At 42.3% G+C, this 60,948-nt stretch overlaps 1 protein-coding gene, 1 non-coding gene and 1 pseudogene across 2 annotated transcripts; all 3 read left to right on the top strand.

The window, feature by feature from the left end:
- Nucleotides 1-1,423: 1,423 nt before the first annotated feature.
- On the top strand, nucleotides 1,424-20,533 carry ppp1r8a (protein phosphatase 1, regulatory subunit 8a). The gene is made up of 7 exons (XM_070898417.1): nucleotides 1,424-1,518; nucleotides 9,275-9,335; nucleotides 12,194-12,347; nucleotides 15,808-16,025; nucleotides 16,611-16,755; nucleotides 18,887-18,951; nucleotides 19,916-20,533. The coding sequence occupies exons 1-7, from the start codon at nucleotides 1,475-1,477 to the stop codon at nucleotides 20,273-20,275; spliced, it is 1,047 nt and encodes a 348-aa protein (XP_070754518.1). The 5' UTR covers nucleotides 1,424-1,474; the 3' UTR covers nucleotides 20,276-20,533.
- On the top strand, nucleotides 10,994-11,153 carry LOC139280449 (small Cajal body-specific RNA 1). Its single transcript, XR_011596701.1, has one exon. It is a non-coding gene; the product is annotated as a small Cajal body-specific RNA 1 (non-coding RNA).
- A 7,861-nt stretch (nucleotides 20,534-28,394) lies between the features above and the next one.
- Nucleotides 28,395-53,887, top strand: LOC139279749 (tRNA selenocysteine 1-associated protein 1-like; annotated as a pseudogene).
- The last annotated feature ends 7,061 nt before the right edge of the window (nucleotides 53,888-60,948 follow it).

The following is a 60,948-nucleotide window of genomic DNA, read 5'->3' as shown; positions in this document are numbered from 1 at the left end:
CCAATGTTGGGGAAGTCCAGAACCAGGGGTCACAGTCTAAGGATAAGGGCTAAGCCATTTAGGACCGAGATGAGGAGAAACTTCTTCACCCAGAGAGTGGTGAACCTGTGGAATTCTCTACCACAGAAAGTAGTTGAGGCCAATTCACTAAATATATTCAAAAGGGAGTTAGATGAAGTCCTTACTACTCGGGGGATCAAGGGGTATGGCGAGAAAGCAGGAAGGGGGTACTGAAGTTTCATGTTCAGCCATGAACTCATTGAATGGCGGTGCAGGCTAGAAGGGCTGAATGGCCTGCTCCTGCACCTAGTTTCTATGTTTCTATAAAAAATAGGTGCAGGAGTAAGCCATTCGGCCCCTCGAGCCTGCACCGCCATTCAATGAGTTCATGGCTGAACATGCAACTTCAGTACCCCATTCCTGCTTTCTCACCATACCCCTTGATCCCCCTAGTAGTAAGGACTTCATCTAACTCCTTTTTGAATATATTTAGTGAATTGGCCTCAACAACCTTCTGTGGTAGAGAATTCCACAGGTTCACCACTCTCTGGGTGAAGAAGTTCCTCCGCATCTCGGTCCTAAATGGCTTACCCCTTATCCTTAGACTGTGACCCCTGGTTCTGGACTTCCCCAACATTGGGAACATTCTTCCTGCATCTAACCTGTCTAAACCCATCAGAATTTTAAACGTTTCTAAGGGATCCCCTCTCATTCTTCTGAACTCCAGTGAATACAAGCCCAGTTGATCCAGTCTTTCTTGATATGTCAGTCCCGCCATCCCGGGAATCAGTCTGGTGAACCTTCGCTGCACTCCCTCAATAGCAAGAATGTCCTTCCTCAAGTTAGGAGACCAAAACTGTACACAATACTCCAGGTGTGGCCTCACCAAGGCCCTGTACAACTGTAGCAACACCTCCCTGCCCCTGTACTCAAATCCCCTCGCTATGAAGACCAACATGCCATTTGCTTTTTTAACCGCCTGCTGTACCTGCATGCCAACCTTCAATGACTGATGTACCATGACACCCAGGTCTCGTTGCACCTCCCCTTTTCCTAATCTGTCACCATTCAGATAATAGCCATAACATAACATAAAAAACAAGATTATCTGGATCATTATCACATTGCTGCTTGTGGGAGCTGGCTTTAGCATTTCCCACATTACAACAGTGACTGCACTCCAAAAGTACTTCATTGGCTGTAAAGCGCTTTGATGGTCGTGAAAGGCGTTATATAAATCCAAGTCTGTCTTTGCTTTCTCCCAAATACTGAAGCTGACTACTTCTCCCCATCCTGCTGGCAATGCACGCTGGGATTTGTAGTTCGACCATCGAGAGATGAAAAAACTACAACTCCCCGCAGGCATGGCGGCGGGGTGTTGGTGCGCAGGCGTGGTAGCCCGGCCGAGCCCCGCCCCCCTCAGTTACCCAGAATCCGGAGCGGGCCGCGGTTCGCGTCTCTCGATGTGATTCAAATGCAGGCGATTCAGCTCAAACCCGTCTTCGAGTGCCCGACATGGTGAGTGTGCGCCTCCGCCCAGCTCGGAGAGGGGCACTGAGGTGTCGGGCAATCCCCCGAGTGTGCAAGGGCCCAATGGATGCAGCTAGAGCCGGCGGGCGGCCGCACTTTGTTGTCGGAGGAGCCCGCCCGCCCGCAGCCTGAGCCGCTAGGCCGCAGTGTGGCGGCTCTCGCCCCCCCGGCCCATTGATTGGCTGCCCTGTAGCTTCCCCATTGACCAAGGCAGGAGCCCTGGCTCACCCTCCCAGAGAGACAGGTCAGGGCCCCCGCCAGTGTTCATGGAGGGAGATTGGAAGATTTCATTACTTTTTGTGTGGTGGGTAGGGAAGAGTGCAAAGATTTAAACTGTGTGAAGCTGTGAGCAAACCCTCCTTGCAACTGTGTGCTTCTTCAATGCGGCTCACACTTTTAAATCCCAGTGAGTCTGTGCCGGAATTAATAGGATTTGACAGCTCTGAGCTTTGTCTGACCTGGCCCTGCAAGCCCATCCTGCAATGATAGGTTGCTGACTTGGCTTGTGTATTGCTAAATTTAAGAGAAGTGCACTTTGTCTGGGGTGCACTTTCTCTCACTCTCTCTCTCTCATGGCTTTAATAACTGTGCGTGACATAATATTGCAGTGGAGTCATGTAAACTTCATTCAAAAAGAGGTGCTGTGGATTATCACTTTTACACTGGTATTCCTGCCTGCCCATGTGCTCGTCTCCCTCTTGCAGTTGAGTGCTAGTCACGTTAGACTCTATGTAATGCAGGCACCTGGTTGTTTAATAGAGTGCAAACATGGGGTACTGATTTCCTGGCTGGAGATTTCCACATGTGCGCTTGCAAGCCTGTGATTTTCTGAGCGAAAAAAACTGTGGGCTGGTGCGTGCAGGTGGAAAACTCTAGCCCCTGTGGTTTTAGGGACTGTTGGCCTTGCATGACATCATATTTTTGAGCCTAAATTGTATTAGGTTCCAGGTATGTTGTGTTTGAGCTGATAAATGTAGCTGGTAGAGGGAGAAAGGACATCTTTCATTAGCTGAACTTCCATAATGTAAAAACATCAATTACTTCTGTTTAAATATCTCATCAGTCTGGGCTATGAGTCTTCTCCCTAATGGTTGCAAGGATCCTACATGAAATGTGAAACAAAAACAAAATGTTAGAAATGCACAGCGGGTCCATCTTTATCACAAAAGAGAAAAGACAGGTTAATATTTTGGATGTATGTGCTTGGGCACCCTTGTGAATATGGACCCTAGCAGAAACTGGCATAAAATTGGTGGCTGTGCTGGAAAGCTGTTGTGAGAAATAGAAATCATGAATAAACCTGAATATGTTTCTGATGGATAGCACTAGGAAAATCAGTTTTCTGTAAAACTGGTTAGCTTTCTTAGCTGCTCCCTTAACATTGGAAGCAAAATAGTTTTGTGACATACATGAAATTGCAGGTGTAATGAAAATTCTAGAAATACTGCTGGATCAGGCAGGTTTAATATAGATAGTTTCTAAATTTTAGTAAATGCACAAAATAATGTGCAGGAAATGTAAAGGACACTCAATAGAATTGAGAACTAGAAAAAAGTCAAGTATACAAATTATCTGTGGCGTTGCCAAACTGCTTGGCTTCAGGATTGATTCCAGAGTTGATCAGTGAGCCAAGACTGCATTGTTGATTTTTTTAAATCATTGATGGGAGATCAGATTTTCAATTATATTTAATTGTACTTTGGAGAAAATCAATTCTGAGCTTATTTTTGGATTCAAAACAAATTAAATGCACTTCTCACTGCTATATCTGGATGCTGCATAGTTGTTTCTGATGGCCAGACTCCAGACTGGTTCTTGCCTGCCTTTGGTTGTGGTAGAATCAAATGTTATAACTGGATTTGACTGGAGAAAATATTTGGACATGTTTGCAATTTATGCAGCCTGCATCATGCAATTTGACATATTGTGATTGGTTGATGTATTGCAGTGAGGAACTCTGGGCCAGCTTAGTGTTATACTGCAACTGGATGCATTCAAACTTGCAAACCAAATTATTTTTTGTTGAGGTCACAGCTAGTTTGAAAATACTGTGGTGCTCGTTGGCAACCACATGAGCTTTGTGGTTCCTAATTATGCTACTCTGATCTGGTGCATGCCACTGCAGCTTCAGCGTGAGCCGACACAAATGTACGACTGGGTGACGTCATCAGGACCCAAGTCGCCGTTTGGAGCGTGGGCAGGAGCATCGGCAGGGGAACGGGAAGGTCGTGGCGCACTTGCGACGAGTGATCAGGGCGAAGGAGTGATGAGGGATCGTAGCTGAGATTTGGTGGGTGATCGTGACGGAGGTTCGACGCAAGTTTGGTGCGGCGGGAGATCGTGGCGGAGGTGCGGCGAGTGTTTTTGCGGGCGGAGGAGCGGAGAGGGATCATGGTGGAGGTGTGGTGAATGAGGGTATGGGGCCCAAAAGAACAGAGGGCCCAGGGGCAGCACGGGCCAGCCCACTGCGATATTTGTGCGTGCTAGGTCCGTGCAGCAGAGTAGGTCTCCAGTCATCCTGGTTAACCCTTGCCACTGGATAAAGGCCTAGCTGTGTTAAGCCCGTGTGCTGGCTGATGTGCAACGGTCACCACACGTTAAAAAAATCCACGCACAGGCATCTTCCACCCCCTCAATTGGAGTTCAGGACTACAACGTCGGGTCCTTCATTAAAACATCTGTGAACTCGTCATTCTCGTTCGAGGGACCGCCTATGATGATGATGACTCTTTGGAATACTTGTGCCTTAATAATTTCAGGAAACATAACAGAAACAGATGTCTGGAGTCTAATGACGCTAGGTTAGGTGGCATGGTAAGTACTTTGGATGGGAGCAGAAAATTCCAAAGGAGCATTGATGGATTAAGAGATTGGGTAAAAATGTGGTAGATGGAGTTCAATGTGACATCATCCACTTTGGACCTAAGAAATACGGACTTTGCCGAGGACTCTATCTCTGACATCTGCATGTAGCATGTTCTAGCTACCATATTAGGACATACTTTGTTTCTATAGCATTGTAACTAGAGATTTCTAAAATACCTCCACAATTTCCATGTGGATACATTGTATTATATGAAGGTGCTTGGCCAAATTTTAGCTTTAAAAATAAGTGTAATGACTATTGGATATTTTGATGAAGTAGTTTTTTTCCCAAGTAATTGAATTTTTCTTTTTCCATTCACAATAGCCCTAATCAAAGTCACAAATGACACCCTCTGCGAATGTGGTGCATTATCCGCCCTAGTACACCTCGACCTTCCGACAGACTTTGATGAGGCCCACTGCACCATCTTCCTCCAACACCTCTCCTCCAGCTCAGTGGGACTGCCTTTGCTTGGTCGCACTCTTAGCTATCCAATCGTAGCCAGAGCATCTCCAGCAATGGCTTCTCTTCTTGCCCCCCACTTTTTTACCTCAAAGTTCCTGAAGAATCTATTCTTCTTTCCTCTTCCTCATCTTCATACTGCCTCTTAGCAATGTCATCCAAAGGCATGGGGTCAATTTCTAAACGATACACATCGATACCTCCCTCAAACCCTCACTGCCTCTGTTGGCATCCAGTCCTCGCTGAGCTGCAATTTTCTCTGTTTAAATATTGGGAAGACTGAAGCCAAATCTGTTGGGACCCTGCGACAAACTCTCTACTGCGGCCACTGATTCTATTCCCCACTCGCCAGCCACTGTCCTGGGTAGAACCAGACTAATCACAACCTAGGTATCCTATTCAACTGAGTTAAGCTTCCAACCCCATATCCTCTTCATCGCAAAGGATGCTACTAACACCTCCTGTCACCTGTCTCCTTCCCTGCATCAGGCCATTTGCTTCTGAACCCTTATCCATTCCTTTGCCCCCCCCCAGACTCAACTAATTAAAGTAATTGGTAGAAAGTTTAGAGGGGATTTGAGGGGAAATTTCTTCACCCAGAGGGTAGTTGGGGACTGGAACTCACTGCCTCAAAAGGTGGTAGAGGCAGAAACCCTTAGCACATTTTAAAAAGTACTTGAAGTGCCATAACCTACAGGGCTACGGACCAAGAGCTGGAAAATGAGATTGGGCTGGCTAGCTCTTTGTTGGCTGGTGTGGACACAATGGGCCGATATGGCCTCCTCCCATGCTGTAAATTTCTGATATTCCAAAGCTCTCCTGGCTGGCCTCCCATTTCTATCTAGAAACCTCCGTTCATCCAAAACTCTGCTGCCTGTATCATGCCGCAGTGATCTGCTGCACCATGTCCCACTAGCTCATCGTGCCTGTGTTCACTAACCTTTGGCACCTCCTGGTCCCCCAATGCCTCAAATGTAAAATGTTCATCCTCGTGCTTAAACCCCTTCATGGCGTCACCCCTCCCCACCTCCAGCTCTACAACTCTGAGAGCTGTGCCTTCCTCCAATCCTCGCCTCTTGCGCGTCCCCCATTCTCTTCATCTCACCGCCAGTGGTTGTGCTTCTTCGGGCAGCCCTTTCCTGACTTGCCATATAACTTGTCACTGCTTGGAAGCTCGCAGGCTTTTTATTTACCAAAGCGTTTTAATAAAAATGTCAAATATTACAACATAAAGCAAACACAAATCGCATCAGGCCTACAGTAATGTCAATGTACTGATAAAGGGCCCAAATTTCCCCAGGAGTTGCTCCATTTTTTTTGAAGCAACTTGATTTTTCTGGAGTATCTTTTTAGTTGCAATTCTGGCCATTTAATTTGCGCCAGTGTAAGTGAGTTAGTTCGTTTTTTTTAGTTTAGTTTATTTTTCAAAAGGGGGCATTACCAGCCACTTATGCCTGTTTTGGCCATTTAAGCAAGATTAGCCAGCTAAAAGTTACTCCAAACTAACTTAGGCCAGCATAAGTGGGCACTCTTGTACGTTCAGAAAAACCTTGTGGTGACTTAAGAAATCAGCGCAGGCAGCCAGAGATAGGGGATGGAGGGGGGGAAGGGACCTTGGAAAGTACTAAACAGCTTCACAACAGCATTAAAGAAGCATAAATACATTTAAAGCACAAAGTACATTTGCACCAAGCACAAAAAGTAATAAGCAATTAATTAACATAAAAAATAGAAGGAACCCTGCACCTAAAGCACCAAGACCAAAGTAATAAGCAGTCAATCAATCAGTAACTAACACACACAAAAATTAGGGACCGCAGCAGGCGCCGATGAGGGAGCCCATTCGGCCAGGGCTAGGGACGGTGTGCTTTGGGCCCCTCCCACACAGCCTGCAGTGCGCATTCACAGATTCGGCCTGCCAAGAGCTACTACACATGTGCAGATGTTCCAGCACTGTTTTCAGAGCCAGGATCTGGCTCTGCCCCCAATCCAGTGGGCCAAGCTACAACACCACCGAGGAGAGTCTGGGGAGCGGCCAGAATCGGGAGGAAGATTTTCGGTGTGCTTGGAGGCAGACAAAAGCGCCGCACCTCGGGTGAGGGCGCCAGAAAAAGGGGATGGAGAAATTTGAGCCCAAAGGTCCCAGAAATGCCAGAGAGTGCATGGCAACCACAAGGTTTGGAAAGTCTCTGCTTAAAGAAAGAAAAGGAAGACTTGCATATATATAGCGCCTTTCATGACCACTGGACCTCTCAAAGCGCTTTACAACCAATTAAGTACTTTTGGAATGTAGTCATTGTTTTAATGTAGGAAACGTGGCAGCCAATTTGTGCACAGCAAGCTCCCACAAACAGTAATGTGATAATGACCAGATAATCTGTTTTTGTTTTATTGATTGAGGGATAAATATTGGCCAGGACACTGGGGATAACTCCCCTGCTCTTCTTCAAAATAGTGCCATGGGATCTTTTATGTCCACCTGAAGACGCTTAGGACGCAACCCCAGCACTACAACCACGGGCTTTAAGTTGGGCTAGCTGTGCTCATTTTAAAATCATGGCGGGAGAATGAGAGGGGAAGAAGCATCTACTTGGTGTGTACAGTAAATAATCCATTACTGGGATTCTGTTTTCGTCTATATCAAACAAAAGGTTTTTAATAGAATTATCCATGCCTACAAAACATTACACTTACCCGACTCCGTGTAGTCAGAGAATTATTTAAACGGTTGGTCCCAGTAGCTGGTCGGAATATTCCAAGGTAAACAGCCCCTTGTGTTAATCACCTCCCGAATTACCTGTACAGCCACCACCATTACTTCATGCTCAAACTGCTCTCTCCAGAAACAGCTCCAGTTTCCAATGATCAAATTTATAATTGTTCAGCTATGTATTTCTTTCAGTTCACATGGACTTAGTATGACATTTTCATACGCTCACCGTGATGTTCTATTGAAATTCTAATGCCACCGCTGATTTTGTTAACCAAATGCTAATATGGAAAGATACGGTGTAACCTGTTCACTGTGTATTTTGTATATTGCAAGACTTCCGTTTTGTAGTTAGTCACCGTGATGTATTTCTTGTAATCCACGGTTTAAATGTCAATTTTAATCAACACAAAGCACTTTTGGACTAAAAGTCACTATTGAACAAGTTTATAACATAGAATTTCTTTGGGATTGAAACAACCGTAGTTGGTACTGAATGTATGGGAATGGCAAAGACTGGTCTGCACTGAGGTTGATTGAGGTGGCAGTGTGACACAATGTCAAGTTTCCTGAAAGACATTGCATTTATGCCCCTGTCTGATCTTCTAGTTTTGCGATGTGAAATATAGCTGCCGGAGAATTTTTCAAAATAGTGGAGGTGGGGCAAGAAATACAAATGTTTTAGGTGCCACAGAATGAGTGCCTTCTCGAGAATGAAGTTGCTGCTGTGGTAGATTCATTTTTACTCTTGTTTGAAATGGACTAGTACCTGAACTCAAAATTTCCCATTACTGTGACAAATCTAAATTATGGCATTGTCAAGAAAGGTGAAGACTTAACAGCTTTGAGTCAGAAGGTTGTGGGTTCAAGTCCTACTCCAGGGACTTGAACACATAATCGATGCTGACACTCCAGTGCAGTGCTGAGGGAGTGCTTCATGCCTGGAGGTGCCGTCTTTCGGATGAGATGTTAAACTGAGCCCACGTCTGCCCCCTCAGCTGGACGTAAAAGATCCCACGGCACTCTTTCAAAGAAGCAGAGAGGAGTTCTCCTGGTGTCCTGCCCAATATTTATCCCTCAATTAATACCTAAAAAAACAAAATGGGTTACTGATCATTATCACATTGCTGTATGTGGGAGCTTGCTGTGCGCAAATTGGCTGCCGTATTTCCTACATTACAATCGTGGCTACACTTCAGAAGTACTTCATTGGCTATTATGCACTTTGGGATGTCCTGAGAACATGAAAGGCGCTATATAAATGCAAGTTTTTCTTATGTGAATGGAATAGATTTAAATACAGTGCTGATTAGGGTGCAGAAATGCCACAATGAGAGTGTTTGAAAGCTGTAGCTTGTAATAGGAAAAACAGAATGGCTAAATCTGAAATACAAAACGTAAACTTCAAAAGGGGGCCCCAGATTCTTTAGGCTGTGCTACTGAGTACTTGCAGTACATGTAATACACGATGCTTTTTCCCCATTCTGGTCTTGTGTACCATAGAAACCCTTTCAGTCCTTTAATAAGGAACTGCCCTGAGTGACTCGACTCCTTTTGTTGCCTTTGGTGTGAAAGATTTGCCTGTGCTCCTGAGAATTTGGTTTTGGATTTGAAGACTTTAAATATACAAAAATGAAGCTTTCAGACAGCACCTGCTGTAACCATGTTTTTTTGGCTTTGTGCTAACAAACTACTTCTAATTTCAGGGCAGGGAAGCCTCCACCAGGACTTCATTTGGATGTTGTGAAAGGAGACAAGCTAGTAGAGGTGAATACTTGAGTTTTATTTCCCCTTGGGGGGGGGGGGGGGGGGGGGGAAATGTGGAAATTGGCGTTTCGTATTTCTTCATGTGAATGTCACTGCAGTTGTATTAATAATTGTGTCTGATGCTAGGAATCCCTATCAAACATTTACCAGGGCTGTGCCCAGATTTTGAATGAATCTCATTTGTACTCATGAACTGGGAATACTGTTGAAAGCATCTTCCAGCTTTGAAGTGTAATCTCTGAAGCCGAGGGTTTTTCCTTGGCTACGTTGCCAAGCAAGTAATCATCAACATCCACGGCGCGACCCTGGACAACATGGACCACTTTCCATACCTTGGGAGCCTATTATCAGCAAGGGCAGACATAGACGACAAGGTTCAACACTGCCTCCAGTGCGCCAATACAGCCTTCGGCCGCCTGAGGAAGAGTTATCGAAGATCAGGCCCTCAAATCTGGCACCAAGCTCATGATCTACAAGGCTGCAGTGATACCCGCCCTCTACATATGGCTGAGATGTGGGACATGTACAGTAGACACCTCAAATCGCTGGAGAAATAGTACCAACGATGTCTCTGCAAGATCCTGCAAACCCCCTGGGAGAACAGATGCACCAATGTTTGCGTTCTCAGACAGGCCAACATCCCCAGCATCGAAGCACTGACCACACTCGACCAGCTCCGTTGGGCAAGCCACGTTGTCTGCATGCCTGACTAGACTCCCAAAGCAAGTGCTCTACTCGGAACTCCTACACGGCAAGCGAGCCCCAGGTGGGCAGAGAAAACATTTCAAGGACTCCGTCAAAGCCTACTTGATAAAATGCAACATCCCCACTAATAACTGGGAGTCCCTGGCCAAAGGCCACCCTAAGTGGAGGAAGAGCGTCCGGGAGGGCGCTGAGCGCCTAGAGTCTCGTCGCCGAGAGCATGCAGAAAGCAAGCACAGGTAGTTGAAGGAGCGTGCAGCAAACCAGACTCCCCATCCACACTTTCCTTCAACGTCTATCTGTCCCACCTGTGACAGAGACTGTCATTCTTGAAATGGACTGTTCAGTCACCTGAGAACTCACTTTTAGAGTGGAAGCAAGTCTTCCTCGATTTTGAGGGACTGCCTATGATGATGAGATAATCTAGATGATCTGTGGATGTAAATGGCAATTAACTATCGGAAGAGGTGATTTACTGTAAAACCACTAATTGTAAACTAGTATATGGTAATGTGCTGCAAATTTAAAGTTCTCTTCCTCCTGTTTAAATCACTTCATGACCTTGCCCCCACACCCCCCATACTCTCCATTGTCTCTAGCTTCTTGTACTTCCCCCTCCTCCGTATGGCCCACCATTGGCGGCTGTGCCTTCTGCCACGCTCTGGGATTCCCTCCCTAAAGCCCTCTGTCTCTCCACTGCCCTCCTGTCCTTTAAGATTCTCCTTAAAAAGCACTTCTTTGACCAAGCCTTGGGTCAGCCTTGCTAATACCTCAATCTTTGTTTTGGCATCCATTTTTTTGATTACGTCTCTGAAGCACTCTGGGATATTTTTCTACATGAAAGATGCTATATAAATGCAAGTTGTTGTAAACCATTTGCTCAGTTTACCCATTGCAGCCACTCGGCTAGATAACTGCAGTGCATGGCATTTTGTACTTAAGATGATATAGGAGGCACGCACCAGATACTAACCTGGCTATCGATATCTCAGCTCTGTTGTAGATCTGAGACAATCCATGATCGTTGGGTCCAAGTGGTGCTAAATCAAAGCAAGCCATGAGGTGTTAGCTCAGCGTGCAGAGAAACACCATGGGTTATAACTCAGAGGCACAGTGCTCCTGCACTTAAATATAGTTAGAAATCCATAAGTTTACATTATTTGCTGGAGCCGGGCATCACGCAGCGTGCCGTGTGAGTTGGATTTTTTTTCCTCGCCCTTCAACTCAAATTTTTTGTGTTGGAAATTGCTGGAAGTGCAAATTGATAATGGTCAAAAGAGCACCTGCGACCTTGGTGAATGATGGGACCAATAGTCTATCTCCTTAACCAATGAAATTTAAAGATATTATGAAAGAAACGCAGCAAACAATGGAGGAGGAAATAGTGTGAATTAAAGTCAATTTCGATACAGAAAGAAAATAAAGAGTGGGAAAGAAAGATTGCATTAAGAGTGAGAGATAAGGGAGAAAAGAAAGAGAAAAAATTAAAACATTTCACCTTTTAAATTAGGGGGAAAAAAGCCTAATTTTCTACCTGTAGGAATGAGACTCTACAGCTTCAATTGTTCCCTCTCTGGGCCTCCGAGGTTGAGTGCCATTGCTGGAACATAAATCTTGTCATTAATAGGGACCTCAAGTCATCAAAAAGCAGCCCTAACTTTCTGCGGTGAGTTTCATTCGTATTTACGGTGCAAATCCAGCAATTTCTTGACACTCGTGGGGAGATTGACGGCAAGGTCCTGTTTTTCGTGAGGTACCGGCGGGACAAATTGTCCGGCAACTTGTGACGATTCACAGCTCATACGTATCTCTCCCTCACCACACATTGTTGAATTTTTTTGAATGCACTAATAACACCGAGTGCATTAAGCTCGCCGTTATTTTCCCAACACATTCTTTGCCAATATTATCCCAAATTGCTAAAAATTCGACAAACCTGTTATTGGAAAATACCTTCCAAGGCTTAAAAAGTGCTGTACTTGGAGTAAAATGCAAATATTGTCAACTTTTATTAATTCTTTGTCAAACTGTCTCGTGTGGCCTTGAATTTTACCATTTGTTACCATGATCTTGTTTTTTTTAAATTTGTGAACCGGATCAGATAAGTTGTAAGTAATAATACAAATCGTAATTACGCATTGGTACTTTTTCTACAGAAACTCATCATTGATGAGAAAAAATACTACCTCTTTGGAAGAAACCCTGATATATGTGATTTTACCATTGACCATCAATCATGTTCAAGAGTCCACGCTGCATTGGTCTATCACAAACATTTGAAAAGAGTTTTCATCATAGACCTGAACAGCAGTAAGTGCTATTATATTGTATATTGCAAGTATTTTATGAAAAAAGTTTGCAACGGCCAAGTTTAAGGAACTCGTGTTTCAAATGTGACAAATTTGAGAGGCTGTATTAAATGATAGTGAGCTTCAGTGATTCATATTTGTTAACTGATTAAGTAAACTAAATTATTTTTTTTTTTAAATTGGGAGTCCACCACCCCAAATGTGCTAGCTTTTATCTCATTTGAAATATCAGAGAGTCATGGTTGCCTGCCTCTAAACATGTGACAACACCATTGCCTTCTGCAGTTGAGACCTCATTGACACAGTCCATGGGTAAAGTAGGATCATCTCTTACGAATGTTCCCTCTACTGCTATGGAGACTTTGGAGTCCAAACTCCAACCCATTTGAGAGTGGTTACAGGCAAATGGTAGAAGGACTTCAAAACAACATAAAGTCTCACTGTTCTATGTTCACATGTGAAACATTTTCAGGGCTTTGGGGAAAGAGCTGGGGAGTGTAACTGATTGTATAGCTCTTTCAGAGATCTAGTACAGGTACAAAGGGCTAAATGGCCTCCTTCTATACTGTATAATTCTATGCTGTTAAGAATTGCAAAAATTGAGCTTTTGTCAATTTCTCAGAGGTCTGGCCCCTCCTCCTAATCTGAGGAAGGACGTCCTTGCTATTGAGGGAGTGCAGCAAAGGTTCACCAGACTGATTCCCGGGATGGCAGGATTGACTTATGAGGAGAGACTGTATCGACTGGGCCTGTATTCACTGGAGTTTAGAAGAATGAGAGGGGATCTCATAGAAACATAGAAAATTCTGACGGGACTGGACAGGTTAGATGCAGGAAGAATGTTCCCGATGTTGGGGAAGTCCAGAACCAGGGGTCACAGTCTAAGGATAAGGGGTAAGCCATTTAGGACCAAGATGAGGAGAAACCTCTTCACTCAGAGTTGTGAACCTATGGAATTCTCTACCGCAGAGAGTTGTTGAAGCCAGTTCATTGCATATATTCAAGAGGGAGTTAGATATGGCCCTGACGGCTAAAGGGATCAAGGGGTATGGAGAGAGAGCAGGAAAGGGGTACTGAGGTGAATGATCAGCCATGATCTTATTGAATGGTGGTGCAGGCTCGAAGGGCCGAATGGCCTACTCCTGCACCTATTTTCTATGTTTCTAAGAAGACCTGATGGCGTTTTCCAGGCATAGTAATATTGCAATATTGGCTTCAAAACTTGATTGGTAAGGAGAAACACTTGGTCTTCTGTTTCTGATATAGGTTGATAAGCATTCTCCAAGTACTGCCCACAAACTAGTTAAGAACTTAAAATGGAGCAAAGGATCTTATTTTGGATACCTAAATCCAAGTTTTATTTTACCGTTTTTAAAAAAAAAAACAATATATCCAGTACCTATTTTTGTCCATTGCACCACTGTTCCCTATAATTTCTTTTGAGGTCGCGCAGCCCATTCAAAGTACCGCGCATGCGCGGGACCTTCAGAGGGCCGCGCAGTTTACAGGGAGCATTGCGTCGCACCAAGTGTCACTAAAATGTCTTGTTACGGTTCAGTGTCACACTTCAAACAGAAAATGTAAAGGAACTCCGGGAATGGACAATACCAGAGCCAGAATCATTGCCGATTCTAATGAACTCTGTATGAATGAGCTCACCTTATGTTTAATTAACAGCAATTAAATGTTGTAGCCTTAATTGAACACACAGCTGCACTTTAGCAGAAGAATAATGCATTGTGTTTTATAAAGATATATAAAAATCTAAATGTTATGTACCTGTCCTCATGAAACTGCATATGCTAACATACCATGAGCAGCTCCAAAGAATATTTTTCAGTCTATATTATAAACAACAGACTAACCCTTGGAATACTTAAGTTGTAACCTGTACCAGAATGAACATTTCTGTTTCTGACTAATCTTTATTTCATGTTTGTGAGCCTTCACTCTTCCTTTTCTGCAACACTCTACCTTGGCCATTAATTTCCAGTTTACTATCTTTTCAAATGCTTTTTGAAAGTTTCAAGTTGAACGTACGTAACACTGCATTTCCTTGTCCAATATGGCAGTAATACAGCTTCAACAAAAAATTCAGTTAACCGTGATCACAATTCCAGAATGACTGCTGGTTCTCTTTACAAATGTGTTGAGCTACATTTCCCCTCGCCCCCACCCATTTTATCACCTAAAATTAATTTGAACATTTTCCGTGCACTGATACTTTGAGATTCTATAGTTGTGAGGTACGTTGCTTGTTTGTTTTAAATCAAGATCTACGTTAGCCATTTTTCTTGAGGGCCTGGTATGTTGCTTGTTTGTTTTTGAACAGGAGTTACATTGGGCACTTTTCCATCAGAGAATCTCTTCCAAATATGTTGCATTTTTTTAAATGCTACTTGTGAATGTGTGTTGTCAGGGCCTGTTGCTTTGTGTGCTTATTTTGCCATGGTGCAATAATTTTACCATTACCTGCATTTCCTCTTGCTGATTATCTGATCACTGACTTCAGCAAGTTACCATCCTCCTCCTCTGTGAAGACAGACAAGAATAATGGTTCAAAAATTCAATTTCTTGTATCCCAATTTCAGCTCTAGCTGCACACATATTTGTGAAAATGTTGGTTCCCACCTTAACCCAGCTACCTTTCCCTTTTATTACTACTTTACCACAATTTTCCTTTCTGTCACTCAGTGTCAGCTGTGGCTCAGTTGGTGGCTCCCTCGCCTCTGAGTCAGGGACTTGAGCACACAAAATCTAGACTGACACTCTAGTGCAATGCTGAGGGAGCGCTGTACTGTCAGAGGTGCCGTCTTTCGGATGAAAAGTTAAACTGAGCCCCCCGTCTGCCCTCTCAGGTGGACGTACAAGATCCCATGGCACTATTTCGAAGAAGAGCAGGGAAATTATCCCCGATGTCTTGGCCAATATTTATCCCTCAATCAACATAACAAAAAACAGATTATCTGGTCATTATCACATTGCTGTTTGCTTGTGCGCAAATTGGCTGCCGCGTTTCCTACATTACAACAGTGACCACACTTCAAAAGCGCTTTGAGACATCCGATGGCCGTGAAAGGCGCTATATAAATGCAAGTCTTTCTATCCCAATTGTGTTGATCTGATGATTTTGTATTGGTGCAATTGGGAGTTGCACTTGGATATGTAGGGAGGCACAATGTAATCAATTCTGCTGGGTGAAGAGTAGAAGGGAAGTGATAGATTTGTTGAAAAGGCCTTCATCTTTTCTTTGAAATGGGCTCAATTATCAGGAACCCTCTGTCTTCCTTCTCTTCCCTTCCATCCCCCCCCCCCCCTCAAAAAAAAAAATGTGGAAGTGTATGTTGCAGGATATTGTGCTATAAATTGGTTGAGAGCTAAACTAACCCAACTAATCATTTATTTCTGCATCAAGTACTTAATTAGCATACCAGCTAAGTGTAAGTAATTAATCTTTGCAGCTCATGGGACATATCTCGGGCACCTTCGCTTGGAGCCCCACAAACCACAGCAGGTTCCCATAGACTCCACGTTGTCATTTGGAGCTTCAACGCGAGCGTACACGCTACGAGAGAAACCACAGACGATGCCATCTGCAATCAAGGGTGACGAAAATGCTGCGGAAGATGATGAACTGAAGGGGTTGCTGGGTTTGCCTGAAGAGGAAACAGAACTAGATGTAAGTCCAGGTTTAGATAAGCATCTGTATCCATTTCTGCTGAGCAACATGGACTAGTTTACGGAAGTACATCAAAAATTCTTTGAACTCTACAATTGAGGTCGTTCTTCTATGGCAACAGTGGGTTCGTGTAGATGGGTATAGAGTTATCGAATTATATAAATATTGGTGACATTGGTTTGATAACATTGTGTAATGCTGAATATTGACACCTGTACACCTGTACCACTTTTTGAGCTCCCATTTCAAACAGTATAGCAAAATGTCATATACTTATCTCTCTAAATATACAATTTTGTCCACCCATTCTAATCTGTTAGCCCTGTCAACAAAAAAAACTTTAACCTGTTTATTTATCCTTTGCGTTTCTGTTCCCACCAAAGAGGGAGGGGAATTTTGTGGTATGGTCTTCTGTGCTTCATAGGAACAAGATTGAAACTTGTTTGGCAATCCATTTTGGAGGTGGGAATAATGTCTTTGTCAATTTAGTTTATTAATTAAGCAGTTCTATGTGAAGAATGCATTTTCAAATTAAATTGACAGGATATATCTGTGAAATTGCATGCATTTTTTTTCTCCCCTTAGAATCTGACAGAATTTAACACAGCTCATAACAAAAGAATATCTACACTGACGATTGAAGAAGGAAATCTGGAGATCCAGAGGCCAAAACGTAAAAGAAAGAGCTACCGGGTATCATTCAGTGATGATGAAGAGATAATAAATCCAGGTATGACCATCTTTAAACTTCATGCCATTCCCTCAATTGAAAAAAATGATTTACAACTTGTGAATCTGACTTGCACAGCCTGCACTGCCAAGCAAGGGTGCCCATAATGAGATGTAGCACAGGTCAGCTTGTGTGCTACTGCCATGAACATGTATCTGAATGCCCATGTTAGAAGAACACCTATGCTGAAGTAGTAAGAGCAATGCTTCCTATATTGGGTTGGGTGGCTTGTCATTTTCTAAAGCAAAAGAGGGAGAGGAATTTTGTGTGGTTTTATGTTTCATGAGATTTACATTTGTGAACTATTACTTAGAATGCACAGCACCAAACAGGCCATGTCGGTGTTTATGCTCCACATGAGCCACCTCCCACTCTATTTCACCTCACCCTATCAACATATCCTTCTATTCCTTTCTGCCTAATGTGTGTATCTAGCTTCCCTTTAAAAGCTATTTGCCTCAACTGCTCCTTGTGGTAGCGAGTTCCACACTCGCCACTCTGGGTAAAGAAGTTTCTCCTGAATTCCTTTTTGGATTTATTAGTTACTATCTCATTACAACAGTGACTACACTCCAAAAGTACTTCATTGGCTGTAAAACGCTTTGAGACTTCCGGTGGTCGTGAAAGGCGCTATATAAATCCAAGTCTTTCTTTATATTTATGGCCCCTAGTTTTGGTCTCTCCCACAAGTGAAAACATCATCTTTACATTTGCCTTATCAGACTCTTTCATTATCTTAAAGATCTCTATCAGGTCATCCCTCACCTTTCTCTTTTCTAGAGAAAAGAGTCTTAATCTGGTCAATCTTTCCTGATGGGTATAACCTCTCTGTTCTGGTATCCTTGTACATCTTTCTTTTAATCTTCTCCTGTGCCTCTATATCCATTTTTATAATATGGTGACCAGAACTCTGCACAGTGCTCCAAGTGTGGACTAACCAAGATTTTATATAAGTTTAACATCTTTGCGTTTCAATTCTATCCCACTAGAAATGATCCCACTGCTTTGTTTGCTTTTTTATGGCCTTATTAATCTCTCTACTTTTTAGTGATTTGTGTATCTGTATCTCTAGATCCATTTACGTCTCTTTCCCATTTAAACTCTTATTTTCCAAGGTGTATGTGGCCTCCTTCTTCTTCCGACCAAAGTGCACCACTACACACTGATCTATATTGAAATTAATTTGTCAATTACACAGCCAATTGCAAGTTTAGTAATGTCTTGTATTTTGTCAGTCTTCCTTTGTATTAACTAAACTCCTTAATTTGGTGTCATCTGCAAATTTTGAAATTGATTCAACTCGTTTGTCGCTATAGTGTGGTTGTCTCAGTTTAACTTTTGTGAACCTAGTAAAAATCCTTCAAGCTCACATATATTGAAGGTAAGGGCTGTGTGAAATATAAATATGTCCATGCTATCAAATCACTGAAATGCTGTAAGGAAATCCTTTTTAACTCAAATTACCGTTTGTATCTGGACACAATCGTAACATTGTAAGCTACTAATTTTTGTATTCTAAAACTGCAAGAATATACCTGCAATTATATAGTTGTTTTTAACAAGCACATTATCTGGAAATAATGATGCATCTTAACTAAAGTAACAGGTGCAAAAACATCACTGAGAGATCATGCCCTATATTATAAGACCATTGTAACTTGGCTCCGTGGTAGCACTCTTGCGTTTTGAACCAGAAATTTGAGAGATCTAGCCCCACTCCAGGGTCCTGCGCACGTAATATAATCTGATACCTGAGTGCAGCCCCGAGGGAGTGCTGCATTGTCTGAGGTTCCTGTTTTTTAGGCGAAAGGTTAAACCAAGGTTGCGTCTGCCTGTTCGGGTGGATGTAAAAGCTCCTGTGGCACTATTTGAAGAAGAGCAGGGGGTCCTTCTGCCATTCTGGCCAACAATTGTCTTTCAACCAAAAACATTAACCAATCATTCTCGTTGCGGTTTAAGGGACAAATTAACTCATATTTGCCAAGTGACTACACTTGGAAAGTAATGCATTGTCTGTGAGGCACCTTTTTAGATGGCCTGAGCTCTGAAAGGTGCTATATAAATGCAAGTTTGTTTGTTCTTGTAGTCTGGAACTAATGCTATTTCTTTCCTTATCCCATCCCCTTTGTAGAGGATGTTGATCCTTCAGTTGGTCGCTTCAGGAATATGGTTCAGACAGCAGTGGTTCCACTCAAGGTAAACTAAACCAACACTTTGTTTTGTTGTAAATTGTATTCAGCAGTGAAATGTTTTGAGTTCAAGTTTTAATGAGCTCACTGTTACTAATCACAGCCCATAGAGTTTACTGATTATCAGCAAAGTATGAGAAACATGCTTCAAAATTTTTAAAACTTAACTTCCTGTACCCAATAATTATAGCAATTGTTTAATGATGCCGTATTTTGCAACAGCCACTAGTTTTGTAAAACGCTTTGGTATTTTTGATGGGAGACACATATATAGAATACTGGTTTTCAAATATCATGTTTCTTGAGGTACTAAATGTTACTATTACAAGCAATGTTCCCCCTAATTTCTTTCTGGGTGTGCGGCCCATTCAAAAGTCGGTAGGCGGCCTGTGCGGAACCTCCAGACAGCTGCATAGCTTAGCAGGAACGTTGGTTACAAGATTGGTTGCTCTTCAAGTACAGGTTGGACCTCTCTGGTCCAGAAACATCTGTGGTTCGGCATTAGCTGGGCCTGAGAGAGAGGAGGGGTTATTTTTTTTAATGTTTCGATTGGCTGGAGCGGCTGTCAGTGAGTGTGTTCGGCGATTGGCCGGAGCGGCTGTCAGTCAGTGATTGTGTGCACGGGTGCTGAGGGAGCCGCCCACAGGCTGCCAGTGCGCACGTGCACACACAGGAGGCTGTGCTGCTGTCGACAGGTACCGGTAAGCATGACCTCCCGTGGTTCGGAAAATTCTCTGTTCAGGTCCCGAGGGTGTCGGACCAGAGATGTCCAACCTGTAAAAGCATCACAGTATTAAGCATTTTTCACACTTTGCTGCCGCACAAATATTGTTTTACCGAAGGAGCTAGCCTTCCTGTATCATGAATTCTTCAATGTTATGAATGAGAAAACCCTCTGATGTTGATGAATGCAAAAGGAATATTGTTTCCAAAGTTTAATTGTTTTATTTATTTTTGGGGGGAAACTACAGAAAAAGAAGACGGAGAGCCCCAGCTCACTAGGTCTGGACGATGGAGTTGCACGGCGTATGCAGAATTTCCCATTCAATGCTGGTTTATATGGTGGTCTCCCTCCAACTAGTGGTGATTCTGCATCTCAGCTACACGGCAATACAATGGGAACGGCAATGATAGGAGGACTGCCCATGCCGTTCCCAAATCCTGCCCCAGAAGTGGACTTGGCACCAGCAGTAGTACCGGCAACTGTGACTATAAACCCCGTTCCCAACCCTGGCGTGTTCAATGCAGAATCTGTTAACGAGCCGAAGAAAAAGAAGTATGCCAAGGAAGCTTGGCCTGGCAAGAAGCCTACTCCATCACTGCTTATTTGATCATCTGTTCCTTTTTTTAAAAAAAGAAATAAAGTCACCTAGGATTTGAGGACCGAGAGGGGATTTCTTTTAATTCTGTTAATATGCCTAAGATTTATATGAGCTTTGTACAGATGTTTGTACAGTTGTGTAATAGATTCACAGCCTTTTCAACATTTACTGTTAACTGCTTTTTACCTCTAACCTGTATTTCAGTGTAAAATACGTACAGCATTGCCAGTTTGTTGGACTAAAGTCACATAAACTATTTTTCTGCCATTTGTGCTTTGTTTCAGTGTCTAGAATAGGACAATCGGTGAGGGGCTCCACATTTTTATATCTGGCTTTCTGAATTAGTAGGGAAAACAGAGCACTGAAGTTACCTGTGCACTGTATAATTAGGGCAAGTGATTTATTATTGCTTAGATACATCCTGAAACTGTGATTTCCATTGCTTCCGTGACTGTATAAAATTGAAGCACTTGGATAGCAAATTGCACTATTTGTGGTAAGTGTAGAAATTTGCAAGACCTTACACGAAGTCCAAGTACTTTCCCTATTTATGATTTACTCCAATCGGTTACTGAGTGATCTTTAACTGGTTTCCACAATTACAGTTTGGCCCATTTTGATCACTGCGTGATTCTGTTCTGGAATGAAACTCGCTGCTTACAATATTTTATAGACAACCAGTTTCTAGAACCTCATCTTTCAAACTATTTTAAAGAGAAATTCATTCTTAAGGCAGGTAATTTTCCAAAGGGCTTTATTCTTGTGTCTGTGTTTTTGTTGTGAAATGAAAGCATTGTGAACATTTTTGCTGTGTTTATTATGAAACGGTCAGTTGTGAAATTAAAACCACTCAATTTTTTTGGAAAAAAATTTAGCCCGTCAAAAATTACCTGCATCGGTGTGTGCTGAAAGGTCTATTATTATTACACACAAATTGTTAGGATTTTTAAATACCTAGGCTAACACCAGTGTGCCTTTTGTGGGACGATGAATTAACATGAGGACAAAGAGTTCTTTTTGGTGTTTTGTGTGTGGCTGAGGATGTATTACTGATTTTTCTCCCTTTTTAATGAACTTTATGAAATATAGATCAAATGATCAAAATCTGAAGTACTTAATGGAAAGAGTTCATAATCTAGGCTGACACTCCAGTGGGGATAGATGCACTGTCGGAGGTCCAGTCTTTCTGATAAGGCATTAAACCAAGGCCCCCTTTGCTCTCACGAGTGGACGTAAAAGATCCATTGTACCATTCCAAGAAGAGCAGGAAAGTTCTGCTGGTGTCCTGACCAACATTTATCCCTCAAACAGACGATCTAGTCATTCATTTCATTGCTGTTTGTGGGATCTTGCTGTCCGCAAATCGGCTGCGGCATTTCCTACATCACAACAGTGTCTACACTTCAAAGTTACATCGTTAGCTGTAACTTGGGATGTTTTGAAGTCATTAACTGCAAGTTCTTTTTAAAATAAATAAATAATTGTTGAAGAAAATAAAAGTGCAAAATCATCAACTCAACTGTTTGAGTTATATGAACAGCTTTATCCTAAAGATTTGTCGTAGTCAATAAAATCATGATTACTAAATCAAGTATTTGAAATCCTATAAATTGGGCTCTTCATTTTTATGATCAAGTCAAATCAGTTTTGATTGGCATTAAGCTTCAATTTTGACCACCTCTATCTGGAAGTTAATCATTGCAGATTTTAAAAAAAACTGCAACTGCTGTAAATTTATTGTTTAAAAGCTGGAAATACGAACCATGTCGGTCCGCATCAGCGAGAGAAAGGGGAGGTTAATGTTTCAGGTGAAGCCCTGAAATATTAATTTTGGACTTGTGCATTGCCAACCGTTTCAGATTTTATTTAACATGATTAATCATGTCTTGCCCAGACTGGTTGAAATTCACCACCTCATCCCAGAATTTAAAATGTTCTAGTGATTTAGAACAGAGCGGTCGCTAAGAGGCATATCCACTGCCGGCACTGAGTTTGCATCTTTGTGTCTTTATGCAGAGTGGAATTTTATGAGAAATGGTCTAACAGGAGAGAAACTCTCGTTCAACAGAGAAGCTTTGAAATACAGACTACTTCTATTTATGGAAGAAACAAAAATGAAACTTGCTCTTTGAGACAGAAGTGGGGGATAAGTAGCCCCAGCCCAATGTTCAGTTTTACGGCTGTGTACTATGGGAACAATCCATTTGTACTTGAGATATCCAACCAAATTTTTTTAAATTGTGATTTTGAATTTTGATTGATATAAAATATCACAACCTTGCATGAAGAACCCCATCTTCAAAAAAAACAAATAGGATTGATAATGATGTGAATTTCTGTAATTCCTGGTAATTTGGGACAGGTTATGTTTCTGAGGCCATATTTTGATTTCACTTTTTTCCAGGTTTATTGGACCTCCTAATTGTTGTTTGCTTGGAACCCTCTCCCTGGACGTGTACTTAATGTGGGAAATTGTTGGTGCACTGCACTGTTCTTGCAGTTTTCTGCACTTGGTTAAACTAGCCTGTAGATGAAGTGTGGATGGCAGCACACTGCATCTGTAGTTTTTTTTAAACTGCAATCTCGATGATGGAGTACAGGGTGAGAAAATCGAGAATAGTGATACGACAAAAGTACTAGGCATGGGTGAAAGGAAGAGAAAAGCATCTTTGAAGGATGTACTATTATCTGCTGTAACCTGCAATGTTCACCAGTTTGGTCCAGAGCTCTCTCTGCTTCAGCACTCATATTCTGCCCATGATCTTTTATAAACTTGCTTAAAAGTGTGAGATGCCTATATTAGTTTTTACTAAGTTTCTCAGAGTGGGGCAGGACCCTCTGGGAGGGGGAAGCCTCGCTATGTTGCCCAAAAGTTGCAAGACTGGATCAATTGCACAAAAACTGGCCGGTGCACTCAAATGTGAAACCTAAAAAAGCTAGAATGGAAGGGGAGGAGATGATGCAAAATAAAACCAAAAGACTTAATGCTTTATATAGTATATTACCTGCATTATTATCTGCTTGTTTGCTTTCCTGTTTTTCACTTGACCAAATCTTAGATATTTTTTGACCAACAGCTGTAAATGCACATGTGTTACATCACCTTCAATCTTTTCAGCCCTCAATTTCAGTATGGCAGCTTGTGTGATCTCTAACACTATTTTGTGCTTCAATGGTTGATTGATTGTAGTTTTTTTTTTTAAATACTGTAGGTGTGAGGATGTGGGGTGGCCATCACTGTAATTGGTAGCTAACAGAATTATTTTTGTGTATGACCAATCTCCTTTTGAAAATACAGGACGATACATCAAGGCATTATCCTTTGTTTTTTCAGCAGGCTTGTATTTGGTAGAGACTTTAAATTTTTGAGAATAAATGTTATTTTATGTAAACTTGCAATTTCAGTTTTCTCATTCAGATACGAGATGAGGTCAGTTACAAATATGTAGGTTGGTCATAAGTTTGTTTTCTACAAAAACCATGAGAAAAAGTTAAATGCATAACTAAAACTGTTACTACCTTCAAATTCATGATAAGCAAACTGGAGCAGAAAAAAATTACTGTTGTATTTATTTGAGGATATCTGCAAACCTTTTTGGGACTAGGAAAGAATTTGTTGTGTGGTACTTGGCACAATAGGCTTACTTGCTCAGGACACTAAAATCTGAATTATTTGCCTATTTCCAATGTAAGCATAAACTGACTAGGTTTATATAAAAACATTTTATAAAATTGTGGCATTGTTTGAGTCCCATTTATTTGCAATAATACCATTTGGTGTCCTGATGTACAGTTGCAAGTTGATAACCAATTGTAGCATTGTGCTGTTTCCCTTTTCACACTTTCACTGATGGAATAAAATGTCTGTACTAAAAGATCATGATGCAATTGATCCATTTGTACAAAGATTGATTGATTAATTGTGTAATTTTGCAAATAAGAAAAAGGTACAGAAATGGGTGGTTTGTAATAGAGTTTGAAATTTGGTTCAAGAATTTATAAATGAACATTTGTTCTTTGTATAATCCTACATTATTTGTTCTGTACCATTATATGACCTGACCTCAAGCACTTTGAGTTTTTGCATGTACTTACTATTGCAGGTTATATTTACATTGGCTACTTTCTCCTGAAGTGCTGAGACGCTTTTGAGATGGCTAAAACGTTACTGGAAGAAAACAGCTAATACAGAAGCACTATATCTTAGAAACTGAGTTACTGATGCGGTTTAAATATTGTCATTTGATTATCTTTTCAGCAAGTGTTCAACTGCAAGCATATTTACACTCAATAGTGTTATGATATGACCACTTGCTTTTCTGTTCCAACCTGTCCCCAAATGGCTACATTTTGAAACAAGTTTAAGATCAACGCTTGCAAGTGATGCTAAATCCAATAGAATAGACTGGAAGCCCGATGTCCCAGAATATATACAGCTAGGAAAACTTCAATTATGGTTTTGTAAACTCTACCCAATTTGTGAAACTAGCTTTCGTAATGAAATATTTGTATTTCGAACTTGATTTGAGGATCTTAACCAGTCTACTCTGAATTCAAAGTCACTTAATTGAAATAATTGAGAATTCGATTTTTTTTTTTGAACGAAATTCTTACTTTCCTATGTTGCTAAATTTGAAATATTGCATAATTCAAATATTTTAGTGCAAAACAGCAGAAGTTTAAGAAGCAGGCTGCACATGTGATTAGAATAGAATAATAGTCTTATAGCACAGGAGGCCATTCGACCCATTGTGCCTGTGCCGGCTCTTTGAAAGAGCTCTCCAATTAATCCCACTCTTTCCCTATAGCCCTGAAAATTGTTCCTTTTCAAGTATTTATCCAATTCCCCTTTAAAAGTTACTATTTAATCTGCTTCCACCACCCTTTCAGGTAACACATTCCAGATTATGACTTTGTAGTGTTTAAACTTTAAAAAAAATCTCCATATCCATACTGGTTCCTAATCTGTGTCCTATGGTTACTGACCGACCTGCCAGTGGAAACTCTTTTTCCTTATTTACTCATCAAAATCTCATCATTTTGAACACCCCTATTAAATCTCTCCTTAACCTCTGCTCCAAGGAGAACAATCTCAGCTTCATTAGTCTTTCCATATAACCGAAGTCCTACATCCCTGGTATCATTCTGGTAAATCTCTATGCCCTCTCAAAGGCCATGACATCCTAAAGTATGGGGATTAGGATTGGACACCATACCCCACTAAGGACAAGCTAGTGACTTTAAAAAAGGAGCAGACCTTCCTTGCTTTTGATCTTTTATTAATTCACCAAAAAATTAGGATTCAGTAACCCTTTAATCATCGCGACCCATCTGAAAGTTGAAGCAGCAGTGCGAGTGCTTGGCTAGATTATTGAGTGGAATGAGGGCTGGAGTACCAGAGAAACTGATGAGCAAAAGAGAAAATTGTACTTTATGAAGCCAGCAATTTTCCACAAGGTTTTAATAAGGAGACTGATCAGTTTGTTGTATTTTCATATCAGTTCAATTCTGTTACATAGTTCATTTAGGTTGTTGTACACTTCCCACAAATACTTGTACTTGATAACCAGCTATACAATGTTCATTGGTGTTTCTAGAAACTGTGTGTGGGTATACTTATATTGTTTTTTGTTGCAGATGATAAATTGCTTTTTAAACAAAAGGTGAAATTGCTTTTTCCTCCATTTATTAAAACCTGCAATGGGACATAAAAGTAATTTGTAACTGATGGGAAGGAAAAAAAGACCTGTTACACTGAGTTTCATTTACTGTGTTTTTATAGATTCAGTTTTTATAAGTAAACCAGTTATTTTTGTATATTTTTCAACAGTTGTTGGGGATTGTTAGTCATAGAAATTTAGTGAAAAATCTGAGTGAGGACCTATTTGACAATTTGACCTGTTATTACAATAAAATATAAACACAAGTACATCTCTCCATTAAATGTGTGAATGTATAAGGTATGGACATACCTCATGCCCCATCAATCACTGGTGCCATCTGTTGCTTGGCTCTCAAACAATCCATGATGAGCACTGAATTGGAAAAAGCTAGAAAGTACAACAGGTTAATCAATAATTAAGATGACATTTGGGATTATCCCAGTCTTCAGAGAAACAAATGCTCCCTCATTCCCCCATCAGGAGGGATAACTAATAGGACAATTTAAACATAAAGTCTAAAATGTAATAAAACCATAAAATAAACTTACAATCTAAATCAATGACCTACAATGTTAACTCTGCTCTCTCAACAGATGCTGCCTGACCTGCTGAGTATTTCCAGCAGTTTCTGTTTTTATTAGATTTCAAGCACCCACAGTAATTTGTTTCTGTCATAGTAGAAAAGAAAGACTTGCATTTATATAGCGCCTTTTGTGACCACCAGAAATCCCAAAGCGCTTTACATCCAATGAAATACTTTTGGAGTGTAGTCACTTGTAATATAGGAAACGCGCCAGCCAATTTGCACACAGCAACTTACGTGTACCTGACAGTAAAGACAAGGCCTCGGTTTTAACGTCTCATCCGAAAGATGGCGCCTCCCACAGTGCAGCACTCCCTCAGCGCTGCACTAGAAGAAGGAAGTGCCAGTCTAGATCCTTTGCTCCAGGCTCTGGAGCGGGACTTGAACCCACAACCTTCGAGTCTCCAAGGCGAGGGTGCTACCTACCCGCTGAGATACAGCTGACACTAAATCAGATACTTTTATTAGTTTCAGAAAAAGCTTTCGTCCATTTAGAACTGAGATGAGGAGGAATTTCTTCTTCTCAGGTTTGTAAATCTCTGGAATTCTCTGCCCCAGAGAGCTGTGGAGGCTGGGTCATTGAATATATTTAAAGTGGAGATAGATTTTTGAATAATAAGGGAGTGAAGGGTTAGGGGGAGCGGGGCAGGGAAGTGGAGCTGAGCCCAAGATCAAATCAGCCATGATCTTATTAAATGGCAGAGCAGGCTCAAGGGGGCCAAATGACCCACTCCTGCTCATATTTCTTATGGTACCCTCCAAGTCACACACCATCCTGACTTGAAAGTATATTGGCGTTCTTTCATTGTTACTGGGTCAAAATTGTGGAACTCCCTCGCTAACAGCACTGCGGGAGAACCTTCACCACAAGGACTGCAGTGGTTCAAGAAGGTAGCTCACCACCTTCTCATGGGCAATAAATGCTGGCCTTACCAGCAACGCCCACATCCCTGGAATGAATTTTTAAAAGCCAGCCGACCTATTTCCACTTGCTCTTTCTCCGCCCCCCACCCCCCCCCCACCCACCTCCACACAAACATTGGCCAAGATTGGCTCGAAATTGAGGAAGACTTGCTTTCACTCAAAGTGAGTTCTCATGTGACTGTACAGTCCAATACGGGAATTACAGTCTCTGTCACAGGTGAGACAGACAGTGGTTGAAGGAAACGGTGGGTGGGGAGTCTGGTTTGCCGCACGCTTCTACCGCTGTCTGCGCTTGATTTCTGCACGCTCTTGGCGACGAGACTCGAGGTGCTCAGCGCCCTCCCAGATGCTCTTCCTCCACTTAGGGCGGGCTTTGGCCAGGGACTCCCAGCCTGTGAGGATGTTGCACTTTATCAGGAAGGCTTTGAGGGCTGTCCTTGTAACATTTCCTCTGCCCACCTGGGGATCGCTTGGCGTGTAGGAGTTCGAGTAGAGCACTTGCTTTTGGGAGCCTCTGTGAGGACAAGCGGACGATGTGGCCTGCCTAGCAGAGCTGGTCAAGTGTGGTCAGTGTTTCAATACTGGGGATGTTAGCCTGAATGAGGACGCTGATGTTGGTGCACCTGTTCTCCCAGGGGATTTGTAGGATCTTGAGGAGACATCGTTGGTGATATTTCTCCAGCAACTTGAGATGTCTACTGTACATGGTCTATCAACAAGAGCAGGCATCGACGATGCGATCCAACACCGCCTCCAGTACGCCAGTGCAGCCTTCGGTCGCCTGAGGAAAAGAGTATTTGGAGACCAGGCCCTCTGAACTGCCACCAAGTTCAGGGTCTCAGGGTAGTAATACCTGCCCTCCTGTGTGGCTCAGAGACATGGACCATGGGCAGTCAAACTATCAGGCAGTGAGTCCTCCGCGGCTGCGGGTGGCGCTGTGGCGCGGGTTGGGGAAGTGGGTACAGGAGGAGGAGGCGGTGGGCAGGCGCCGCCTCTGTTTAGCGCTCGGGCGGAAGGAGAATGCAGTGAGGGGACGGCTGACCGAGCGAGGCGTGTTTCTTGGCTTACCTCCCCCCTTCCTCCATTTGTCGGTCGGAGCCGCTCTCGATATATTTCTTTTAATTCCCACAACCGGAGCTCCACTCTCGGAATCAATTATAGAGAGAGAGATAATTGAAAGCGCTCGGGGAGGAAGATGTCGCGGAGTCTGTGGATGGGTGATGTAAGTTGTGAGGACGGCGGGCAGGAGGGAGGGGGGCGCCGCGTTGCCAGGGCCGTTGCCAGGGTGATCGCCAGCTGCCGACCTCGGGCAGGGGCCACCGGCACCCGGGGCAGCAGAGCCCACCCATGGGCTGAATTCTGCAAAATAGACCTCTTAGGCCCACTGGCAAACCACCATTATTAATAACTGTCAATAGCTTTAACATGTACCAAAAAAAGTAACTAAATTATATATATATATATTGTAATTGTCAAATTCATTGATACATGTTTATTTATTTGCAAATATTTGTAGGTACATAATGTTTCTATAATGTAAATAATACCCATTAAATACCCATCTTGTGGTAGGGCACCCACTTCCTGTCCTTTACTTCCTCTTGTTCATATTTTCTATTGTCACGTTTTGATCTCAACATTTCCCATTTTTGCTATGTCAACTGTCACGGTGCATTTGCAGGTCTGGCTCGTGGAGCGCCTGTCTGAGGTCGCCCACCTACGCCGCCATCTTGTATGTTTAAAAAACTTGACATTCGTCAACCCGGCTGTTGGCAAGGCCCAGGACAATTTCCTAGTGATATGAAATTGCCAGTCTGTCTGGGAGGTTGCAGGATGGCAGTTGTAAGAAATGTCGCACTGATTCACTCGGAGGGTGCACTTGTTTTAAAAAAAAAATTTTTTTGGTAAGGCCAGTATTTATTGCCACCTACAGGTGCGACGTCCAAAATCCGGAGTTCCAGAATCCGGAATGTTTCAGAATCTGGACACCGGGTAGATCCGTGGCGGGGTCGTCTGGAAACTGGAAAACGTTCCGAAATCTGCACTCCCCTGCCTCGGCCCGACTTCTGGCAGCCCGACCTCGCTTCGGCCAGACCTCCCCCAGTCTCGCCTCAGCCCGACCAACACCCCCGACCTCCAGCAGCCCGACCAACCTCACCCGGCCTCAGCCCGACCAACACCCCCGACCTCCAGCAGCCCGACCAACCTCACCCGGCCTCGGCCTGACCGACACCCCTGAGCTCTGGCAGCCCGACTGATGTGCGCCCCCCCCCCCCCCCTACCTTCCTCAGCCCAGGCAAAGACACTCCAAAATCCAGAAATATCCGGAAGGCCTCGGTCCCGAGGTTTCCAGATTTCGGACATCACACCTGTATTGTCATCCCTAGTTGTCCTTAACTGAGTGGCTTGCTAGGCCATTTCAGAGGACAGTTAAGAGTCAACCACTCTGGTATGGGACAGGAGTCACATATAGGCCAGGCCGGGTAAGGACATTAGTGACCCTATTGGGGTTTTTAATGACAATCCAACAGCTTCATGATCACTTTTACTGGTACCAATTTTATTAAAACAGAGTTAAAATTCTCAAAACATCCATGGTGGGATTTGAACTCGTGTTCTTTGGATTATTAGTCCAATAACTGCTGTTATCATTAATATCTACTTAACTGAAAATAGCTTTAACATTTACAAAAAAAAGTAACTGTAAATTTTATATATATATATAGTAATTGTCAAATTCATTGATACATGTTTATAAATATATTTATTTGCAAATATTTGTAGGCACATAATGTTTCTATAATGTAAATAATACCCATTAAACATCTTGTGGTAGGGCACCCACTACACTACCATGTCTACTATTAAAATGTCATTTTTTTTTTCTCGCCATTCCTCAGTTAAGAGGATGACAGGTAACCTACCTTTTCACATCTTCAACCCCTCCCCAATACAAAACTGGAATGTTCTGCTTTTTCTAGCCGATTTCCCTGGGTGTACAGATTACAGTTGAGAGCACAGGCTTTTAAGTAAGCAATCTATTTTGCAATTTGCAGGAACTGTGCTGTAGAGCACCAGCATGTAGCGCCAATGCATTATGGGCACTGATTCAGTTTCCCTCATTTCACTTGATCATAGATGCAGGTATGCACAGAGTAGGCGGCATGTGGCTCCTAAGAAGGATGAGGAAAAGTCAGGAGAGCGTTCTGTGGCTTTTGGTGACTGGTTAAGAACAGAATTGACGGTGGCCTGGAGACAAAATGCCCACCTCCACTTGGATGCAGAAGGATGTGTGACCCAAGGGAATAGCAAGTGGAGAAAGTTGGATGGGTGTTGTCATAGGGTGTTGAGTTTAGGCAATTCCTTTTTAAGTGGTAATTTTGTTCTGGAGCAATGAATATAAACATTCATCCTAATTTTTTTTTAAGTTAGGATGAGAAAAGGCAACCTCGATCTCCCAGTCAACATCCAACTGCATCCTGAGCACCTCCAACAGTTTGGAACAATTTTCCAGTTATTGGCCTTTGAGCACAGCATTTCTGCCTAATATCTAAAATTGAAACTATTTACTTTAACTTAAAGTTCTGTCCTACTAACCTGATGCACACTGAAGTAACTTTTGGCCTAATTCTGTACTTTTTTTTTGCAGTTGGAAAATTACATGGACGAAAATTTTATCTCCAGAGCATTTGCCACAATGGGTGAAACTGTAATAAGTGTAAAAATTATTCGTAATCGAGTGACGGGGTAAGAATAATTGTTATATTTATAAATGGTGGATTATTTGTCATTATATATCACAAGCATGGACTTATCTGAAGTTATTGATTTAGTTATTTGACTTTAGTTATTTGGTTGGGGTTGTTTTCTTTGGAATAGAGGAGGCTGAGGGGAGACCTAATTGATGTATAAAATTATGAGGATAGGAAGGACCTATTTCCCTTAGCAGAGATGTAAATAACCAGGGGTCATAGATTTAAAGTAATTGGTAGTAGGTTTAGAGGGGATTTGAGGAGAAATAATTTCACCCATAGGGTGGTGGGGGTCTGGAACTCACTGCCTGAAAGGATGGTAGAGGCAGAAACCCTCATACCATTTAAAAAGTACATGAATATGCACTTGAAGTGCTGTATCCAACAAAGCTACGGACCAAGAGCTGGAAAGTGGGATTAGGCTGGATAGCTCTTGGTTGGCCAGTATGGACACGATGGGCCGAATGGCCTCCTTCTGTGCTGTAAATTTCTATGATTCTACTTGCACCAAAGTCCAGTGAAGGGGCACATGTTTTTTTTCCAGTTAATACTTTATTAAAAGGAATGATTTAGAATTATGTAACTAAAATGGCTGCACATATTGGAAATCTATAATAAAACATAATTGCTGGAAATGCACCTGTAAAGTAAAAAGACAGGTTAATGTATGCTATTCCTTAGAAAGTGAAGGTAGTTTGGGATTTTCTATATTACAACAGTGACTACACTTCAACAAAAAAGTACTTAATTGGCTGTAAAGCGCTTTGGGTCAACCGGTGGTCCTTGGAGTGGGACTTTGAACCCACAACCTTCTGACTCAGAGGCAAGTATGCTGCCCACGGAGGCACAGCTGACATAAGGGAGAAAGGAATAGAAGGATGTGTTGATGGGGTTAGATGAAAAAGGGTGGGAGGAGCCTTGTGTGGAGCATACGTGCTGGCATGGATCTGTTGGGCCAAATGGCCTGTCTGTGCTGTAAATACTTCGTAATACTTTGTAACACATCATCCGAAAGACAGCACACCCTCAGAAAAGCACTGAAGTGTTGGCCTAGATTACATGCTCATGTCTCTAGAGTGGGGTTTGAACCCACAACCTTCTGACTCAGGTGACAGCGTTGAGCATTGGTTGATACTTAATGGTGCCAACTTACAATAGTTGGCTCTATTGTATTAATCAAACAATTCATGGGTATGAGGAAAAGAGATTTTTGCTTTCTCCGTTATATCCCCTTGGCCTGTACACATTAGAACAATAATTTGAAATCAGTAAATAAATAATGAAATCACAAGTGTTGGCAACACTATTTTAAGTGTAGACAATAATTCTTTCTGTCTTCATCGTATTCATAATTTTAAAGCTTTGACCATTGGAACTTTCTTGTCTGCACAATGATCCCCCAAGCCTGTACAGCCTTGGCTCAGTGACAGCACTGTCACCTCTGCTCCAGGTTGTGGATTCTATTAGATGTGCCGTCTTTTAGATGAGATGTTAAACCAAGGAGGCTTTGTAAGATTTAGGATCACAAGTCACACACAGATACCCAAAAGGGTCTGAGGAGTTATAAGGCATTTATTAAGGGAGTGATAGTTCAACTATAATCAAACACAACACACAATCAAGATAGACATAGTAGAAATCCGACCGTGACAAATAGCTATTATTAGTCCCGGTCAGACAGACGGCTGGTGGTATGAACAGTTCTTATCTTCACCGTCTGCCTGAAACGCCTTCTGAGTCTTTCTTTTATTCTCTTTTTAGGGGTGGGCCTGGAGTAGGATATTGGCAGGGCCATTTAAGCTATGATATGTCTTGTTCTTTGTCTCAACTCTTGTGGGATGTGAAGAGGAGGGTATCACCCAAGGTTGGAGTCAGACATGCCATTCTTGGTCTTCAGATGTTTGGAGCTGCCTGTTATCAGTTATTTATGTTCACGCTGTTCAAGTCGCTTTAGCTATTGTACCGTGAAATGAATCCTTCAATTCTAACACCAGTCTGAAGAGGCTTTTTGGTCTCAAGTTATTTCTTCCAATCCACGATTTCTTACATTCCCTTCTTTGAGAAGGAAATATCCTTATTAATTTCTCACAACCAGCTTTTGACTGCTCGAGCTATTGCGAAGTTATTTGCTTGCTGCTTTCTCCACTTGGGTGTTACTTAATAGGGAGACTCAGAAATGAAGATTTCCTCTTTCTTACAGTCCAATCCTTTGAAGGGGAGGAGCAACCTCCGACCTCTTGCTCAAGTTCAATTCGTTGTTCCAGTGTTCGAATTCTGCCCCGCTTGGGGTATCCTCTATTTCTTCGATCTTCCCTGATCTTACCCCGCCTGGGGGTTTCCTGTATGTTGCTTTGGATCTTCTCTTTCATTGTGCTCAATTTATTCATTTTTTTCTTAGTGCTGCTTAGCCATAGACATATGTTAAATACACTATCATTACAAGTTGGAGAACTACCAGAGAAATAATACGAAATAAGGGTGCGCTGATATATTAAGCCCAATGGGACGTGTCCTGTTAGACCCTGAAATCATGGTAGTTGCAGTAGTAGTGACACAGGATGCACCACCAAAACCACCTCATACTGGATTCGTACTAGCTTTTCCCACATTCTGTTACTGACAAAACACAATTATTACAGTCACAGTTAGATTCAGTCTGAGGTAGACATAAAAGATCCCGAGGCAGTATGCAACAAAGAGCAAGGGAGTTCTCCATGTGTCCTGGCCAACATTTATCCCCCAACCAGCATCACGAAAAGAAGCTATCTGATCATTTCTGTCATTTCTGTTTGTGAGACGTTGGTGTGAGCAAAATAGCTGCCATGTTTCCTACATTACAACAGTGACTACATCTCAAAAAGTATTTCATTAGCTGTAAAGCTCTTTCTGATGTTCTGAGGTTATGAAAGATACTATATAAATACAAGTTCTTATTACCTGCTATTAAAAAAACCATTATGACCTTAAGATCATCTCCACTATTGCACTATTTACTCTATAGTTTCATGTGAATCAGCCTGAAAATTTAGGGGATTCTTATGTAAAGTGCAATTATTTGGACTGATTTTATGATTTCTGGGTGTTTTCAATTAAGTTTTTAACTTTTATATTTTTTACATACAGGACACCAGCTGGTTATTGCTTCGTTGAGTTCACAGACCAGGCTGCTGCAGAGCGATGTCTACTTAAGATCAATGGGAAAAAACTTCCAGGTGCTTCACCTGTAAGTGTTTCGGTGAACATGCTAGGGAAAAACAAATACATATTGCAAAAAAATTAATCCTGTAATATGGCTGTGTGCGATGTGACGGTGTTATATTAGTTTGTAACGTAATTGTACATTTCTGCTCAGACCCTCTGATTGCCTATTCTGCCAAATGAGAATTTTAATACCTAAAAAATATGATTCTGTCATTGCAAGTCTAACATTGATCTGTTTCATTTGGATAGCTTTACTAACTGAAAGGAACGTTTGAAAAGGGACAGACTGGAGTTTGCCTGTTTCGCAAATAGTGGCTAACACAGTATTATTAAAGTGCATTACTAGCCCAGAGTGCTTCATATTTTACTGCAAATCTGAGGATTGAAACATACCGATTTTGCAATGAGGTGCGGAGGATGACGACTGAAATATTTCAGGACCACATAATACCTCCGCCCCCAAATCAAAGTTTTGATTATGAGAAAGCATAATTGAAGATTCTAGAGTTCTCTAATGAATTTAAATAACTGTCATTCTACAATAGCTTGTATTTATATAGCAGCCCTTGTGTGAGGAAATCATCTCTGAGCATCTTATAAATTGGAGACCAAAATAGATACAACGTGGAAGAGGAAAATATAAGCAGAATGGGATCAAAATAAAGTTCTTTACCATGCTCTTGAAAGAAAGGGGGGCAGAGACTGAGAGAGTATCTGCCAGTGATGGAATGAAGAGGAGTGGACCAATGTAGGGAGCACAGACATAGGGCTGTAGAGGGCTACTGAGGTAGAGTTGGGCAATACAGTGGAAGTATTTAAAGGTGAGGATAAGGATCTTCAAAGTTATTATAGGCTAATATCCAACTTTCAATTCCTGAGGCTTTACCAGCATTAGTAACCACTCCACAGTCACTTGTTAATTGAAATATATCAAACGACAGTACCTATAAAAAAAATGTTTTGTTTTTTGTTAGCAGCCCAGAAGATTCAAGCTTAACTATGCTACTTATGGAAAGCAACCAGATAACAGGTGATTCACTACGATACTTTTGCAGCTGTTGATCTGTTCATGGATGCCCTTGTTTCCAGTAAAGCCCTTACTCTCACCCACCCTGATTGTTCCCCTCGGTACGGCCCCCACCTTTGTACCCTTAAGTCCAAGGGGCACAGACTTGAACGTATATGGCGCACAACTGGTTTCGCCATTCATGGCCGGAGGTGGGTGGACGACATCATAGAAACATAGAAAATAGGTGCAGGAGTAGGCCATTCGGCCCTTCTAGCCTGCACCGCCATTCAATGAGTTCATGGCTGAACATGCAACTTCAGTACCCCATTCCTGCTTTCTCGCCATACCCCTTGATCCCCCGAGTAGTAAGGACTTCATCTAACTCCTTTTTGAATATATTTAATGAATTGGCCTCAGCAACTTTCTGTGGTAGAGAATTCCACAGGTTCACCACTCTCTGGGTGAAGAAGTTTCTCCTCATCTCGGTCCTAAATGGCTTACCCCTTATCCTTAGACTGTGACCCCTGGTTCTAGACATCCCCAACATTGGGAACATTCTTCCTGCATCTAACCTGTCTAAACCCGTAAGAATTTTAAACGTTTCTATGAGGTCCCCTCTCATTCTTCTGAACTCCAGTGAATACAAGCCCAGTTGATCCAGTCTTTCTTGATAGGTCAGTCCCGCTATCCCGGGAATCAGTCTGGTGAACCTTCGCTGCACTCCCTCAATAGCAAGAATGTCCTTCTTCAAGTTAGGAGACCAAAACTGTACACAATACTCCAGGTGTGGCCTCACCAAGGCCCTGTACAACTGTAGCAACACCTCCCTGCCCCTGTATTCAAATCCCCTCGCTACGAAGGCCAACATGCCATTTGCTTTCTTAACCGCCTGCTGTACCTGCATGCCAACCTTCAATGACTGATGTACCATGACACCCAGGTCTCGTTGCACCTCCCCTGTTCCTAATCTGTCACCATTCAGATAATAGTCTGTCTCTCTGTTTTTACCACCAAAGTGGATAACCTCACATTTATCCACATTATACTTCATCTGCCATGCATTTGCCCACTCACCTAACCTATCCAAGTCACTCTGCAGCCTCATAGCATTCTCCTCGCAGCTCACACTGCCACCCAACTTAGTGTCATCCGCAAATTTGGAGATACTACATTTAATCCCCTCGTCTAAATCATTAATGTACAGTGTAAACAGCTGGGGCCCCAGCACAGAACCTTGCATGATCAGGCCCTGCTCTCCTATGCCAAAACTGCTTACTACTCCAGGATCATCCTGGAATGCAAAGATAACCCCTGGCATCTTTTCTCCACTACCAACCTTCTCTTTAAGTCCTCTCCCCTGCCCCTTCCACCCTTACCTCCAACAACATGCGAGGAGCTCATTGACTTCCCTGTTCTAACATTGAGATCATCTGTTCAGCTGCTTCTGCTGTGTCCTTCGCTTCCCTGTGCTCACCAAGCCAAGCTTCCTCAATGTTCCTCTCCTGCTCCAGCCCTGAACCCACATCTTTTTCTAACTTCTTTCCCATCTACCCCCATACCCTCTTTGACATCATCTTGTCGATGAGACCCACCTCTTGCTCTCTCGACTCAATTCCCACAAAACTGCTGATCACCAAAGTTCCCTTCCTTGCCTTCATACTCACTGACGTCGTAAACTGTTTTCTTTGCTTAGGTACTGTATCCCTACCTTTCAATTCTGCCGTCATCACCCTCTGTCCCTGCAAACTACCACCCCATCTCCCTTTCCTCACCAAAGTCCTTGAACACGTTGTCGTCTCCCAAATCCATGCCCATCTTCCTTCAACTCCATGTTTGAATCTCTCCAATCAGGTTTCCACCCCTAGCACTGCACTGAAACGGCCCTTATCAAAGTTACAACCAGCATTCTCTATGACTGTGGCCAAGGTATACTAACCCTCCTCATCCTTCTCGACCTATCTGCAGCCTTTGACATATCGACTACACCATCCTCCTTCAACACCACTCTTCCGTTGTCCAGGTGAGTGGGACTGCCACTCTTATCTATACAGTCGTAGCCAAAGAATCTCCTTCAATGGCCTCTCTTCCTGCCCCCACACCGTTACCTCTAGTCCCCCAAGGATCTATCCTTGGCCTCCTCTTTTTCATCTACATGCTGCTCCTTGGCGACTACATTCAAAAATATGACATCAGGTTCCACATGTACGCTGACGACACACAGCTCTATCTCACCACCATCTCTCTGGATCCCTCCACTGCCTCTGTGTTGTCAGACTGCCTGTTGTCCAACATCCAGTCCTAAATGAGCCACAATTTCCTCCTTTGGGAAAACCGAAGCCATTGTCTTCGGCCTCGCTACAAACTCCGTTCCCTCACCACCAATTCCATCGCCCGTCCTGGCCAATGTCTCAGGCTGAACCAGACTGTTTGCGACATTGCCACCCTATTTGACTCTCTGCTGAATTTCTGACCCCGTATCCTGTCTGTCACCAATACCGTCTACTTCCTCCTCCGTATCATCGCCCGTCTCCGCCCTGCCTTAGCCCATCTGTTGCTGAAACCCCCATCCATGTCTTTGTTTCCTCCAGAATCGACTTCCAATGCTCTCCTGGCCGGCGTCCCATCTTCCACCCTCCATAAACTCTGCCCTTTTACACATTCCCCCACTCCCTTGGCCCCACCATCAGTGGCTGTGCCTTCTGCCGTCTAGGACCCAAGCTCTGGAATTCCCTCCCTAAACATCTCCACGTCTCCTTTAAGACCTTCCTTTGATCAAGTTTTTAATCATCCCTCCTAACGGCTTGGTGTCAACTTTTGTCTGATTATGGTCCTGTGAAGTGCGTTGGAATGCTTTCCTATGTTAAAGACACTATATAAATGTAAGTAGTTGTTGTTGTCTTACCAGGAACGGTGCGGTGGTATTCGTGCCAGTGATGCAGTGTAATAGCCATGCTGTTTTTATCCATCCGTGACAAATTTCAGTAACATGTAGTCTCTGTGTTTTACCAACCTTAATTCCTGTCGCCAAGAGCCATAAACTGAGATGAAGAACTAAGACCAGTGCCTAAGTATGAAAATTAACCATTACTATGTATTAAAACCATGTTACAAAACAGTTAGATATTTAAATTGGTTGGCTTAGGGAACAAGATGGATTGGCTTTCTGAACAGTGTACGTGCATGCTTCACTGTATGCCACTGCTGCTGAAAATAAAACAGAATTGGTCTCACTAGTTTAATGCATTTGGGATTCTTTTAATAATAGATGCTTTTATGTTACATCTTTTCACTCGAAATTTTGTTTTTAGATTTAATGCTTGTGTATTAATGTTCTGTCATACGTTTTCCCTAGTCCTGAATACTCACTATTTGTTGGAGACTTAACACCAGAAGTGGATGATGGAATGCTTTACGAGTTTTTTGTTGAAAAGTACCCCACGTGTAGAGGAGGAAAAGTGGTATTGGACAATCTGGGAAACTCCAAGTATGTAACATTTACATATTTACATTAGCGTCAAGTTCAGTGTTCTTTGTGCTACAGTCACTACTTATACCACCTGCAGTCTAGATGGTCAATATCTGCACTTGTGATGCTTTCGAACCAAATATGTTAAATGATCAGCACAATGTATGGCTGGAGCAGCACAATGCATCGGTACCATGCACAAAGTGCCACAGAGTGGAAGATGCAAGATGACGCTTACAATCCGTTGTACCAAGCACCTGTTGTCAACCACACCACAATGGGTAGGCACCAAGCAGATGCCAACATGACCCCACAGGGGTCCAAAGACGAAGGGAAAAACATCCCAGGTCACTTTTCCTTCCTTCCTAGCTGCAGGCTATAGTGTAATAGGGTTTGGAAGCAGGTCTCCAGTTGTCTTTCAAGCCAGCAAAGGGGTGGTGTAGGGAGACTTCAGGAGAGAAGAAAAGTACATTCAAAATATCTTGAATTAAATATGTGCAAGATTGGGGATAACCCACTTTTTTAAATGTCATGTTTTTAAAAATATTTTCTTGGCCTTTGGGCAATGTTCCCCAGAATTTTTTTGGGAGTGAGCGGTCCCTTTAACAGGGTGCGCAGCACATTCAAATTTTGCGCATGCACAATATCTCCCATTGAAAAGCCGGTAAGCGATCTGCACAGGACATCCAGACCACACCGCAGCTTAGCGGGAACGTTGTATATGAGTGACGCTAGCAGTGTAGCATTTATTACCCCTATCCCTAGTTGCAGTGAGAGCATTAAGAGCCACACACAGCGCTTACATCCTGTGCTTGTTTACATCCTGCGCTTGTTTACATGCTAGTTCCAGTATCCCTCTGACCAACTTGGTGATACTCCTAAGTACAATTCATTCAAATTAAAATAAGTCTGAATTTGTATATATTTCTACAGCATTTAGATGCAAGGGAAGGTAAAGGCTGAAACTAAGAAAATCAAATTTAAGCTTGATACAAATAAACTACTTGAGCTGAAGCTTTTTTAGTTCATGAGCTCATCAGAGCTTTGCAACTTGTTTTCCGCTATCTGTTTAATGTACCCCTCGACTCCAAACTCTGCGTAGTCCATCCTTTCTCTTGCCCCACCCCTGACCTCCGTTCCCAGGTTACCCATCTAAAAGTAACCAGATTAGGAATAAACAGTGACTTGAAATATAATAGAATGAGTTTATTTCTGTTACAGAGGTTATGGCTTTGTGAAGTTCTCCGATGAAGCTGAACAGAAACGAGCACTTGCTGACTGTCAAGGTGCTGTTGGCGTCGGGGGGAAAGCTTTAAGGCTGAGTGTGGCGATACCAAAAACGTAAGCAACATTGGAGAGAGGCACAACGTTTGGATGTTGCATTTTCCTTCTGAACCACACCCTTTTGCCACTCTTGAACCTTATATGTACCACATCTGCATAATTCACTTTCTGTGACATTGTAATGCTGGAAACAAGAAACTGTAATTTGAGGAAAAGCACCGAGCATAAGAATATAAGCAATAGGAGCAGGAGTAGGCCTTATGGCCTCGAGCCTGCTCCGCCATTCAGTAAGATCATGGCTGATCTGATCTTGGCCTCAATTCCACTTTCCTTCCTGTTCCCCATAACCCTCGACTCCCCTGCAGTTCAAGAATCTCAGTCTTAAATACATTCAATGACTCAGCCACCACAGCTGAATGGGGTAGAGAATTCCAAAGATTCCCGACCCTCTGAGGGAAGAAATTCCTCCTCATCTCCATCTTAAAAGGGCGGGCATTTATTCTGAAACTATGCCCCCTAGTTCTAGATTCTCCCATGAGAGGAAACATCCTCTCGACATCTACCCTGTCAAGCCCCCTCAGAATAAGAACATAAGAAATAGGAGCAGGAGTAGGCCATTTGGCCCATCGAGCTTGCTCCGCTGTTTAATAAAATCATGGCTGATCTGATCATAGTCTCAGCACCACTTCCCTGCCCGCTGCCCATAACCCTTTATTCCCTTATCGCTCAAAAATCTTTCTATCTCCACCTTAAATATATTCAATGACCCAGCCTCCACAGCTCTCTGGGACAGAGCATTCCATAGATTTACAACATGGTGAGAGAAGAAATCCCTCCTCGTCTCAGTTTTAAATGGGCGGCCCCTTATTCTGAGACTATGCCCCCAATTCTAGTTTCCTCAATGAGTGGAAATATCCTCTCTGCATCCACCTTGTCGAGACCCCTCATTATTTTATATGTTTCGATACAGGCCCAATCTACTCAACCTATCTTCATAAGTCAACCCCCTTATCTCCAGAATCAACCTAGTGAACCTTCTCTGAACTGCCTTCAATGCAAGTATATCCTTCCTTAAATAAGAAGACCAAAACTATACGCAGTACTCTAGGTGTGGCCTTACCAATACCCTGTACAGTTGTAGCAGGACTTCTCTGCTTTTATACATCATCCCCCTTGCAATAAAGGGTAACATTCCATTTACCTTCCTGATTACTTGCTGTTCCAGCATACTAACATTTTGTGTTTCATGCACAAGGACCCCCAGGTCCCTCTGTACTGCAGCACTTTGCAATTTTTCTCCATTTAAATTATAATTTGTTTTCTATTTTTTCTGCCACAGTGGATAACCTCACATTTTCCCATATTATGCTCCATCTGCCAAATTTTTGCCCACTCACTTAGCCTGTCTACATCCCTTTGCAGATTTTTTGTGTCCTCACAATTTGCTTTCCCACCCATCTTTGTATCATCAGTAAACTTGGCTACATTACACTCGGTCCCTTCATCCAAGTCATTAATATAGATTATAAATAGTTGAGGCCCCAACACCTCATCTTATATGTTTCAATAAGATCATTTCTCATTCTTCTAAACTCCAATGACTATAGGCCCAATCTGCTCAACCTTTCCTTGGCGAGGTTTAGCATATTTTATTTGCTGCCAGTTTTTAGTGGCTCATTAAAATCGTGGCACTGGTTTAGAGTGATTTGCTCAGTAACTCTGTTTCTCTCCTTCCCCCACCACCTCCCCAAGGTTCCTGCATACTGACTGCTCCAGTTTCCACTGGCTAAAGAAACAAATTTTACTGAAAGATCCCAATTTTTTCACAGCACTGTAACTAAAGGAACAGAATAAAGCACTACAAGGTAGCAGTAGCATGTTAAACACCTCGATGCTGTTGCTGTGCAATCTACTTACATGCAAGATTTAGAAGATCCTGTGTTTAAATTTCAATCAATGTCTAAAAGGTTTTTAAAAATGGTTTTACCACCTTTGAATTCCTGAACCAATCTCCAAGCTCTGAGAAATGTCTGTATTTATAACTATTATGAAGCCTATTTTTAGGCAAATTGTTTTTGCCAGCTAAAATTGTACACTAAACTAGCCAGTACATTTAACTGAACTGTCAGTGAAATTGCTGCGAGCCAGTGGCTGTGTGAGTGACGTGACGTGAAATGAGGAATTTCTTTGAATTAAGGAGAGTATAAGCAGACCAGGAAAATAAAGCTAAAGTAGGTTCAGATGAAAAAGCATCAGGCAACCTTGCTTATTTAATTTGTTTTTAAAGAACCAGGCAAGGCACTGTACCACTGTGATTTTGACAAGAGGAATAAGGGCAGTCAGACAGATTCCCTGTGAGAGAAGTGGGAGTGAGTGCCCCCAAAGAGATTTTGGAGAGGAGAAGGCCCATTGATGGTCAGAGAGACTCCTTGTTCTGTTAAAAAATAATCAGGTAATACACCGGAGTGTAGGAAAGTCACTTGGAAAAACAGGTCAGCTGTTAACTTTGTTCAGGACAACACTTAGTTTGCTATTAAGAAAGGGAAGGACTTGCATTTATATAGCACCTTACGTGACCTTGGGACTTTCCAAAGTGCTTTAAAGACAATGGAGTACCTTTTGAAGTGTAGTTTCCGTTGTAATGGAGGGAAATGCACAGCCATTTTGCACACGGCAAGGTCCCACAAACAACAATATGATACATGACCAGATAATCTATTTTTAGTGATGTTGGTTGAGGGATCATTTTTGGTCAGGACACTGGGAATAATTCCCCACCTCTTCTTTGAATAGTGCCATGGGATCTTTTACGGCCACCTGAGAGGGCAGTCAGGGCTTCGGTTTAACGTCTCATCCAAAAGACGGCACCTCCAACAATGTAGCACTCCCTCAGTACTGCACTAAAGTGTCAGCTTTTGATTATGGACACAGATCTCTGGGCTTGAACTCATGATATTTTGACTCTAGTGAGAAGGCTTAACCAAGACTGACACCTTAAAGGTGGTTTCTCTCTATCCCATGGTAGAAGTGCTCTATTGAAACAGGAGAGCCACTGACAGATGAAAAGGGAGAGTTGGTCAGGTGGGAGCGATCAGCAATCTTGAAATAAATACGTGCAAAGTGTGTGTAAATGTTAATAGCCTGAAGAATAGTTCGAACAATTTAAAGATGTGTTTTTTGTTAATTCGTACACTGTTGAATTTAACATGGTATACCTTTAGAACAGTTTGGCAGTGTAGCAGTGTCAACATCCATTTAAGCAGTTGTCCAGGAGCATTGTATTTGTTTGATACTATTGTGTTACTTGGACTTATCAGTACCTCAAAGGGGCACATCTACAGAGATTAGCTTTGGTGCAGTGAGAATCTATGCATTTGTGTGAGTAGCCCATTAGAAGCTGTGAAAAATTCGGCATTTAACACCACTGTGCATTTAGCTAGAACATTTAACATTGGCTTAATGGCAAAAGAGTTGCGGTTCTGAAAAATTGTGCATTTAACAGATGTGTACATGTGTGTTTCACTGTATATTATAATATTTAGCATGTAAGACATTAAAATTAAATCCAAGTTCCGAAAGGGCATAATTATAGTCAAAATTGAACTAAAAAGAACTATTTTGCAGGCTGTCTTAGTTATGTCTGTTAAATGCATTTGCTTGCATATTGGTTCTTTTGGTAACTAGAATATGCAATCGGCAATAACTTTATACTGGAGGAATCTCAGTTATTTAGTGTAAAGAATACTGTATCTTTTTGTCCTGTTGTAATGAATGTAATTACTTTTAACTTTCAGAAATCGTGTAGTGAAGCCACCAGACTACAGCCAGACATATACCTACAACTACAGCCAGTATTACCAGCCATACCAGAACTACTATACTCAGTGGGGATACGATCAGTACACTGGCAGCTATAGCTACAGCTACCAGCAATATGGCTATGCTCAAAGTACCATGCAGGTAATGTTATCTCCCTATCTCTTTTCCCCCCTCTCCATGGTTTGTATTTATGCTATATTATGTTCGACAAGTTTCATGAAAACCAATCAAATGTGTCCTATACAAATTTTTTGTAGTATCTATATAAACCCTCTACTTAATTTCTGCTAAAGTTGAAGTCTCTGTTGCTGAGGGATAATTTTGCCCTTGCTATCTACCTCATAGAAGTTCTCCCCATCCACCTACTCCTGCGCCGTGTGTTAAAAATTCAGGGGGAGTGGGGATGGTGGAGGGGAGAAGGATCTATATTGAGGCAATTTGAAATTATGAAACCATGGACTATAAATTGATGACCAGTTGTTCAGTATGGAAGTTATTCCACAATTTGAAAGCCACGTAAATCACGAGTGCAGCAAGTGTGAGCGAGTTGTGTAGGTCCTGCTTGTGAGTCCCATATTTAAACAACTTGCCAACAAATATTCTGTTGATGCAGCAATTATGGTAAGAAAATAGAAGAGGAAAATTTTCTTTCATTGTATCTTTATTTAGTGTAATCTGTGTTAAATATGGGGAGCACTTTGAAATCTCCTTCATCTTTGTGGGCTTAGTATTCTACAGAAACCCCCCATTGTGCATTCTTTATGTACATTTTGGTTAGGAAGAATTAAGTTCCAACAAAGCACTTCATAATGGCTGCTGAGCATATGGACAATGTAAAGTTGGTTGAATGCTTCAGTGATTAAAGATGAAGTGTTTTGCAGTGAATTGGATTGAAACTATCTGCCTCATTCAGATACTACGCTGCAAGTCTTTCTCCTGCTCATAATGAAGTACTTCTTTCCCTTTTGTTTTGTGGTTCCACTGCCCCCTTGATCCTCTCTGGAGGTTTTGTAACAGCTGCAGAGCTTGACCACCTAGAGTCTTATTTTTGGCCTTGCTAAAAAGCTTTGTTGCCGCACAATTCTAGCAGCAGAACTTCTCCCGCCTATTGTTGAAACCATTCAATTATGTTGCCTTTAAATGAATGCTAGCGATTTCACATGGGCCTCTGAGCTCTAGATGACCATTGATAGCATCATTTTCAATGCATTTTGTGCAGGGAGGTGGCTGAAGCAAAGAGTAAGCTGCAGTATGTTGGCATGTGCAGATTTTAGAATAAAAACACTCCTTTATGCATAACTTGTTTTGTTTGTAGAATTATGAAGAAGTGGGAGATGACGCTCTGGAAGGTAAGTGCAGAAATTCAACATTTCTCTTCAGTGTCTAAACACAGTTGTAATCAAACCGTGCACAGATGGTTTCTGTGGCACTGTACTTTGGTTGATTTGTATGTTTTCTTCTAGTAAAATGAAATGTTATTGCAGTTTGAGGTGTACTTCAGAAGATGTATTCAAATAAACCAATTCGAAAACAGTGAAACCTCCCACCCTCGATACTTTTGTTTTGGTCTCGGGGATCCATCATTTTTTAATAATTTTTTTCTCACTCTCACTCTTGCTCCCATGTACTCTCGAAATTTTAAATAAAAAATCTTTCTATTTCATAAAAACGTCAGCACATAAGAAAGCCATTTCGCCCATAATATCTGTTCTGGTGCTAGTTCCACATTAGAGCTGTCTACTCTAATCTCATTTTTTTGCCCTTTACCCATATTATTTAATATTTTCCTATTTCCTGTATTTATCTAATTCCCTCTTAAATTTAATTAATTCACCTTCAGTCATCATTTGTGATGATATTCCCTTAACTTTTGCATGAATAAAAATTAATTGGATATGTAAATTTTAAATCATTTCACCCAGGCAAGCAGAATCTCCCAAACATGTCACTAATCTAAGTTATTGATTGCTGTAGACCTTCACTGTAACACTCAGCTATACAACAGCATGACTCCGACATGATCATTGGATATTACGCCCTCTATAAATCATTAGAAGAAGTTCCCTAAATGCAATGGCTCAGATTTTCCTGAGGACTTCACCTCTATGATGTAGTGATACTTGAAAAGGCGCAAAACAAAGAGAAAATTATGCCACATCATATTTTCCTGGAACCTTTATGCCGCTTCACTGTTTCCCTCGTTTAAAACAGTTAATTATTATACTCCTTCCGCCCCCCCCCCCCCCCATTAAATTCAATGGCAGTCACCATTTTCCTGGATTAAATCCATTTCTCATGCTGTTGCCACATTGACTTAAAAATAATGGCTTTGGTGACTTAGCAGTGGCGTGAGTTATTGCTCCTAGATAGGTTCCTCATCCTTCCCAGTTGGCCTGAGCTCGTTTGCTTAGCTCCCGGTAACTTACAAAGAATCTGATTTATTTCAAAGCATCCATTCAATATTAACTGTAATAAATTGTTTTGTGTTGTTACAATTTATTTCAAATCAAATGAGAGATTTACTTATAAATCAGAAAGTAATAACCCTGATTGGATCAGCATTGAGGTGAAAAACATTACGCCAACGATATAATTAGAACTGGGGCAGGCAAAACACAAAAGTTTCCTGCTATGCAGTGATCTTACTGCGACAAATTGAAATTGATAACTCGGTGGACAATTTATTTTAATTTTCTAACATCCCCTCTCTGAGTCCCTTGCGAAAGACAGTTCCTTGCCCCAGTGGAGAGCAGTTCCACCGTTTTAGTATAGGAGCTAAAATCGATATGCGTTGATTCCCACCTTGACTGGTGCCACGTCAGCAGACGAACTGTGAGACACCCAACTGCCGACATCAGAGAAGGAGCTCGTGACAATCAACGAGTATCAATTTCAGCTCTGATATGGCCGGCGGAACTGCTCTGCACTTGGGGGACTGAACCGTCTTTGGCAAGAGGCTCAGAGCGGGTACGTTAGAAAATGTAAAACTGTTTCTGCCTCCTTTATTATTCATTCCAGTCTGTCACAATAAGATCACCGCGTTGCAGGAAACTTTGTGCCAAATATACAGCAGGTATCCTATGATGTTCCAATGTTTGGTCATTACTTGCAAGCACTAAAAGCTGAGAGAAACATTGACCATTGGCTGCGCCATTGGCTTCTGATTTGCTGCTGTGCTCGCTGCGGTGCATTATAATTAAAAATGCAGGAAAATATGGAGGAAGTTATCAATGCGAGATTTAATTACTGATCTCGCTGTTGCAGGAAAATCTGGGCCACTGTGATTCTGAAATGTATTCAAGCACCAGTGACAGAAAATTGATATTCGTTATTTTACATTGAGCTTGAAAAATCTATTTCTGTTCATGTTGATTTCATGTCCCCACTGGTGGTTCATGAACATTCATATGGACCAGTAATGTAACAGTTTATTGCAGGACTATTGTGCAACTCAATCAAGACTCTTCTAGTGTATTTCTAGGAGGGTAGAACTTCCCACTGTGAAATGGGAATTAATGTTCATATACAAAAGTGCCTTTGACAATGTTTTTTTCCCCCTTTATATCCCATTTCTGCTGAAGACACTGGCTGCACTACAGATCCTTGGGCACCAGCCACCCAATGATACCTCACCCAAGTAGGTGTTCATAATGTGTGAAACGAGACAATTGACTCATGGCAGGCTGTTCAGTTGTGGGGACATCACAACTGAGCACAGTCCTGTCGTCCAAGTGCACACTTTCCAGCAAAAGACATTGGGTAATGATTAGGAGTGGAAAACCTTGGCTGATTTTCCCCCTCTGTAACTAGGGAGGCTACTTATAGCACCTTGACTGGAAGCCTGACTCAGATTAGCTAACTCAACATAGACTGAGATTGAATTCTGGAACCTTGTGGCTCAGTGTCTGACAGTGCCACAGTATAATCGATAAAACCATTTGGGTAAAAATACATTGTCTTTTGGAAATTTTAAAGAAAATACATATGAAAGCATGTTATGCTGCAAACCTGAAATTTTTATCTTGGCAGTTGCTTACGGCTATTTTTCTTTTAAGGATAAAAAAAATTAATTATAAGGCAATGGGCATAGCATCTGCCATGCTGACCAAATAGAATTTCTGTTCGTTGTAAAGGATCTTTACTGGAACTGCCTCATTAATGCACTGATTATGCTTATTTGGTTCAGTGCACCATGGGAATATGCCTCTTCCTGCTCAAGGCCTCTCCTTTCCGGGTATATTTCTTCAGCCAGGCGGATGGGTTGGACAGAGCCAAGGACTTCTCCACGACTACAATCACCAGTGCTGCTCCATGTTCTGCTGACAGGGGGCACATTTGCCTCGGCGAGACAATGTAAGTTTATGTCTCCAATGAGAAACTTTACTTCCAGTGGGTGTCCCACCTAAAGACCTTGCGGGAGATTCACGAGTGGGTGGATGTCCAGTGTCCCTGTGATTTTGAAGCTGTAACTACTTAGACGTGAGGCAAGTGGTTAAAACAATACGGGATCATAATGGGCCAGTTTCCTTGTGTTGACAATGGCTGGGTTTGAGAAAATGTGAACAGATTATTTCATTGTTTTTGTGAGTTCTCATGTTTTGTCCTACTCATGTTCTCAATGAATGGGATTCAACCTGTGACTGATTGTGGCACTCAGTGAGTCTTCATACAACAATCAGCCTCATCGTCTGGCCCTCTTGTTGAGAAGACACCAGTTACATGAAGCGTACAGTGAGAGTGTATTTGTTCCACTTTCACACTGCAGATTCTTTGTTGGAGACACTAATGAAGAACAGCACAGGATTGATATTCACTGCCAGTGTCCAGATGTTCTTTTCCAGGTTCAGTGGCCACAGCAGTCCACTGGCCCTTACAGCAAAAGGTTACAGGCCCAGAGATTTGCAGAAAATTTTAAAAATGTCACTGTGTTACATCAAACTTTAAATTCCTCCCTTGTCTACCACCTCCCACTTTGTTACATTTTTAGTTTGTTTCTTTGGATTTTCCTTCCCCTCTGTTTTATTTTCTCATTTCCGTTCCTTTTCTTTGTGCTGTTTTTGCATTTTTTTATTTTTCCTGATTATTTTTTTCTCTCTGCTGCAAGTAAATATTGCTAAAGGAAGCTGCAGTTCTGAATGTCAGACACACGGTGGTGCTGAAGCAGTAAGACACGATAATGCAATGGTGCTGGTGTCTCGTACTCCGAAGAGAATACGACTGGATCATCTGTGGTGTGGCTCACTGTGACCTAAGCATACGCTGTAACACGGGGCAACTGTCCCAGGAGATTCCCACCACCCATTGTTCCTGTTGTCCCGGGCAGGCTGCTCAGCGGTTTTCAAATGGAAAAACCGCATTAAAGGGGCCACGCACCCAAAAGAATTAGCGGGAACATTGCCACCACTCACCTTTTAATAAGATTTCCGTCTCTGCTCAAGAGGATCGGTCTCCCTTCTCTCTTTCTACCCCCTTCAAACAAGGCCTGTCTCTGCATGTCATAGGAAACCCTCCAGGGCTTTCCAATGCTCCCCTAACCAAAACACTGGTGAAATAAATAAATTAGCTTCTTAAGTTTATTTAGCTTAACTTCATTTCTTTATTCAGCCACTAGTAAATTTGGAAATGAATATTGGCAGTCAAAACAAACTCCCAAACTTTATGTATTCCCACAATACTGGAGCATGAGTCTGAGGGCCAAGGCCTGGTTGTGAGTGAAGCCCAGGCTGAGGACAGGTTCAAGCCTAGAAGCATAGTGCAGTTAGCGTGAGAGAGGCAGCATTTGGAGACTGATGACTCACCCTTGCTCCGATCCACTCAGAAACCAGTATCTTCACTGCCTCCATGATTTTTATGCAAAATTTGTACTTCATTCAGTAGAGCAATTCTTCTGCTGTTCCACTATCCAATTTAATCGAATCATACAGCACAGAAGGAGGCCATTCAGCCCATCGTGTCTGCGCCGGCTCTTTGAAAGAGTTCTCCAATTAGTCCCACTCTTTCCCCACAGACCTGCGCATTTTTTTCCTATTTTTTTTTAAGGATGGTACCTCTAACAGTGTAGCACTCTCTCAGGGCTGCTCTCGGGTGTCAGCCTAGATTTTGTGCTCAAGCCTCTGGAGTGGGACTTGAACCCACAACCTTCTGACTCAAGCGAGCGTGCTGTCCACTGAGCCATAGCTGACATTTCAGGTAGCAAGGAGAACATTGGGAGGGAAATGGGAGCTGCCATTCCACTGACCCCCTGCTGCCAACCACCACTTTGAGATTTTCCACCAGAAATCATGGTGGGTGTTGAACATGTCTGGCTAAATATGGGCTAACATATTCAGATTGTGCACCAAAGACGGTGTGGCATCACTAGTTGTTATTTTCTGTCATTAGCGTCCATTGTTACTATGGTGTTTAGGAGTAACATAGAAACATAAAAATTTACAGCACAGAAGGAGGCCATTTCAGCCCATCGTGTCCGCGCCGGCCGAAAAAGAGCCACGCAGCCCTTGGTTGGTCAGCCCTAAAGGTTACATATAAACCTATGAACAATGACGGAAAGGCAAAGAGCACCCAGCCCAACCAGTCCGCCTCACACAACTGCGACACCCCTTATACTGAAAACATTCTACACTCCATCCCAACCAGCAGCAGCCAGGCATGCTCCACTGTTGCAGGCATCCTAGCGCCAATGGCATGCAAAAGACATTGTCCTCGGGAAACCTACTGGGATCAGCATTGAAAGTCATGAGCGGAGGAAAAGCTGCTCTGATGCAGTTCATAAGTGTAAGCGTAAACAATCTGTCGTGTTGTGCAGAACACTTGGCCTAACTATGAGTCGGAGTACAATGATATAACAAATCCTGATACGGTAATATTGACACTGGCAGTACTGCAGTAACTGAATGAGGTACTGCTACGATCTGTTACAGTTGTAGCTCTTTGGTCCTTGCAGTAGTAAAGTGACCAGGTGCGAGACTTGATTTCTTGTCCTTGATTAGACGTCATGTCAGTCAACTTTCCAACTTGTTTTGCCGTATTTAATCTGGAGTCAGTTTGTTTTCTTTTTCAGTGCTAGCAACATTGCCAGGAAGATAATTGCCACCACCATTAATTTTGTGCATTAAAAGAAAGGGGTAATGCCTAGTTTATAAATATGAATAGAGGTTAACGAAGTTACGAGGCAGGAAATAAGAATTTTCATTAACAGTTTGTGCTAGAGGTTTTTAGGGGGAAGCATGGTCTTCTGTTCCATTTATTAAAGAAAGAAAGACTTGGATTTATATAGCGCCTTTCACAACCTCAGGATGTCTCAAAGCGTTTTACAGCCAATGAAGTACTTTTGGAGTGTAGTCACCATTGTAATGTAGGAAACGCGGTAGCCAATTTGCACACAAGCAAGCTCCCACAAACAGCAATGTGATAATGACCAGATAGTAATTTTTTGTTATGTTGATTGAGGGATGAATATTGGCCAGGACACCGGGGAGAACTCCCCTGCTCTTATTCGAAATAGCGCCATGGGATCTTTTACGTCCACTTGAGAAAGCAAACGGGGGCCTCGGTTTAACATCTCATCCGAAAGACGACACCACCGACAATGCAATGCACCCTCAGCACTGCACTGGAGTGTCAGCCTCGATTTTTTTTGTTCTCATGTCCCTGGAGTGGGACTTCAACCCATGACCCTCTGACTCAGGTGAGAGTGCTACCCACTGAGCCACAGCTGACACTATTATGGAGGGAGGAAGCTCTGGATTCAAATCCTCCAGTTTTTATTTTGTCCCATCCAATGGATGCTGCTCGCCCTCCTGCACATGTTGTAACAGGCATCACAGTCCTCCCATGTCAGCTTCTGTGGATCTCATCCCACCTCCGAGGAAACAAACGAGCAGCAGGAAGGAGGCAAAAGGGACGTAGCAAGAAAAGCAGGGAATTAAGATTTTTTTTAAAATACAGATTCTGTGGCTAACACATAGTGTTGAGCAGGCTCAGTGGGCCAAATGGCCTGCTCCTCTTTCTGTATTCCTAACTAGAAGAGAGAATGAAAGTGAGCAGCAGAAAGCAAATGAAAATAAATTAAACTGGATGGGGAAAAATAAATGACGAGAAGAAAAAAGACAGGTACTCAAATGACAATGTGAGGAATGAAATGCAAAAAAGAGTAAGAGGATGCGATTACAAATGTCAGAAGAAGGGGAAGAGAGTGACGAGAAAAATGTAAATTGTGATTTATTGATGTGATGTTTTGGCCACAATGACCTCAAAAGGTATATAAGCTTTTGCTATTTATGTTATGAGGTTTCTCTGACTTTAGAGTGAAGCAGGTTCTCCATTGTGTGCTGTGTGTATTGAAGTGCCATTGTCGCATTTGTTACGTTCCAGATCCAGTTCCTCACTTGGATGTCGAAGAAGCTAACACACAGTTCATGGAAACAGAGTGAGGAGTTCTGCGACGCACTAATGAATTGCCGTTGGACAGTGTTGCATCTGAAATCCCTGCTTTGGCCGTAGCCGAGCAGATTAATATTGCTACCGCAAAGCCATAAAGCATCCAGATGATCAGTGCCATCGTGGGGTTTTATTTTTATCCCTTCGCTCGCAAGATTTTCTGGTTACGGCACAATTCTTGTTTAATGTGGTTCTTACTGTGACAAAACCGATTTAATAAATGCTGCATCCTCTTGTTCTCGTTTTATGCAAAGTTTGAAGCAAACGGTGATTTCAAAAGAAATGTTCTTCCAAATGGAACTTACTCCCAAAATGTTAGTTAGGGCTGTCCAAATAATTCATTCACTGTTCAGGAATGTTTTAAAATATAATTGTATACAGGAGTAGGTGATCCACAGGAGCAAGCCAAATGGCTGTCTCAGAACCAAGAGGTTCAGAGGACATCTTAAACCTCAACAGAGGCTCATAAACATTGTGTGCACCTCGACACTGGTAAGTGCCTTATAAACTCATTTCTTTGCATCTATTATTACTTTTATGCAATTTTGAGTTTTGGGACTAAGCAGTTCAAATACCCACTGACACAAACACAGAGATTCCTTACGCCAAGATCTGCATTCATTTTTTTGTGAAAAATGTGACATTTGTTTGTCGATTTTATGACTGTTCTGTTTTTACTGCCTGATACAGTACTGGTTTATTCACTACAGTTTGTGTGTGTGCATATGTACATATAATATGTCAAGAATTTTGATATTGCTGAGTACCCGTAATCCTCTCTTTTTTTTGTCAAAATCTAACCCAAGGCCAGCTAAAAACGTTTTACTGTGATGCGTCCATTTCTGACCTCTTAACAATTTTCGTGTTTTGTTGTGGTTTGGGGATTATCAAAGTAAAGGACGAAATGGAAGTTATGATCATAGTGAGTGTAGTATATTGATATAGTTTCTCCTCGCCATCCACCTCCAACCCAAGCTTGTGAGCTTACAAACTCGGATAAGGCGCAGGGTCTGGTTTGCTTCTGACTTTCAGAAATGCAGACTGCATCTTTGTTGGAAAAGAAGGTACAATTCACCCTAGCTAAAGTTACAAAATACAATTTTAATGACTTGGGTGCATAAGATTTAAGGGGAAAAAATTCCACTAATTCTGCTTCTGTGTCCCTCACACTATTTCCCAAATTCATCCAGGCGTTCTCTTTCTAGCGTAGTTTTGATGCCCTAGTTACATTCTCACTTATAAATACTACTGAGTTGCAAAGTATACAGTGGGGCTCCAGATCTGTAAATTAATTAAATATATTGTGAAATTATTTGTTAAAAGTAAAGTCTTCAGGCGCTTATTTAAGGTCACTGAGTCCTGCTTGCAAACGTTGACGTTTTAATTTTTCCAGTTGTACTTTTATTGAATTTCTGATTTTATGATACCCATGAGCCTGTAAAAACAAATTTATTTTATAAAATAAAGGCAATTTTCTTTTATCATTTCTGATTTTTATTTAAATGAAAGTTATGTACATTCTGAGCTTTATTTATACTGAGTGCTAGACAAGACATCTATCTCTAATTGTAGTATCAAAAATTATCAGGGCCCTGATAATGGGCGGAGTTCTGCAGAGCTTTGTATTGGATCTGTTAATGTTCATCATTTTCATTAATGACCCAGAGGGTTAAACTGAAGCGTCTTTAAGTTTGTTGATGACACAAATATATGTACTGGGGTTTAGTAATTCCAAACAGATCAATAGGTTGCAAGCTGATTTTAGATAAGTTGTGTGAATGAGCCCATGCGTGGCAGATGTCATTTGATGTGGACAAATGCATTGTCATACACTTGGGTGAGGAAACACCAGCCATGTCAGTATCGTGAGGTTGTAGCTGTTCAAGATAACAGGTCAAGAAAGAGGCTTTTGCCAAGTAGTTAATCACTAGTTAAAGAAGCATAATGAGGTTAGAGTGTCAACAACTCAGAAACAGACCATTCAGCAAAGTGATGGAAGGTGTTGTCAGCAGTGCTATCAAGCGGCAATTACTCACCAATAACCTGCTCACAGATGCTCAGTTTGGGGTCCGCAAGGACCACTCTGCTCCAGACCTCATTACAGCCTTAGTCCAAACATGGACAAAAGAACTAAATTCCAGTCGTGAGGTGAGAGTGACTGCCCTTGACAGCATTTGACCGAGTGTGGCATCAAGGACCCCTAGTAAAATTGAAGTCAATGGAAATCAGAGGGGAAAACTCTTCACTGGCTGGAGTCGTACATAGCGCAAAGGAAGATGGTTGTTGTTGTTCGAGGTCAATCATCTCAGCCCCAGGACATCGTTGCAGGAGTACCTCAGGGCAGTGTCCTAAGCCCAACCATCCTCAGCTGCTTCTTCAATGACCTTACCTCCATCGTAAGGTCAGAAGTGGGGATGTTTTCTCATCATTGCACAGTGTTCAGTTCCATTTGCTACACCTCAGATAATGGCCCAGAAATTCTGGCCTCCCCGGGTCTGTACGGAGTCTATAAGGAGTATGTACGGACCTGGGAAGGTATCGCAAAAGCCGGTTTTCAGCACACAATGCGCATGCGCTGTAAACCGGCTTTTCTGACCTGTCAAGCGCCAAACTTGACAGATCGGGAGCGAGGACATTTGCAAGGGCAAGATTGCGGTATTTACCCATATCTTGCCCAGCAAATGTCCTCAAAACTCTTGCGCCTGATAAAAACAGGCGCATAGCCTAGTTTTATAGGCGTAAGAGTCTTAAAACACATTTAAAACATAAAAAATAAAATTTTAAATACACATTTTATTTTTAAAACCCTGCCCACTACATTAAATTTATCTTCAACCATAATTTAAAAACGTTTTAAAAACTCTGGGGGGGGGGGGGGAAATTTCTCTATTTATTAATTTTAATTTCAATTAATTTTAATTCTGTGAGGTGTTTTTTATTGTTTATTTGGTGTTGGTGTTTTTTTTTTCCTCAATGAATAGCAATGAGAACGCGAAGATACGGAGTTTCCTTTGCTATTAATTGAGAATACTGTACCTGATTGGTTGGTTGAGCAGTCACATGTGACTCAAACTTCTGCGTGGGAACCTGGAGGGAGGACGGGAGCGCGCTTCGCAGCGCGGGAAGAGAAAGCCTCCCCACCGGAATCCGGGGCGTCTCCAGGACCCCCAAGTAATTTCGCAAAAATTCTCCAGTCGGAGTCAATTGCCCGCGGAAAGCCTCCAACTTGAATTTCAGGGCCAATAAAGCAGTCTGTCTCCACATACAGCAAGACCTGGATGACATTCAGGCTTGGACTGATAAGTGGCAAGTAACATTTGCACCACACAAGTGCCAGGCAAAGACTATCTCCAACAAGAGAGAGTCTAACCATCGCCCCTTGACATTCAATGGGATTACTGTTGCGGAATCCCCCACTATCAACATCCTGGGGGTCACCATTGACCAGAAACTTAATTGGACCAACTACATAAATATCATGGCTACAAGAGCCATGACCTCTACCACCTAGAAGGACAGGGGCAGCAGACGCATGGGAACACCATCACATCCAAATTCCCCTCCAAGTCACACACCATCCTGACTTGGAAGAATAGTGCCGTTCTTTCATCGTCATTGGGTCAAAATCCTGGAATTCCCTCCCTAACAACACTGGGAGCACCTTCACCCTACAGACTGCAACAGTTCAAGAGGGCAGCTCACCACCACCTTCTCAAGGACAATTAGTGCTGGACAATGCCCACATCCCAGGAACGAATAAAGAAAAACAGGTCTATGCTGGTGTTTCTATTCCACATGAACCTCCTACTCCAATTACATCTTCCCACCCTGCCCCTGTATCTCTCTAATCTTTCACCCTTATGTTTGTGAGGTGACTAAAGGGGAAGCAAATAAGGGTGTAGATTGTGATGTTAGGATTTCCCTTCAGCCAGCAGATTGAAATTGTTCCTCCAATCAGCCTGTGCTAGTTGCTGCAGTTAAAAGAGCAGTGATGTTTACACACTGCAACACACTGTCTCCTGTTCTTTGTTTTGGTGAGAGAAAGGAGTTTATGAAAGCAAAACAACCAGTAAAATTCAATGCTGCGGCTATACTTTGCCCAGAGCTGCAGTGTAAGACTTACTCAAATACAAACATATGAAAAGACGGACAGAAAAAGACCAGCTAGTCCATTGAACCTGTCCCACACTGTCATGACTCCCCACCCGCCTCACTAGCCAGCCACACGATCTCCTGGGAGAGGTGATAAAACCCCTAGGCCAACTTAGGGTGGGGCAGAGCAGGGAAAAATCTGGGAAATTGCTCTCTAACACGTGAAGGTGACCAAATCTCCTCTCAGTTTACATTTCGCTGGAGTAAAAAGCTCCAGTTCTCTAAGCTTATCGTGGTAACTAAGCTATCAATCTAGTGATCCTCCTCTGAACCTCTATGTCATCCAACATGTGAGGAGACTAGGATATGTGGATCGGGCAGGAAAGTGGAGTTGATATAACAGTTCAGCCATGATCTTATTGAATGGCAGAGCAGGCTCAAGGAGCCATATGGCCTACTCCTGCTGCTATTTGTTATGTTATGAGATCTGGACACATTATTCTAGATGAGGCCTAACCAAGATCTTGCACAAGGATGATATAGTGTTTTTGCTTTGTATTTGATTATCCTGGTAATACATTCCAAGTACTTGGAACTATCTTTAACAGTTATCCCATTGTGGTGACGACATGCCTGGTGTTTCCTTGAGAAATTCATATACTATAACACCTAGGTCTTCTGCTCACCAGCTGTACATTTGCAACACTTGGTAGTAGCCCTACATAACACCATATGCATGGGCTAGACTTTCCACAGGGTGGCCAAGGCCCAAAAAAATGGGCCTTGTTCCAGCAACGTGGAACATCTCGGCCTTGCTGATCGCTGGTACAAGGCCCATTTTTCTTTTGCGATTTTCCACTCGACCTTAGCCCGACGATGTGGAATGGGCGATCTCATTTTCGGTGAAGTCACATTCGCCCACCGAAAGAGGAAGTCAAAAAGCTTCCCGAGCAACGGCCTTGTGTGCATGTGTGAGAATTTTTTTCCGGCCGACTGGTTTTAATGCGTTTCGGGCGGTCAGGGATCACTACACATGCTCAGAAGGCAGAAGGAGGGGTTGGAGAGAGGGTGAGAGGAGATTCAAGAGAGGAGGAAAACTGTAGCAAGAGCTGAGCAGAGCAGAACAAGAAAATAATTATTGTCTAATATATTTATCAAAATGACCGAAGATTCTGAAAGGAAAAGGGCCAATGAGGCCTTGGTGAGCGTGGTCCATTCCCGATGGTCCAATTTAACAATGGGTGTACACAGCAAGTCCCCACCCCGTGTTTATAAGAGAATATGGGCGGAGATTGCTGCGGTGGTGTCCTCAGCATCCCATGAGATGAGGGGTGGTGACCAGTGCAGAAAACACTGGAATAGCTTAGTGGCATCAACAAAGGTATGTTACATATTATATTTTATGTTTTATGTTTTACTGTTTATATTTTATATTTTATATTTTACTGATGCATGCACATTTTTAATAGAGCAATGAATCCCCTGCGTTGCATGTCGATCTTGAATGTTTTAGTTAAACCATGTTAACAGTAAATTTCAAATAATTTAAAAATTAAATATTGTTTTACTTTTGCATGCAAATTTTAAATAGAGCAGTAAATCTCCTGCATTTAATTCAAACTGGACATTCATTATTGTATTAAATAACAATACTTGGCATGCCATGCTCTTTTTTTTGTTTGCAGACGCAGATATCTATCAATAATGTGTAGCAAAGGTGGACGGCGGACAGGCATTGCTCAGCTGCAGCCTTTGACTATCATCGAGGAGCGTGCGGTCATGCTGGTTGGCCGTGAAAGCCGTTCGGCCACCACCCGTGGTCTGGCTGAACCCAGGAGGCAGACAAAAAACAGGAAATTATAGACCAGTTAGCCTAACATCTGTGGTTGGGAAAATGTTGGAGTCCATTATTAAAGAAGCAGTAGCAGGACATATGGAAAAGCAAAATTCGGTCAGGCAGAGTCAGCATGGATTTATGAAGGGGAAGTCATGTTTGACAAATTTGCTGGGGTTCTTTGAGGATGTAACGAACAGGGTGGATAAAAGGGAACCAGTGGATGTGGTGTATTTGGACTTCCAGAAGGCATTTGACAAGCTGCCACATAAAAGTTTTTACTGCACAAGATAAAAGTTCACGGGGTTGGGGGTAATATATTGGCATGGATAGAGGATTGGCTAATTAACAGAGAACAGAGAGTTGGGATAAATGGTTCATTCTTTGGTTGGCAACCAGTAACTAGAGGGGTGCCGCAGGGATCAGTGCTGGGACCCCAACTGTTTACAATCTATGTTAACGACTTGGAAGAAGGGACTGAGTGTAACATAGCCAAGTTTGCTGACGATACAAAGATAGGAAGAAAAGCAATGAGTGAGGAGGACACAAAAAATCTGCAAAAGGACATAGACAGGCTTAGTGAGTGGGCAAAAATTTGGCAGATGGAGTATAATGTTGGAAGGTGTGAGGTCATGCACATTGGCAGAAAAAAATCAAAGAGCAAGTTATTATTTAAATGGAGAAAGATTGCAAAGTGCCGCAGTACAGCGGGACCTGGGGGTACTTGTGCATGAAACACAAACGGATAGTATGCAGGTATAGCAAGTGATCAGGAAAGCCAATGGTATCTTGGCCTTTATTGCAAAGGGGATGGAGTATAAAAGCAGGGACATCTTACTACAGCTATATAAGGTATTGGTGAGGCCACACCTGGAATACTGCGTGCAGTTTTGGTTTACATATTTATGAAAGGATATACTTGCTTTGGAGGCAGTTTAGAGAAGGTTCACTAGGTTGATTCTGGGGATGAGGGGGTTGACTTATGAGGATAGGTTGGCCCTCTACTCATTGGAATTCAGAAGAATGAGAGGTGATCTTATCGAGACGTATAAGATTATGAGGGGGCTTGACAGGGTGGATGTAGAGAGGATGTTTCCACTGATGGGGGAGACTCAAACTAGAGGGCACGATCTTAGAATAAGGGACCGCCCATTTAAAACAGAGATGAGGAGAAATTTCTTCTCTGAGGGTTGTGAATCTGTGGAATTTGCTGCCTCAGAGAGCTGTGCTTGGACATTGAATAAATTTAAGACAGAAATAGACAGTTTCTTAATCGATAAGGGGATAAGGGGTTATGGGGAGCGGGCAGGGAAGTGGAGCTGAGTCCATGATCAGATCAGCCATGATCTTATTGAATGGCGGAGCAAGCTCAAGGGGCCATATGGACTGCTCCTGTTTCTATTTCTTATGTTCTTATGCATCCCATGAGTAATTTGTAATTTGTCACACTGCATTAAAAACAGTATTAATAACTTAAGTATGTAACCGATCTAATGTCCTGTAATTAAAATGCAAAATATGATGTACTAATGATGTCATGTCAGTTACTGCATACATGGGAAGCAAGGCACATGAATCCGGGATTGCAGCAGTTACAGCTTTCTGAGGCAGTGAAAAGTATTGATATGTAACGTCTCTTAGTAATGTTCATCGTTATGTCCTAATAAGCTATGTAAAAATGTCATTGTGTATTTTTAAGGGCAACCTGATACACTGGTAGAGATGCAGGCGGCACCAGCACCGTCACCTTCAAAAGCGGTGGAGCAGGAGACACCTGATTATGAGATGGAGTGTGAGGAGCTGGAGCTGGAGTGGGTGGGTGGGGTGGGTGGGGTGGGGGGGGATGAACCTGCGGTCATCTCTATTGAGAGCGATGAGGCACCAGGAGCAAGTGGTGTGCAGCTGTTGACGCCAAGGTGCAAAATCTATATTAAATGACATTTGCCAGACAAGAGACCATTCCTATTTTGCATTGTCCTTTGCTAGAACGAACATAAGAAATAGGAGCAGGAGTAGGCCTTGCAGTACCTCAAGCCTGCTCCGCCATTCAATAAAATCATGGCTGATCAACGACCTCAACTCCATTTTTCCGTCCGATCTCCATATCCCTTGATTCCCCTAAAGTCCAATAATCTATATATCTCAGCCTTGAATATACTCAAAGACTCAGCACCCACAGCCCTCTGGGGCAGAGAATTCCAAAGATTCATAACTCTGAGTGAAGAAATTCCTCCTCATCTCGGTCTTAAATGGCCCACCCTTATCCTGAGACTGTGCCCCCCAGTTCTAGATACTCCATCCAGGGGAAACAACCTCTCAGCATCTTCCCTGTCAATCCCTTTCAGAATCTTGTATGTTTCAATCAGATCACCTCTCTTTCTCCTAAACTCCAAAGAGTATAGGCCCATTCTAAACAATCTCATAGGACAGCCCTCTCATCCCAGGAATCAATCCAGTGAACTTTTGTGGCACCGCCTCCAAGGCAAGTATATCCTTCCTTAGATAAGGAGACCAAAACTGTGCACAGTACTTCAGGTGTGGTCTCACCAAGGCCCTGTACAATTGTAGCAAGACTTCCTTACTCTTATACTCCAACCCCCTTGCAATAAAGACCAA

The sequence above is a fragment of the Pristiophorus japonicus genome, chromosome 14 (assembly GCF_044704955.1).
Source record: "Pristiophorus japonicus isolate sPriJap1 chromosome 14, sPriJap1.hap1, whole genome shotgun sequence".
Taxonomy (NCBI): domain Eukaryota; kingdom Metazoa; phylum Chordata; class Chondrichthyes; family Pristiophoridae; genus Pristiophorus; species Pristiophorus japonicus.
This window is presented reverse-complemented; position numbering and strand designations above follow the sequence as displayed.

What these genes read in the sequence shown, in the direction of transcription:
- ppp1r8a (XM_070898417.1), top strand. Translation starts at nt 1,475, where the DNA reads ATGCAGGCGATTCAGCTCAAACCCGTCTTCGAGTGCCCGACATG. An exon ending in AAGAGGAAACAGAACTAGAT is followed by an intron (nt 16,026 to 16,610) that starts GTAAGTCCAGGT and finishes TTCTCCCCTTAG; the next exon opens with AATCTGACAGAATTTAACAC. An exon ending in TGAAGAGATAATAAATCCAG is followed by an intron (nt 16,756 to 18,886) that starts GTATGACCATCT and finishes TCCCCTTTGTAG; the next exon opens with AGGATGTTGATCCTTCAGTT.